Below are 71,360 nucleotides of genomic sequence, written 5' to 3'. Positions count from 1 at the left end.
TCTACCACTCTTGATTAACAACATAAAACATTTTAACACTCACATTTCTCAGGAAAATATAGTAAGAAAGAAAATAATGGTTAAATTGACAAAATGGTCTCGTGAGGCTAATACCAGATCTCTCCTGTTAGTGTTCATGGATGTAATAAAAAGACTCAAGTCACATCATGTTCTTGCGCAGTGTGTCTAATCTATCGGCCACCAGCCTCTCCCTATACCAGCTGCTGTTAGATAGTATGTGTCATGCGGCCTCATGCTTTGCCATTAGCTTAGTATTATTAATGTGTTGACACTAAAACCAAATTTGCTGGGGTTATGGCAATACAGCGGATGGCTCAACAGCTCGAGGCCATGCAATTGATGCAAGGTCGATCAAAGCAACAATTTCAGTAGCTAGTTTTAAATTAATTCGTAATACTTACGAAGAACATCCATACAGTATATTGATTTCCAATGAAACAGGGAAGGAATTAAATTGACCGGAGAGCAGATCTCTTGCATAAAAAAGAAAAAAAAAAAAAAAAAATTCAAAGCATCTCGTGAAGCTTTAAAACATCTTTTTTGTTAGCTCACTGTTTAGTCTTCTCATGTCTCAAAGATAAAAAGAAATGCAAGGTTTCCTGGAAGAATGATCCAGGAGTTCATATATGTGCTATACAGTGCAGCATATTGGTACAATTGACAGTAGTAAAATTTAACCTTATTTTATCCGTATCATTGTTATGTACAATAACATGCTGCATCCAAAGAATGGTAGAAAAAATAAGCAAAGAAAACATTTGGGTTCCTTCAAAAATTCCACAAAAGGGGGAACATGATTCCTTTTCTCCTAAAAACACAAAAGAAAAGACCGTGAAGAATGATTACTATGGACAGAATGCTGCTGGAGTCCTGCATACACAGTATCAGTAACTTACCAGCATGAATGTGAAACTAACTCATGAATTACGAGAGGAGTCCTCAATCATCATGCCTTTAAGACTTCGAGCCAACCAGATGGCAGTCTCCCTTGGGGAAACCTTATCTTTGCCAAAAGGCTTTAAGACAACCGCAAGCTCATCGAGTCTACTTTGTTCCAATAATTCAGCCGACAATTCAAGTAGTCCTTCAAGAGCCTCCGCCCTCTGTCTAAAAGACTTAACATCCATGACTTCCTTAAATGGAGAGTCTCCTTCCTTTGCACCTGATTGGGACTTCACTTGCTGTGGAGTATCTGAGTTTGCCACAGTGGGTTCAGAAAGACCTAGTCTTATTGGAGAATCTGATCTTGGAGTCACACTCCATGAGCAATTTGAGGGCTGCAAAGAAACAGGAGCAGTCACATTGCTCGTTTCTCTCTCTTCCCTAGTAACATTGACGAGTGTGCCAACATCCATCTTTCTTTCAACAGTTTCAATAAATGGCTGCTCACTTCCTCCCTGGAAACTACAACGCCGAGTGACATGTACAACATCCTCAAAAACTGGAGGTATACAGGGAGCAGGAGCTTTTTCAGGTGATGTATTTTGGTTGGATGAAGATATAGTTATATTTGGAGCTACTTTATCTTTTCCCTCTGTTGACAAGAATTCCTTTACTGTGAATTTGTCATCACCTTGTGATGGAGACACAGGATTAGAGCTAGGCATAGGATCAGATCTACCACCAGACCTGCTGGGAGAAAAGTAATCTTTATATACTGAAATTTCTTCAGGACTCCTATATGGGTTCGTCAATGATGTATTAGCTTCACTACCCACGTTATCAGAAGGCCCAGAATCAACATCCAAAACATCCTGAGAACTCCGACATGGACGTTTTAATGATGCATGAGCTTTAATACCTACGTCACCAGAACCAACATTTTGATACTCAGGGTTTGCATCTGAGCCTGAGGCATCAGTTATATATGACGAGGGCTTAATAAGTCCATAGGCATCTCTTGATAAATTCTTGTCTGTGCCAGAAGGAGAGCCAGAAGGAAAGGAAAATGTCTCAACAAAGCATAATTCAGCCTCACCATCATGTAGTTGATATTTCCCAGCAACATTGTCTGACATCTCAGGATACATATGGGACGAAGATGCATTGCTTGGACGACGTAAATCTAATTCAACACGCTTTCCTATCCCATAATCACAAATACCCTTTCCTGAGTTATTCTCAGGTATCTCAGGGAACAAATAGGAAGCAGAAGCATTGCTTGGCTGATGCGAATCATACAGTTGGGGATGGTTCGCTGCCTTGCTAAAATTATTTTCAGGCATCTTGTGGTGCATAACAGATGCAAAAGCACTGCTTGGGCGATGCAATTCAAACTGTTCAGCCTCAGTCACAGTAGGTTGATGATGAGTTGCATTGCTGTACGAAATGGCTGCAGATGCACTGCTAGGCCTATGGGAGCCACACTGTTCAGATTCTTCAGAGTGGCTTATTACCTCATAATCATGGGTAGTCTGCTCCAATAAACTCTGGAAGGGGGCTGTCGCATCATCAGAGAGTTCAAATGCTTGCATGGATACAGAGGAAGAGACAGAATTGCTGCTATCAGCTCGTGTTACTCTTCGAGGCACCTTTAAACCTCTTCCTGATTCATGCTTTGTAACCTCTGGAGCATGAGTTGAAGAGGTCTTGCTCACCAAACCAATGCTCTCAGATTCCTGAGCCATTTCACCAGTATCAACCTTAATGGAATCAGTTACTGCATTTGGAATTTCTTGACTTGCTTGCTTTATTCTCCCTGGAAAGGAAGACCGTCTAACTACATTGGTAGGAGGAGTTTTTTGCCTTGGCCTAGAAGCAATTCCTTCTTCAGCAGCTTGTTTGATGGATCCGGGAGAAGCAACTACTTCATGTCTGGGCTTAGTCTTAGGTAAGGATTCAATTACGGGCGACTGCAAAAACAATATCAACCAAATATTAGCAAATTATGCAACTAAACTATTACTCATATACACCCTTTCATTCAGAGAGAGAGAGAGAGAGAGAGAGAGAGAGAGAGAGAGAGAGAGCTACAAGTGACCTAAATTATTGGCCAAAAACAATGAAGCAAAACTATAGGTTAAACAAAAATAAATACCATTTAGTTTTCAGTAATTGAACTAAAATAACCCACATCTCATTTGAGAATGCAGATTCCAAAGAAAAGTATGCTATCTTCCCTGTCTCTTCATCTCTCATGTGAGATAAAAGTAAACTTTTTTAATGGACTTTCCATTCTCAGGTGAGATGTAGGATTTTTTCAGTTTCATTGCCAGAAGTCTAGTTTACTTTCATATGCTGTATAGTTTGGGTTATCAATCATATTTAGTCAGTAGTTCAAAATCTTTTTTGGGTAATTTTTATTATACAAGACAATTTTATCATTTTGGACCTGATGTCTCAGAGATGATGCATGAACTCTTTTCGTAGAATCTGGACTGGTCCTTGCTGGCACAACCGAATTAAAATCGGCAGGTTTGACAGTAGGAGGAACAATAGTGGGCTTGGAGACTTTAGGTGATGCTTCAATGTTAGTTCTTTGCACAGTTCTTCCTCTGTTGCTTCGCATAGGAGAGCTGTTTTCTCTAGTTTTACCTTCCCTGAGGTTCATAAGTATATTTTTTATGATCTTTGGTTGCTTTATCTCACTGCTGGATTTTGGCTCAGTATTAGCAGATTTCTTGTCTTGTTCATGCACACTGACCACACGTTCAGCAACACATTGCTCTGCATCACTTTGAGCTGGATTCTCATAATCTACATCATCATCAGATGCAATATCTGTCTCAGTAGCCTTGTTCTCACAGTAAACCATGACTGGAATGTTCTTCTCAGTTGATACAGAACTATCTTTATCACTGCAAGAACTGCTACTGTTTTGGCTCTCAATCATGGGTTTCCTTGCTTCACGAAGTTTCCCAGGAGATGGAAAATTAGAGGATCTGTATTGGTTGACATAAGGCTGTAAGTAAGGGTTCTTCAGAATCTCGGATGCCTGTGTCAAATCAAGTACATTATTAAAAAGAAAAGAGAGAAGCCCCTCGATGCCAAATACAATTTTTTTTACCACGTATATGAAATGAAAAAAGAGAAAAAAAATTCCGTACACTTGGGCGGTGCTCAGGATTTTTGCGTAGCATTCCCTTGATCAGAGTCTTCCTGCAAGTACAATACAAAGATCCGCATATAAGATATTAAGATAGTATGGTGAAGTTTTAGAGTAGAAAAAATAATGCTTTATATGAATACATGGCCAACTATGATTATTTGAAGGGAAAAAAAAAGCCCCGATCCAATAGATCATCAACTCAGACAAAATTTCTCTAAGATCTTTCAAAAGTTTTTTTCATAATTAGTTAGAAATTAGCTATACACATATATTGTTCATTATGGCATCAGATGAGTGATCAAGATGTAATGACTGGAAGTTTGGGCAGATAATCAAAGAAAGAAGAAGATGAAATTAATTGATTGATACAAGAATTTTAAAAAAACACACAATTTATTTCAAGATTCCTTTTTCTCTAATGTCTTCTATATACTACGTATAGACTAACTGATTCCCTTCTCTAATTGTTCAAGTTACCTCTAACGGCTCTAACAGTTCTAACTAAATTATAATGGCAATTCCTGAGGTGCCCTTCCTTTTAATGCATTACACAAGACTAATAGTAAGGAGAGTGAAAAGTGAAAACAAGTGATTATTGGTTGAAATGAAACAATTCATTGGGGTTGACACGTGAATAAGATACAAAGCTTGAGATAAGCACAGAAAAAAGAAAAAAGCAGGGATGTAGAACAACGGGTTTTTAGGCAAATTTGGATATAATACATAGATTCCCAATATATGCCTGAAGTAAAAACACATAATCACATATCAGATATTGACAACTGAGAATGTTTGCACATTGTTTGGGTAGCAAAATATAAGATAAGGGAAGGGAAAGGAATGGGAGGAGGAAGCTGGAGCTCCATTTTCTCTCAAATCTCACCAATTTTGAAGGGATGGTTTTTACTCAACTCCCTCCCTCTCCTAACCTCTTATCCAAACAAGGGAACTTGTACCCCTCCCACCCTTTCTCTCTACCTCTTATTCAAACAAGTGCTAAGTCCAATTTAAAGTGAGTTTTGTAAAAAAAGAAAACACAAGTCCTGAAGTTTGAAAATCATCAGGAAAATTTTCCCACAGCCATGCTACTGGTGAAATAGCAGTAGTTTTGTCTTCTCAATGGTTACAAACCCACTGGAACCTTTTTTTTTTTTTTTTTTTTGGGACACAAAACCCATAGGAACTTTGAGTATGCAATACATATTCCTAAATGATAACACACACAAACTAAAAAAAAATAATTAGCTAATTCTCATCAAACTTGGTGGTTATAAAGCTCTCATCTACCTGCAGGGATATGGGATAAAAAGGTTATGAAGAGGACAAAGCATTAACGTGCCAGCAATATTATTAACAGGTGCAACAAACTTCTGATTAAATCAACAAAATCCAATAATCATACAAACATAATAGCAATAACTTACATTGAAGGAGAGTAACAAGAAGGCAAGGGACCCATAGAAGATCGATTTATCTTGCTAATTAATCCTGCCATATCCTGTAATAAAGTGGTTTAATGTTGTGTTTCAAGTACGAAACAGAAAAGGAGAGCTAATATGAAACGTCTTAGCAGAACAACATGCGACACATTAAGGTACAAGAAATACTCACAAAAGCTTTAAATGCCGGTCGATGAGCTGCCATCTCGTACATACAGCAGCCTAATCAAGATAACATCAATTAAACCATATTTTTATGCAGCTAGAAGTCCACATACTAACAGGTAACAGCCCAATAAAAACATACCTAAGGACCAAATATCAGATTTAAAGCCATAAGGTATGTCTGCCAGAAGTTCAGGACACATGTAATTCGGAGTTCCAACCACCTAAAGCACAGATAGGGTGAATATCAGTGTCACATCCTCTTAGTGTGGTGACAGCAAAAGAGGCCAGAAATGCATGCTAAAGAGTGAGGCCAAAGGCCACACTTCTTTCTGCCCTCTTCCCTCTGCCCTCTCCCCTTTGATGTTTCAAAAAAAATGAAAGGAAAACTGTCTCTTCCCCTCCGTGACAAAATTGAAAAGGAGAACACAGCAAGAAAAGCAATAGACACTAGACAGCATAACAAGAATCATTTATCAGTGTAGAACAGACTTTTAGGATGGTGAGTTTAAGGTCCAGAGCTACTTACAGATGAAGCTAGATCATCTGCCTTGAGAGTTTTAGCAAGCCCAAAATCACCTGCATTTTTCATAAGATGATTTCGACAACAATTATATACTATAAATAACAAGTATAAACCCAAGCACATTGAAATTTTTTGATTCAGCAGCAGTAATTAAGCACCTACCAAGACGAACCTCCTGGTCCTTTGTCAGAAAAATATTTGAACACTGCAAAAATGGTTATACAAAGGATAAGCAGAAAAAATTGCAGTTAACAGCAAGAGAACTTGATGCCAAGTAAAAATCCAGTAATGGAGCAGAGTTGCATACTTTAAGGTCTCGATGAAGGACATAATTTGAATGAAGATATTCAACAGCCAATAGTAATTGTGTGAACCACTTGAGAAGTTTCTAAACAAAGATAACAAATTTCAATCAAATTAGTTCTTAAAGTCCAAAATTGAAATCTGAAATAGTGGATTAGACATTAGATGACCGATATACCTCTTCAGGAAAATAAGTACCATTAGCCTTTTTCATCAACTCAGCCCTGAAACAGATTCGATCATCAACAACAAAGAACCACCCATAAAACAAAAATTCCAAAACTTTATAAAATTAGTTGCAATCTATATATACTCACATGTCTCCACCTTCGCAATAACCCGTTACAATGCAAACATAGCATCCCTGCATTAATCAAATCCACCTTAATTAACATTGCATTCACCAAATCCCAAAATTAGAAACAAGGAAAAATCCTGCAAATCTTAACCAACCTTTTCAACCCAAGCTTCTTTGAATTCAACAATGTAAGGATGTTGAATTCGTGCAATTAGTGACATCTACAATTTACCAAATTAGAAAGATTAAAACCATTGATATTGAACATAATAATAGTAATAATAATAATAATAATAATATGGTAATAATAAAATTAACCTCTTGATGAGCGGATCGACGACATCGCTCAGTTTGGCGAGCGAGTCTAATCTTCTTCAAAACATATCTGCAGAAACCCAGAAATTAAGCAATTGAACAATCAACAAAGAAATACTCCGAACAAAGAAAGACAGAAATGCATACTTCTTCTTCTCTGATTTATGATTGACAAGAATGGCGGCTCCGAAAGCACCGCGACCAATCTGCTCCATGATCTCGTACTGATCCATTCTCGATTCCATTTCTTGTAAACCCTAAATAAGATCCCCTCACACTCATTCACCTTCTTCTTCTATCAATTCAATTCAAATCAAATCAAATCAAATCAAAACTCCATTGTTACTACAGTTACATAGTTGAAGCTCCACCTCTGGATTTCACAGTCCATTGCAGAATTCCAGAACAAGTGGGTAGTAATTAGAAGTGGAAAAACGAATTAATTTGTTGAATTTGATTCAAACTAGTAACGGATGCTATCGCAGCAGATGAGTGATGCTACTGAGATTATTGAGGATAATTAAGGAATTTCCAGAAAGAATTGGAAGTTGAACAAGTAGTAATCTTGGTTCGATGTGCTTGCATTTCATTGCTCTTTTGGTCTTCTCTCTCTTTCCTTTCCTAGCATACACCCTCTTTCTTCATCAATTCAACCTCACTTATTACAAAATCTCATACAATTTTAATAATTCAAAAAAAATTAAATCAATTATCATACTCATATTTATTTCACTGACTTTAAGACCAGCGGTATTTAATAAAGTTCAACTGTACCCATTTACACAATAACCCAGTATTTTATTACGGAGTACTTGTATTAGAAAGTAGTGTAAACACTAAACAGTGTTTGTTGATCAGGGTTAAGACTTAAGTCCAACTACTAAGCCATAATGGTTGGGTTAGGGAATAGGGAGGGTATCCTCTCCTCAAAGGATCAAACAAATTAGGTAGACTCTATACTTGGAAATTTGCATTTAATTGGGATAAAATACATAATTAAATCAAATCCATAGTTGGTGTGAAATTTAAATGAATCTCATGACTTTAACACTACATTTTCACTTCATTATCAATCTAGACAACTTTATCTATTTGTTTGTTGTACTTTGTGAATATACAAAATTAATATATACGGAGTAGCCATTGCACCATATAAGGTACAATTTTAAGGCTTTTTAGTAATTTTTTATCTTACCATTTAAAAAATAAATGTATAAGGTACAATCAATTGTACAAATTGTCATATTTTTAAGATTCTAAGTTTAATCAATGAATGGTAGTAAAATCACAAGTCTAGCACTCTAGCATCTTTGTGTGTGCAGTGTGGCTACTGTTCACTAAAAATTATCCAAATAACTAAGGTGATTTCACAAATACATCGTATATCTCCCATACAATCTAAACTTCTAATTATAAATACTTGTAGTAGTTACATGCATGAATGCGTGCTATGTTATTCATTACCATTGGAATAATTGACATTATTACACACTATGAGCATGTTTGATTAGAGTATTTTTTGGGTAGGAATGGATTCAATTAAACCATTACCATTACTAAGTGTTTGATTAGAAGGTTTAGGTAACAATTATCATTACTTAAGGGTAATGGTTTTCACTATTTGTTACCTCTCTAAAAGCTAAGGTAACAATTACTCTTACCTTACTCAAACAAAAAGAAAAGAAGCTACGGTTAAGTAATTCTTTTTTATGTTTAAACCAAACAAATAAAAAGATAAATGTTAAATAATTCTTTTCCTCCAAACTCTATTTTTAATATCTATGCCAAACGCTCCCTACACATCCACACCGGCTTGCAAAGTCACATGAGCAAAACAATTCTCAACCTAACTTTAAAAATAACCTTTAGCTAGCTGCATGAAATGCCTGCAAATACTTCGTATACAGGTTTTGTTTGATATCTTTTGCCGTGGATTATATTGTTTACAAATTTCAAGGATCAATGATATACTCCTCACACTATCTTGGATTTTGAAACCTTAAATGTTCCTATCCACTAGGACAATTACTGTAATTTCTACCGTAATCCCTTTTTCTTTACTCGTTTAAAAGAAGAAGAAAAAAAACCGTAAATATCTAGCTTTATTTTTGTCAATAAAATAATTATCTTATCGATTCTTCCAAGTTTGGCCCTATAGATTAGAGTATCTGGTATTCGCTAATGAAGCACTCTATACCTTGAATAGCTATCTTTGATACTCCATACACTATAAGTACTTAGAGAAAATATAATCATACTTGTATAACAACGTATCTAAAAAATCAAAATAATATACGAATAATATAACTTGAGATAATAGATGGAACATATCTTATATACTCCGTAGTAGTTATGCATAGAGTCGATATAATGCATTTACTAAATACAAGTAACTGATACAAGTATTTATCATTGAAAGACGATCCATGTAATACAATTCAAGACTACAAGTAGTGTATGCATGGCATGTATGGTAGCTAATATCATCATAAACCATGCAAGTGAAGACGAGGAGGAAAAAGTAGGTTTTAAATTCTAGGATAGTCCGTAGTATGTAGCGTATCAAGTAGTGTATGGTATTTTTGCGAAGCAAATCACGACATTAGGATAGTATCAAATATGTACGGCCACTGGTCAGTCGACAATCGTCAGTCCTCTCTTCTTTATAAAGAGTTAACATGTTGTGTAGCTGTTAATGTTTACATGCCCATTGTCCATGTGACCTGCACATGTCTTTTAGTCGTCTTGTATTATATTTATATGCATAACATAATCTTAGCTAACTGCTTATTTATTGCCATTTTTTCTGCCTTACCCAGTCCACTCATCACATCCATCTTCATTATCACATGCGTTTTTATTATTTCACGCCTACGTTTTTACTACATGCCCCTTTTACATTTTTCCAAACTTTGGTTCAACCTTTTCTACTACGTAGACATGTAGTATTTTATGGCTTACGATTCATTGTTTGATAAGATAGTTTATAGTTCTAGGTACTCGTTTTCTTTCATCTCTTACACGCGTTTATTCATGTATAGCAAATTTAAGATAAGATTTCGTGAATTTGAAAAAAAGTGTTATAAGGTTTGTGTTGTGGTTAATATTCAAATGCGAAAAACACATTAGTTGTAATTGGGTTACTCAAGAAATAACTATTCAATTTGATCTGATTGACTTGATACTAAAGTAAGTGCCTCTTTATAATAAGGCAAATAGAGAAAATATAAAAGAGAGAAATGACGCAATGTAATGAGATATTACAATAATACAAGAATAACATATGAGTTTTAAAAATAAGAACCCAAGACATGGGGTGAATCAAACAACACATACGTATATATAATCATATATTATGAAGGACATATATAAAATATACTTCGTGTTATTACATATCGTCTTCCCTACATGAAGTAAATGACAATATAAAGGTCTACACACATTTATCACTCCATAATATCGTCCTTATAATAATATTAATAATCTTGATGAGATATACACATACAAAAGAAAATATAATTATGGTATTTTGGTTCTTGCTTGCAACCCGTAATTAAGTTTTGGAGCTTATAAAGTTATAACTTCGTAATATAAGTATCATTTGTGTGTATGAAAGGTTAGGCACTAGCTTACTTAATTAGTTTAATAGTACATACGTACTTTATTTCATTGTGTATCATTATGAAGTAAGTAAATGCTACATTGGTGGTCCAATACTCCAATATAAGATTTGTGTGTTCTACATACGTGCAAGACAGAAGGGAAGTATAACGTAATAATTTATAGCAGTTTCTAGCAAGTAATATAACAACAACGTATGAGGAAATCAGGGATTACTTCTTCATTTCATAGTCGATTATTTGCACCTAACATGCATTTTAAACATAATTAAGTCATACTTGTACTACACATTATTGACCTGAATTGAAGATTACAAATTAAAAATCATAGGCAGAAAGATAAGATATCAATATCCAGCATTTGGACAGGTAGGAAAAATATCCCAACAATGATTGGGATTTAAGTAATTACAATAACACGTTACTATACAGATTAATTAACGTTACACAATATATATTCAGCACTAATGAACAAAAAGGCAGTTAATTTTGTGCTTTAACAAACTGTTTCTTAACAGCGCTACGTGACCCATTACGTTGGCTCATAATTAACATCAATTATTAGTCTCTCTCATTACTTTTTTTATAATATGATTCTATTATATATGCTCATTGCTTATTGCCGACACTACTTAAATGTTGATAACATACTTTTTTTTTTTTCTTTTTTTTTTTTTTTTGAATGGAGATAATATACTTGTATAATTGTATGAATGATATGCCAAGTGTAATTATTTGTACCACTAGCTAGTGGCTAAGTTATCTTTGATTGGGCAGCCTAGTTGAGTTTCTATAAACCAATATATGGTGTTAATAGCCAAATCGGCCCATGTTTTCAAATATGACAGTCGGTTGCTCATGGGCTGGCTTAACCCGTGCACACTTTTCATCTCCTAAGCTTTGAAAATTTAATCTATTTCCTCCAATTATGATATTAATGTTATAAAATACATGAAATTAAAGGAAGAATAAAAGAAAGATGTAGAGAGTAATTTTCATTGTCATATATCTTCTTCATTAGGTCATGCCTATATATATATATATATATATGTGTGTGTGTGTGTGAGTAGTAAGTAGTAACCTCTGAAAGAGAGTGCAAAGTCATTATTATGTGAAGGATTAAAGAAGTAAAGACGAAAGGGGGTTACAACGGAAGTAAAGGTCTAAGGGGGTTACAAAGGAAACTAATAAAACTAGGGAGTTACAAAGACATAATGGACGTACATAACTCCATTTCATGACACTCCCCCTTGGATTTCCATTATTGAAGATTATGTCTCGTTAAAACCTTACTAGGAAAAACCCTGTGAGATAAAACCCTAGTGAAGGAAAAAGAGTACATCATTTTCGTAATACGCCTTAACAAGCTGCCTCGTTAAAAACCTTACCAGGAAAACCCTATGTGGGACAAAACCATGGTTAAGGGAAAAAGAGTGCAGCGTGTATTTTCTCCCCCTGATGAATGTATAACTTGAGATCTTCCAATGTAATGAATCCAATGCCTTAGTAAATTCACACTTGTAGCCGAATAACATTCTTTGATATTTGATCCTCCTTGATCAAACTTGAATCTTCATATCCACTATCATGCATCTTCATTTCTCCATATTTCTGAGAACAAACCTATGTCGTTGCGTTTACCACTATCTTACTTGTATATGACATTTTTGTTTCAAGTTGCTTTACCATCAAAATTATGCCTGCTTCTGGAGGTCGTAAAAGTAGCTATTAACTCAAATATTGATAATAATTTTATGGCAACTCGTGATATCTTGATGTCATTATCTAAGCTTATATGAATTAGTAATTATATAACATAGCAATTACTATATAATTTACTCCTGGTTCTTCTGGACCATAAGAAGATTATTCTTGCTGTAATATATCTCATTACTACTCTTCTTTAAACATTTTGCATTTTATACGAAAGTTCTCCAATGACTACAAAATCAATTAACTCTCAGATGGTTAAATTTCAAGTTGATATCTCAATAACTTAGTCACTAATACTCTCAATAAATTTGATAACAATATTAACATTGTCAAAATATAGAATTTGAAGGGCTAGACATTGAGTATGTTGTATGTAAGTTCTTCGGGAACTTTTCATGCATGATTCATAACATGCTATTGGATCGTCATCATATAAACTTTCATCACAATTATAAGCCCATCGAAGTATAAATTTCTTCTTGTAAGCCTTCATCATAATTTTTTCTTGGATCGAATTATAAACTCGTCATTCACATATAACACAATTGTTGTATAGAACTAATGCATGCAATATGAAATGTAGAATTCATGATAAAATATAAAACAAGAGACTTATATGTGATGAATAATGCATCAAACTAAATCCTACACATACAATGAATAATGCATAAATCTAAAACTCGAACATGCACATAGATTAAATTAAAGACTCAAAAATTCAAACACTGTACAGTGTGAATTTCAGAAATCCATTTTCTAATTGGACTACCAGTCCATGATAAACTTTTGATCATTATCATTCATATTTCGTTGGACTTTTTGTCCATGATAAACTTTTGATTATTATCTTAGTTTCATGTCGACATCAAAATGGATATATATTTCTACCACCTTAATCACAAGTCCATTCCTTCTGCATATGCATATTATTTATTGGTTCCATCATATACCGGTATCATATAATCCTCAAGATACAACTTAATTTGCATGCTATTTTGACAATGATATCTGAATACATTTGTCATTGGTACCATTATAACTTTTCTTACGTAATAGGCCATCTATTATAATAATTCAGATATTTATACCATGTATCATGGGTATTTCTCACACTATGGTATTAATATACTATTATTATACTTTAAAAGTATCAACTGCACTATCTTGCCATATATCACATATTTATATTGAAACCGATCATACAATCTACACTTTAGGTGTAGTTTAAAGAAAAATTGACAAGATCTATCTTAATGTATGTATGCACATAATATCATTATCACTATAATAAGTTGGCATGTAACTTTAAAAAGTATTATTAGAGGGATCAACTGATTATAATTTTATAAATTTTCCAACTTGCTTCAATTCTTCCCCCCTAAGTTGGTAAAATATCTCAAATATTGGGGCAATTATTCACCAACTTAGAGTATAATTTCGTGTGCAACAAATTTCATCTCGTAGAATAATCAAATATATTCAACAAATTTCTATCTCTTTCGGAGAATAATGAAATTTTGTTCTCTTCCGGAGATCAATATTAACAGGGGGGTCATGAATTCTGCAGTTGTCTATTTTCTTATTCTATTTCTTATATGCTGACAAACAATAGCCCCTATCAAGAGAATTGTTATATAAACATAAATTTTCCTGTAATTGCACTAGGTGGTGATCTTTGGGATCACTAGCTAGAAAGATTGATAGTATGATACTAGTCACTTAAAAATTCCACATATATCTTGTACTTGGTGAGCTTCTGGTCACCTAATATTTGTAAGCATATAAATTATTCTAGTGAACTTCTAGTCACCAATTATATTATCTCTTGAACTTTTCTTTTAACACAAACTATTAAAAATCACAATCCAAATATAGCTCAATCTCAATGTTATGTCTTGCCATTTAATTATTTCATATATTTAACATGAGAGAGCATCAACACATTATTTCTTTCATATCAAATGAAACTTCAAGTTTCCATAACGAAAATTTATTAAACCCCGGATGACCTAATTTTTAATTATCACATCAAATCATTTTTCCTTTAGTATTTATATACTGGTCAATTTTATAATACCAGTGATCAACTTGTTATAGATACTTTATGCATGGCCATGAGTATGATAAAATATACGTACACCAATGTGTTTATTTCTATAATTGGCAAGACAATTAACTAATACTCATACTCCACACTGGAGCATTGATTGTAATCTTGATACATGCTAATCTTGTTGGACAACATTTTATACTCTTTTGGAGTACTTTATATAATCATAACACATTTTAATGTATTAGAATTGATCTCTTCGAGAGATCCATCATAATGTGTCATTGTCATTGTCAATTATTGTCCATTTTCTCTTCCAAATATTCTTATCATTGTAACCCTTTAGATTACCACACTTCAGGTGTGCTACTTTTAATAGCAACTGATCTTGTCCTTCTAGGACATCAGCTTAACATGCACATTTATAGCTAGTATACAGATAATGACATATATTATTCATATCCATCTTCAGGATGGTATTATTTTAAATATTAGATTATCATGTGGCCACCTCTATTAAATAAATCATTGATATTTAAGTTAGTGTATGTACCAAACTGACCATCAACATATATAATTATTCATGTGCAAGGATTACATAAAAACAATGGAATAAACACTATCTCCCCCTAATCCTTGCATATGGGGGTATAAAAATAATCCAACAATCTTTAAATCTCTTTCTCCTTTTTAAGCCATAAAGTCTTTTAGCAATGCATGTATCAAACAAAGAAAAATATTCTTATAAAACTCTTGTTTCTTTTGCCCAATAATATTAATCTCAATGTTGAAGATTCGGCAAACTATGGACCTAAAAGAACGAAGTTTAGGTCCACATGTATAAGTCAATTTACTCATCATTCTTATAATTATAATCAAACAAAGTAGGCATATAAAACATACATAATCAAATTCAATCATGCATCAATCAATATCTTAGTAATGAAATCGTGTCAGTATTAAACAAAATTTTAACTTCAAGTCCCAAAAATGGAGGGGAGTATGCAATTATAGAGTATTTTAGTTACTAGTAGTACAATACTAGTCTTGACCACCTCCTAGAATCATATTTATCTCATGTAATAGACATTATTGTCATCACAAACAATACTAATTCATTAATCAACTGCTTTCCATCTAATTAACAAAATAAAAGAATTGTCCTCAAATTCAAAATTACTTTGAATTTTCTAACAATGAACTTAATACACCAATATAGTAATATACCAAACACATGCCATCTACATCTATAAAGTAAGCATACCTTGAGAAATTATAATATTATAAATGATGAATTAGAAATTAGCTTAGATAAATATATTAATAATATATAAATTATCACGAATAATTTATAACCTTATAATAGTAACATCTCACATACACAAAAGAAAAATATCATGCGATAAAGCTAATCAAGCTTGGTAGCAATCAGTAAGCATACTCATGAAATAAAAACAATTATAATAATAGTATAATTCATTTACTATACCTTATATAAAACCAAATACAAAGTAAATAATAAGAAACAGCGAAACTTTATCCAAAGTAAAACTAAGATTATTCTTGAAGTCAACCAAAACCAACGAAATAATTAATCCAACCAAATGCAATTCTAATACTTTGTAACATAGTTTATCACATGGCTTAACAACCATTATTATTTTCTCAAAATCACACCTTCCTGATACTCACTCAACATCAAAGGGAATAAGACACTCAACAAAAATTGTTATCTTCTACTCAATATTCTGTATGAGCAAGTAGGCACTAAAGAAGTAATAAAGGAAAAACTCTCAGCTTTATGATAGTATAAAAGCATTGGAGTCTTCACTAAATCCTATAACACAAATCTAACGGCCAAGCTTTGATGCCTAATTCCAGAAGGATTTGATTAACATCTTATGTATTTCATAGGAATTTAGCTAGATCTAAAAATAAAATAAAATCTACAACTATTAAAACAGTTCATAACTAATACATTGAACACTCAAAGATGATGGTAAACCATATATAATTGAAAGCAACAGGTTATATATATATTAGATCATCATGTCCAAGAATTTAAAATTCCAAAAAGGCCAGCATTTAATGTACATTTAACATGATTAAATTCTTAATTCATCAAAATCAATATACTATGATCATCACATCATTCGACGGAGATTGATGATGAAACCACCAACTAATTTCATTCTCCAAAATTATAGATATTCTAATAAGACAAATTAGCCGAAACAAATCAATAGGTAGGCATATTCAAATACAACAACTTAGGTGAAACAAATCAATAGCCATATCCCATATCCCATATTTAAGAAACTTCATATTTCATTTCAATAAAAACGGAGCATATAAATAAATTAATCAAATAACTAGTCTAATACCCTATAATTAATTTATTTCAAGAAGGACAGTAATATGACAAATTCAATAAAATTTGGAGAAAAGAATATAGGGAATACCTGTAAAGTTGCTATTAAATTCGCCTCCTTAGACGGGTAGGGGGCTGATTTGGTTTTATCTTATTAATTTGCGTTGCTTGAAACTACACCCAATTGATGAGACAAAGATCAAGGCGGAGGTATAATATATCGCTGAACGCAAATAACTTCCTAGCACATGATGAACTGTCGATTAAATCAAAAGGCAGTTATTTATATGTATAGGAATCAAAAGAATAATCATTTAGAGTTTTGGTGCTAATAACGTGTTATAAAATACATGAAATTAAAGGAAGAATAAAAGAAAGATGTAGAGAGTAATCTTCATTGTCATATATCTTCTTCATTAGGTCATGCCTATATATATATATATATATATATATATATATATATATATATATATATATATATATACATACATGTGAGTAGTAAGTAGTAACCTCTGAAAGAGAGTGTAAAGTCATCATTATGTGAAGGATAAAGAAGTAAAGACAAAAGGGGATTACAATGGAAGTAAAGGTCTAAGGGGGTTACAAAGGAAACTAATAAAACTAGGGAGTTACAAAGACATAATGTACATACATAACTCTATTTCATAACAATTCAACAATACAAGTAATATATTTGTGTGTTTGAAATTAGTTCTCACGTTGTAGTCTAGTTGGTCAGGATACTCTCACCCGAGAGACCTGGGTTCAAGTCTCGGCTATGGAAATTTTTGAAATACTAATTTTATTTTATTTTTTGGAAATAATGTTAAAATCTTGGTTGAAAGCTAAAATGGTCAAATATTAAGTTCAGTGGATAATCTCTAACCCAATTTGATACGAGTAATACTCCTTCATTCTATCCCAAAGTAATTTTTTTTTTTTTTTTTTTTTTTTAAAAAAAAGAAGATAAAAGAGTGTTCTTAAACACAAAATTGAATATGAATTACCTTTGTACAAATCTATCATATACTTGTAGTACACTTCGTATTTAGGAGAATGTGATAAGCTTGGGTAAGGGACGTGCACGAAAATAATGCAAACAAAAAGTGCCACAAACCTTCCAACTTTTATTAAAATTTTTGGCATTCCTTGGTTATATTGGACTATAGGAGCCTAGAATAAATATTAGCATTGCATAACCACATAAATATTACAATTTTCTGTTAGTAAATTAGTATTGCCTGATTAGCAAGGCTATTAAGGTTGTTTGTTATATTTAGAAGAGATTTGAACACTCCATAGATGTTTAAATTAAGCCTTTTTTTAGTTTACATCAAAGTGTTTAATTTCTTAAGTGTAATGAGTTCTTGCATGACGCCAGCCAATGACGCCACATCAATCAGTTTCCCTTTTACTTAGTCTTTTTGTTACTCCATTGATATCAATTCCATTGCCACTATCAACACCAATGATTCAAACTCATCACATCATCCATATTTAATCGCTACCATCTTTAATTTCAATTGCATATAACATTTTCAGCTGTAAATCCTCTGCAAAAAATAGCTTCTCACCTTATGTAATTAGTCAACCTATTCATGAGTTTGATACTCGTTTTACATGTTTTATTTTAAATGCCAAATATTCTATTTCTATAGGATAAATTACAAGGATATCTCTTTTTTCGTCATAAAATTATGATGTTTACATTCAAGTTACTCCGTAGTTTTTAACTTGAATATGATGATTTTTGTACTCAGTCCGTGTTTTAATAAGTTCTACAGTTTAACCGGCACATAGTTTTAGGCAATTTAATTAACTTAAATAAAATAAGAGGTAGTGGGGTAGTTGGAGTATTAAAAAATTATAAAAGAAATATAATGAGATTAATAATTTATTGAAAAGTAATAAATGTAAGAGGAAAGATATACTGTAATAAAAAAAAAATAGTAGTGAGTTTAGGTGGGGACCATGAGAGGAGATAGATACGAAGTGGAATTTTTTGCCAAAAAAAAAAAGAACTACAACACTTATTAAAACACGGCCGAATTTAATAAGTGTAAAACTTATTAAAACGGAAAGAGTAACACTTTTATATCTCTTAGCCACCCTTACATGTTCACTTTTGCACGCAATTATCTTTCACACTAGTACATTTTTTTTACAACCATTTGAGTACATTTTTAATACACAGCCTTTAACAACACTTTATTTTTTTTCATATGTAAACTTCATTGAGAAAAATAACTAATTCAAAAAATAAATCAAAACTATTGCTACTTTATTAATCAAATTTGAAGTCATCATTAATCGGCTGCTTATCACTACATATAATCGTCATATGTCTCACCTTAAATTGTATGAAGTATATGCTAATTTGGCTACAATATTGAATTCGATGCTCAAGTATTTATTATTATACTCCCTCTATTGCATTATATCTATTGTAAACGGGTTCTATTCCGTTAAAATTGTCAAAAAATTTATATACTTAAACCTTCATTCGGTGTGTATTTTCTTACTTAACAATCCAAGTTCTTTCGAATAAGCAAACAACAGCATATATGACTAAAAGAAGGCCAGGGGTAGTAAAAGTTGGCCATAATCCAAAAACATTCAAAGAAAATTCATGTAGAAATTACAAATTAAGAAAAAAAAAAGGTAAACAAGGCGTCAAACGTCGTAAAAAAAAGAGCGACTATAATGGTGAATAATAATATTATGGGCACCAAAAGGAGAAAGATCCAGGAAAAGTCTTAATGTAGAAGCTGAGCAGAGGATCTGAGTTACCCTGAACAAACAGATAGAGAGTCAATCACCAAATTAAAGTCCAACTCCAACTGTTTTATCAAATCTTTTCAACTTCTTTCTGCCATAAAATCCCTGCACCCCCAAAACCCTCATCATTTGCTGATGTCATCTTCTCTCATAACTCTACTTTTCATCTACCTCACTAGCTGCCCACCATTATGTGGTTTATGATGCGTAGAGGAGTATGTATCAACACGCTCTTCAACTCACGTGACCACCTTATTATTTTAAGCCCATTCATCTAATGAATAAGGACATTCATTGATAAATTGTGTTTAGGAACATATTGTAAGGTGTTTATATACAAATATACATTTCCATTTCATACATACAACATACCTATATCAACTTATCAAGGCTACAATGCCAAGATTATGCCCATATATATCAAGGTTATATAATTGGTCATGATATTTGTTTGATATTGCTTAATGAATTTACAAGATTTACGTGGCTAAATAAGGCTGGAAAACAAGATACACAGATCCTAATACAACATATGATCAATGTATAAACATATGATTTAGATAATGAATAGCAAAATAAAATAATCCTACCTAATGTCGAGACTTTCATTCAATTTACTTTACCCATATACGGTTTTGTGTAGTATTTATTTAATATTGTATTAAAGAGGAGATAATATTTTACTTCGTATTCATTAACTTATCATATATTCAATTCGATTCATTAACTTATAATTCAGTATAATATTGGGGTTTAGATAGCTTTGTTTCACGTATATATTGACAACTATAACATGACAACAGCAAGATCGGACTAGCCATTAGCGAGTTGAGACACTCGAATCCATTTGCATCCCATTTTATTTTACGTACATGTAAATAAACTTCAAAAGTTGAAAGTAATAGATTAATAGGGGATGTTTAGTTTAAGGGCGTAAGAAATAGAATATTCTTAAAATTTAGAAATCACAGCCAAGTAGAGAGTCGTATGTATGAAATCTAGCTAGATTGTCGTTCTCCAGCTGGATTTTATTAAACGAGGATCGAGGAGAGAGATAGATTTTAAAACAGGTATGACGGCTACGCTCAGTGATCGTACGCTGACGTATAAATGTCAATCTAGATATAGAGTTTATTGCATGCAGATTCAGATATCACATATCCCTTCTTTTTGTAAAATTACTTCACTCCTTTTATCAATTTCATTTTTCATTTTTCATTTTTCATTTTTCATTTTTCTGTAAAGTAAAAATTCCTACAACTATATTAGAATTCAGATATGGCTGCACTATGCAATCATTGTATCATACACCTATGTATTGGAGTACCGTTTTATACTACAGATTAATCTTGTTGTATTCTATGTTTATTAATTAACTAGAGTAGTGCCCATAAGATACACGATTTATAAATCAAATTATTATTTATGTAGAAAAAATAAGATACTTGTACAAATATTTTGAAACTAAATAAACAATAATGACACATTCACAAATATAAAGACTATGAATATTTATCATATTTAAAATATATATGATCAATTATTTGGAATCAATCAAAGTTAAATTAATAAAATATATTTTAAAATCAATGTAATATATATATATATATATATATATATATATATATATATATATATATATATATATGGAAAATATGTGAATCACAAATAAATATTTTTTTTAAAAAAGTGAATCACAGATAAATATTTTCTTAGAAAAGTGAATCCTCTAACTGTTTTAGTTTTATGTTATGTTATTGAATTATTGATTATCATTTTCAGGAACTTTCTACTTAATTTTAGGAATTTTAATTCCCACATGTACTTAGATAAGTAGAATTTTCTACAATAAGGGCCTGTTCTCATTGACTGAACTCAGCTGAATTGAACTGAACTGAACTCAGCTGAACTGAACTGAACTGAATTTCAACGTAAGAGAATAGGCCCTAAGTTACTTTTCACGTCCTAAATCAAACAACTTTTTAAAAAATCCCATAAATATAAAGTAACCAATATTATTCCTGCATGTGAATTTCTACTTTCATTATTAACTGAACATTACCTTGGTATTAATAACTAGCCCTAATAGAATCCCACCCCACAGCACCCTCCCTCCCTATATATATTGAATGTCGGAGGCAAAGTTAACCTTACCATCCACCCTAACTAATTAGTTAAGCTGCTTTTTCTCTGTTTTCGTTTTCTTAAGTTTTTTGAAAACTAAGATGGCTACTACTACCACTACTACTGCTCTCAGTTTGCTTCTACTTTCTGGCCTTTTCCTCATCGACTTGCCTTCTGCTTCTGCTCTTGGTATCTCTTTCTCTCTCTTATTAAATATGTCTCTTTAATTTGTTTTGTAATTATACATAAAACATATACATACATTAATATAAATGATATGCTACTAAAATATATAAATTGTGTATTGTTTGCAATAATAATGCAGATTGTACACCCGGATATGAATGCAACTTTGCTGAAATGGCTGTTAATGCTGGCCTTGATCTTCATCTTCCTAACAGAAAGGTCACTGCCTAAGCTACTACTTGTATCACACGTACTTTTTAATTTTTTATCACATTACCATAATATTCTTCTCCCAAAACTAAATTATTAAAGGAATTAATTTGCATGCAACTTGCAAGGTTGATTATTTATGTGTTAATTGTTTATTAATGCAGTTTCTGATGAGCGTATCAAAAGCCCAACAAAGGCCCAATTATGGTGATGAATTGAGGACAGTCCCTGGTGGACCAGACCCAATACACCACCAAGGCAGTCCTCAAAGAAGGCCCAGGAACAGTCCATGATCATCTTCTTTTATAAGGAATATCATCATCATCATCATCATCAATCTTCTACATTTTGGTTTTAATTTTGCACTTGAAAATAGTATTATATACTCCTCTAGTAATTAACTAAGGATCGGATCAGGATGTTTCGTTTGTGCCATGTCTACGTTTTGTCTACTAATTTTCATCCTTTTCTTGGTTAATGCTTTAATTTGTCTTTTTCAATATATAAAAATAGAAATTTTCTGATAATTTTCTATTAGTACGTAATTACGTATCCTTATAATGTTATTGTATGAAAATATGAAATGCAATTATGTTATACGAAGTAGTATATAGCAACATATTATATTAAACTTCATTCCATATAATTTCCCTTTTTTTGATAATATAACGACGATGCTTGAGTTTAAATCTCTTCCCCAAAAAAAATAAAAAATGGAATTTTTTTTGGCTATGATGCATGGCTTAATTTTAAATTAAATGGAAAAAACGTAAAGGAAGAAAAAAAAGAAAGAGTGTTGCATGGAATAGGAAAGGTGATATGAAATGAATAATAAAAAAGGAGTTTTGAGTGAAGTAGTGAACTGGACGCACAGCAGGTATCAAATGGAGGTAGAAATTTTGAAAGGTTTAATTTGTTGGAGGAATCTCTAATAATTAAAACTCTGATCCAGGCCAGTGTGAGTGTCACAATCAAATGGAAGTAATACTGTATTAACATCTCTTAATTATTACGTCATATTTGTACAGCTAACATAACCTTTCAAGTGACATTGAAGTTTGACATATCCATATTGGATTGAACCACATGATATTTCTACGTTTAACATTTGTAACTTGTAAGCTGCACCACACCTAACAAGTTAAACGAAGTACTTGTATTACTTTAATCTATGTGAGTACATGACTATGTATGAATGTATGATCATATCATCTCCATTCTACACTGCCAAGCTCATCATTTAATTCCTATATATGGACTTCAATTCATATTACAGTTTTCCCTCACAAAATTGCTTACTTAGGAGTCTCTCGCCAAATTCATCTAATGTAATTTCTTGGAAGTTGATCAATAATATCTTGCACACGGCACACTATATAACTTTGATGAGCATATGACCTTTAAATGTTATTAGTCCGAGCCCCTTTTCTACTTAATATTGATTAAGCTTTTTTTTTTACTGCAAATTGTACCCATACTTATTAGTTTTAAGATTAAAGTAATTTTTATAATTTTTCACATAACAAAATAGAAATATTGATTTTCCTCAAAGAAAAAAATAATAAAAATATTGATGATTAGTATTTTTTATATATATATTTTTTTTATGGGAGAATTGGATGATTTAAGAGACATATATCTTACTATAAAATGTTATATAAGGTGATTTATTAATTTCTTTATTAATGAACGTGAGAGTGCAAAGAAACAAAAATTAGTCTCAGGGGTACGGAGTACCTAACATAACAGTCTTGTAATTCGGTAAATTGGCGGGAAACAAAGAGAGATAGGCAGTAGCAATTGAGAAAGGCAATAGCCGCAGCAAAGGAAGAAGAAATGGGTCTTCCTCGAGACATTCCTTCCTACTCATTGCTTTTGGAACAATGTTGCAACACCAAGAACCTCCATAAACTCGGCATACTCCATTCCCAAACAATCAAACTCGGCTTTTCTCACAATGACTTCATTCGAGCAAAGCTCGTCTCTTCTTACTCCGCTTGTTCTCAAATGTCCGATGCTCAGCTTATCTTCTCTTTTACAAACCGTAAATCCACCTTTCTCTACAACACCATTATCAGAGGTTACTCTTCCACCAATCAATTCCATCTTTCTCTCGCTTCTTTCCATCAAATGCTTCAATTACGCAAATCAATTGACCTTAACACCCTTCCTGCTGTTCTCAAATCCGTTTCCGCCCTTTCTTTTCTTAGACTTGGCCGCCGACTCCACAGTTTTGTTTTGGTACATGGGTTCAGTTTCGATCTTGCTCATTGCAATGCCTTGATCACAATGTATGGTAAATGTGGCGACTTACAGTCTGCGCGTAAGGTGTTTGATAAAATGCCTGAAAGGAACTTGATTACTTGGTGTGCCATGATGGGTGCTTACGGAATGCATGGGGACTCTGATGAGGTGTTTTGGTTGTTCGATAGGATGTTGGATTCCGGTGTTCGGCCTGATGGAGCGACGTTTACCACAATGCTTACGGCATGTAGTCATGGAGGAAGAGTAGAGAAGGGGGAGAAATATTTTGAGATGATGGTTAAGAGGTTTGAGTTGAGGCCAAGCAAGGAACATTGTACTTGTATGGTTGATATGTTGGGTAGAGCGGGGAGAATTGAACAGGCCAAAGGGGTTGTTGAGAGTATGGAGATGGAGCCTGATGCTGGTTTATGGAGGGCTTTTCTTGCAGCCTGCAAAATCCATGGAAAATACGAGATTACAGTGAGAGGTAAACATTGGACGCTACAAGATTAGTGTGATTATTGACTACACCTATGCTGTTTTGCTATTAATGTTTCTAGGAAGGTAGTAGATAGAATAAAAAATTTGAGTTGCTTATGTATGTAATTATTTTTGGGTGTGAAAAATTTGTTAGACATGCTGAATTATATGAAATGGTATCAATTCAATGTGAACTATAGGAAACGTATCTCAAACTAATACAAGTACTGAAGTACTTGACTACTTGGTAATACAGTTTTTGTATTTTAAAAAAGATTATTTCATTAGATGACACAAAATATAACACAACAATATTAACTTAGGGACTATGTTACTCGGACTCTTCATTTTACCTCGAGTACCCGTGTCGGACCCTCGACCCTCGGACATGGGTATGACACATAGACACTTTATTTTTGTTGAAAATCATAGAATTTTTTCACAAAATAGCCGAGTCGGACACTTGGACACGTACCCGTGTCGGACATGGATACCCGAGTCCGAGTAACATAGCTTAGGGATAGTTCACTATACCTGTAAAAGGAAAAGGGAATTGTTGTATGAATTTTACTACTAAGTCTTAGGTACATAAACAATATAGCATGAGAATTGGAGTCGAGATCACCTCATAATTCTGGTATTGGAGCTTCTCGAACATATCCATAATTCTCGAGTTCATATGACAGAAGCTTTAGAATTTCATAGATAGAATCTGTCTCAGAATGAGATTTGTTACTGGCCATGAATTCATGAATACTACCCTCTATTTCAATTGAGCTTACTCCAGGTCTCTTTTGTATCCCACGAGTTTTCATTTTTCTTCGAACCTTGTTTGCACCCTCCCAACTTCCAATAGCAGCATACATATTTGCAAGCATCACATAGTTTGAATCAGAGCTTGGATCCAACTCAGCTATATATTTCATGACCACCTCTGCTAAGCCAATGTCCCCACAATCTCTACATGCTGCCAATAATGATCCTAAGACCACTTCATTAGGCTTCATTGGCATATTTTTTATGACATTCAACGCATCCTCTAGCCTCCCTGCCCGGCTGTAGAGATCAACTAAGCAACCATAATGTTCAATTCGAGGAGAAAGATTGTAAACTCTTTGCATGTCATCAAAGTAGTTGAGCCCTTGATCTACAAGACCAGCGTGACTGCAAGCAGTAAGAGCACCGGTGAAGCTTACTCCATCAGGCTTGAATCCTTCCCTCTGCATCTTATCAAAAAGCTTTAACGCCTCTTCAACATGGCCATTAGCAGCAAATCCACCTAGCATTGTGTTCCATGACACCAAAGTACGAGTTGGCATATTGTCGAAAACTTCACGAGCAAAATCTACACGGCCACATCGTGAATACATCTCTATCAAAGTGTTACAAAGACGAATGTTATCCTTAAACTCCTTCCCCATGACATACCTATGAGTCCACAACCCTAAAGTAAGCGCGCCTAAATTAGCACACGCAGAAAGCACGGCAATAATGGTTACATAATCTGGGTCGACCCCAGAAAGTAGCATCTGATAGAAGCAGTCCAAAGCCTTGTCATCAAGACCCTTCTTCACAAAGCCACCAATTAACACGGTCCAAGAAACAGCGTCTTTCACAGGCATTTCATCGAACAGTTGGAGTGCATCATCAACCTTACCATTCTTCATATAGCCATCAATCATAGTATTCCAAGACAGAGAATTTTTATCAAAAATCTCATCAAAACAGAGTCTTGCAAAATGAACAAAGCCACATTTAGAGTACATATCAACAAGGGCAGTACCCACCTTGACATTAAGGCTATTAAGGCCCAATTTTCGTACATAGGCATGAATTGGAAGAGCAAAGTGTTCAGCTTGAGAAGGGTAATGGGCAATAGCAGAGAGAAGAGTGATGAAAGTAATATGATTAGGGTGAATCCCAGAAAATCGCATTCGATTGAATTCATTGAATGCTGCAGAAAGGTTGCCATTTTTGGAATGGCGAGCAATGGAAGTAGTCCATGGAATAATGGGGTCAACCTGTTTGTGGGATTGCCTAAGAGAGATGTTGATGTTGTTATCGTTGATATGCTTTGGAGTCAGACTGTGGGTTGAATTTGAAGGCGGAATTGGCGGGTGTTGGTGTTGTTGGAGTTGCAATTGGAGTTGGAATTGAGTTGGAGTGGCGCTGCTAAACCCCATTTCGTAAACTTCCGGAATTTTGTAAAAAATGACAATATCAGCTAATAAGTGAATTTTGGATAATGGAGTATCAAATAAGTGAAATAACCCATACTTAAGATTATTATGAGTTTATGCGCTTATGACAAGATCCAGTAATTGGGATTATTCACAAGAATTTTCTTACTGTATAGAAATCACTCTTGGCAATTTTAATGAAAACAGACTCTATAGAAAAATAAACCAAAGGTAAAGAAATACCACAAAATTATAGTATTATGAAGTATTAATTTGTACAGACAATGAATCACAGGACTGTGATATATTACTACCATATCCGAGGGGGGTTTCTTGCAGATGTACGCACTAAGAAAAACAAAAATTTTAATCGGCCACCAAAAAAGAAGATAAAACCACAAAAATTCTGAACACCTAAATGTGTCAGATTGTGATACTACTCCAAAGAGAGGAGAAACTTCCAAATAATTTAATGGAGAAAACTTATTTGCCTGATGTACAAGGGATTTTCTCTATATTTTAAACTTATCGGGCATCAGCTGAAGTGAAGGAGTCTGCAAATCCAGTAGGCCTAGCAGGTATACTTCCCCTGCTATCATCCAAGCTTGCACTGCTATTCCCTTTGCTTTTATCTGCTTCATTTTGCCATCCCTTTAACATCTCTCTCAGTGGCAGATTGTAATCAATCCCTGAATAATCCTCAACATCTTCATCAAACGGCTTCCATTTGTCGACTAGTGGTGCAAGCACACTCACAACATGCCCCATATCTGGCCGATGGTTCGGGTCTCTTGCAGTGCAGTGCCCTGCAAGATCAGCTATTATGCTTATGCTTTCAATAGCATCTTCTTTGATGTCCAGAGCTGAATCAATTGCGGGCATTAATGTCTCTTGGCTTGATTTTATTCTCCAAAACCACTCGGCTAAATACCGGCTCTCTTCAGAACGTTCCTCATCAAGTGCCATTAATCCAGTTAATAGTTCCATTAGTACTACCCCAAAGCTGAAGACATCAATTTTAGTTGAAACCTTCCCTGTCACTGGGTTGGAAATGACAAGAAGAAAAAAGGTTGGTAAAATATCTCAAGGCTAAATAATAGTATGATTCGAAAAGCCAACCGGCAACATTCATAATTAAATTGACAAAACACCAGAGAATATAACTAGTAACTTCAATGTCAGCTACATTTATACACCACACAGTAGCAATGTATCTTCAAAGAATGTGCGTTTTTTCCACAGAATTGCATAATCAAGTGAACATATACAACAAGTGCTAAGTCCAAACAGTACCAACAGAACCATTTATATTCGAAAAGTCTAATGAAGACTTGAGTATATGTGCAACCATTTTTACTGAAGAATGATGACATAATTTATGCAACATACTTTTGCACCTTTAAACTCTACCAATGCCATTACTGTGTTGCATATAATGTTGATGGAAACAAAATGAAAATATGGTTTTGTATTAAAATGATAAATTAAGACAGGCATAATAATTCAGACAATGAATGCAACATACCAGCATATTCAGGAGCAAGGTACCCAAAAGTTCCTGCAAGTCTGGTTGCAACAGATTTCTCTCTATCAGGAGCAAGTTTCACCAACCCAAAGTCAGAAACTTTCGCCCTAAACTCGTCATCCAAGAGAATATTGGAAGATTTGAGGTCACGGTGTATGAAGCTTTGATGTGCTAAGGTGTGAAGATATTCCATCCCTCTTGCAACATCCAAAGCAATAACAAGCCTCCTTTTCCAAGACAAAGGTTCCAAATTAAGATTTTTCCAATGGAACAGGTGCCTGCTTAGAGCCCCATGAGGCATGTACTCATAAACCAAAAGCCTTTCATTGCCTTCCGTGGAGTAACCAAAAAGAGACACTAAATGGCGATGCCTAACCTTAGACAAGACTGCAATTTCAGACTGAAATTCATCCAATTGTTTGCTGTTAATCACCCCAGCCTCCATTCTCTTAACTGCTATTATAGTCCCATCTTCAAGTTCTCCCTTGTAAACTACTCCAAACCCACCACGACCAAGTTGATTTTCCGGAGCAAAATCATTGGTCACTTTACGAAGAACCTGAACTGAAATAACCAAATTTCCAGATTCTATTACGTGAGAATTAGAATTTTCCATTGGGCTGCTGTTTCTACTCCCAGAACTACTACCAGTTTTGGTAAATAAGCTTCCGGTGTTGTTACTCGAGACTGCAACCTTAACCATATTGTCTGGATCATATGGGTCCTTTGGATGAACAACCACAGAACAAGGTGCCTCAACAGTAGCATTATTCTTCTTACAACAGAATACATATATCAGGATAAAAAGAAGAAATACCACAACAGCAGCAGCAATAGCAGCAACTACAATAATGAAGGCAACTCTTTTTGATTTTTGAGGTTTGGTTTGTTCTTTTGAGGAAGCACTTGAACTCTGCTTCGAGGCAACACCAGGGGAATGTTTTTTTTCAGGTGCAGGTGTTCTCACACTTCCTTGAGACGAGCCAGGGGATGGAGTTGGTAAAGGGGAATCAACCACTGGTGGACTACTAACGGGTGGTGGATGATCAATAGGAGAAGGTGATTTCCCACTTTGGTTAGAAACAAGAGAAGGATTTCCATCAATATCTACCTGAACACCAGCATGGAATTTCGGCAATGGAGGTTTGAAATTGTTTTGGGAGATATCTAACAATGTCAAAGATTTTAACTGAGTAATGTTGGCAGGAATTTGACCAGTGAGATGGTTTCTGGCCAACCTAATTTGACGCAACGAATCCAAGGTAGCAACAGAAGGACTAAGAGTGCCACTAAGATTTCGATTAGGCAAGTTAAGAGCAACAACATCAGAATCAGAATTGCAAGTGACACCTAACCAAGACCCTTTACAAGGATCATTACCAGACCATTGAGAAGCAAGAGAAACAGGATAATTGATACCAGCAAGAAAATCTAAAAGAGCATTCACATTTGGTGTACATAGTAGTCCAGGTGTTGATTGACAAAACGAATTCGAGTCATAAGAAACATTACCAGACTTGAACTTGGGGATAGGACCCATTAACATATTGTTATTCAAATCCAACCTCTCCAACTCCAATGAAGCCAAACTTTGAGGTATTCGACCGACTAGCTGATTCCCATTGAGATCAACATCTTTTAGTGAGATCAAACTACCAATACCCTCTGGAATAGTACCAGTGAAGTGATTCCCATGAAGCCAAAGTTGAGTAAGATAAGTCATTGAAGCAATGACATCAATTGGCCCACTCATTCCTCCACCTTCCTGATCATTCAACCATAGAATCTGCAACATGGAATTGTTAAAACTCATGGGAATAACTCCAGAGAGTTTATTATATGAAAGCCTCAAAGCACTAAGAGAAGGCAATGAACCAAGAAATTGAGGCAATGGACCAACCAAATTACAATTAGTCAATGAAAAATTAACCAAGTTGGTTAATTGAGCCACATTAGGAGGCAATGACCAGCCTTTTGTTGCATTAAGAGGGTTATTATCTAATTCTAAAACCCTAACACTAGTGAGACCCTCAAAGAAATCAGATGGAATTTCATCAAAATTGTTGAAATCCAAGTATGCAAATTCCAAGTCTGACAACCCATTAAAAGTTGGCAATTTCCCATGAAATTGGTTCCTTTGAAGACCCAAATTGGACATTTTAGAAAGCTGGTTGAATTCAGCAGGTAGAGTACCCTTAAGACCCAAATTCTGAACTTGGATTTGAGTGACCCGATTACCCGAACAAAATACATGTTTCCATTTGGAGCCACATGGATCATCATCCTTTGGCCATTGAAGAAGTTCTGGATTTTGCAGACCTTTTCTGAAATCATTCAGAATTCTCAGATCATTTGGATCAGTCACACACCAAACCACATGGTTCAAACAAAAACCCAACAATGCCAGCCACAGAAATAATAAATTCTGTTGCTTTTGCATCATCATCATCTTCCTAAATTGTTTGAACAAATGAATTACATCAATGGCCAAAAATGAAAACACATTTTAGAGGATTCAATGTATGTTTGAGGATTTAAAAGAAGAGTGTAATGGGGGATGAACTTAGTGTTACGTAAGGAATTATGAAAAGAAGATTAGATTAGACAGAAAAAGGAAGAAGAACCCTAAATTGATTTAGTTTCTTAAATGGGAAAACATAGAATTGAATTGGGTGTTAAGACTGTCAACTGGAAAATGTAGAAGAAGAGTGAATTTTGGTTGGGAAAATGCCGTACTAATGGATTTATGTACAGTTTCAGACTTTGAGAGTGTGTGTTGTGTAATAGAGTTAGAGTGTTAATTACTTTGATTAAATAAATAATAATCACGGAAAAAGCCATATTTGGTGGGGATAACTGTCGCTATTATTATAAATAAAGGACCCTGAATTCCTAAGAAAATGCCGCTTGTTGAGGGTAAATCAGGAATAAATACAAGAAACAAACAATGTTGTACCTTTGTTTTGTTGTGCTGAAGAAGCTTCCCACCGACACACGTCATCCCCCTCTTCATTCTCATCTTACATTCCATTCCAAGTGTTCTTATGTATGCTCCACTTCTAGGCTTCTAGCATACAATTTGGACTATGTTTTTTTTGTTTTTTTTGGTGAAAATTTGGACTATGTTAATATTTCCCATTTTTTCAACACCATTATCAGTGGAGTGAAAAAAAAAAAAAAAAAAAAAAAAAAAATTAACCCTTCAATTTAATGAGAAAAGTTGTAGTCTTAGGTATGGTTTCTATGATCTTCTTACCGTCTTACCACAATTCGAATTCATATACTTTAAATTTTTTTTACAAATGTCTAAATTTTACTTTTCCATATATTGCCACAAATCATTTAATAATTGAAAAAATATTAATCTGAAGAATTAAGAAAAAGGAGTATGTTTCCTAAAAAAAAAAATAAAAAAAAAAAGGAGTGTGTGTTCCTTAAACCAATTGAATATGTAGTATGGGACTTTTACGGGTGTGGTTTATTAAATGAAATTCAACAAAAACAAAAATTAGATTGTGACACACACAAATCTCATAATAAGGATAGTGTATTGGTATTGACTTGTTGGATCTAATTCTTCTGATTTGAATGCAAACCGATACAGAATTAAAGAGTAATTTAATTTGATTTATACACTTATTGCGGTGATTGCTAATTGGATACTTCAATCAATGGAGTTACGATGATACTATACATTATTGAGACCTTAGGTACAATACTAACATGTTTTTTTTTTTGTACGGATAAAATGAGTATAACAATTATAGAGTGCAAATCTTGGCTAAAGCTCTATACTACACTTTTTCATGAAAAGATACAATAAGACACGACCAAACACAACATAACATAGCAAATTAAAATAAGGGGCATTTGTCTCGAGCGTGTAGTTTTGAAACGGCGAATGCCATGGGCATGTGGGCTTAAATTGTGCTTGGGACAACATTTTAAAAGGTGGCTTTAGTATACTTGGTTATGGGTTGAACCTAGTCAACCCCAGATCACGAAGCACAACCTGATGACTTCTTTAGGATTATACTCCGTAGTCCGTATTAGGAATTGAAGCTCCTCATTCTTGATTTCCCTATCCTAACTACTATGTCATCAATATGTATGAGCATATAGAGATACTAATAAAAATTGAAGCAAATTGATGCGAAGAATCAGGTATGGGATTTGTTGTACAATGGAATATAAGATCCTATCTTTGTCATTGATTCCCACTGCCCAGCTTCTTTTTTGCTGAGGCAATTAAATAAAGGGTATTGCTTTCTTTGTAAACAGAAAGTTGGTCATGTAATCTACTACTTGCCTTAGTTGGTTTTGTGATATGATGATACTTCACTTTTGTTGTTCGTCTTGATTGCGGTCTCTTTCATCTTCGGTCACGCCTAATATATCCCCTATTTCTCATCAAAGGATTAGGATTTACTCTATTAAAGTTGAACTCAAAGAATAAAGTCTTAAGTTGGAGCTAAACAATAAAATTCATGCATTTTCATTAGTCCTACACTCCTACACGAATCTTTTGGATTTACACCATTTTGTGCTAGACAAATACTTCATATTGAGAAATGCTATAATAGGCTAATTATAGTAATCACCACTATAAGACCGATATGGATCCCGGTCAAATCAATCAAGTTTGAAATTTCCCAAAACACGTGAAGTACAGACTAATAAAACATGTCGAGTGCTGAAAATAAACTCAGAAGCAATACCAATTGAGACTATTGATCATGCAAACATCTAAAACTGAAGAAGCGCAGCAGACAGTACATGTTCACAACCACAAGATTTGCAATGCAAAGTATAGTCATATTCAAATTTAGAGGGACAAGAATTTGGGATGTGTGGGTTAAACTTTGTTGGCAGCGCTACGTACAAACAAGGACCAATCCCAACTCCCATTCCTTGATTCCCACTATCAAATTTGAACGCATAACAAGTTAGACAAAATCTGCTATTCAACAAATTCAAATAATTCAAAATTATTTTAAAATTCAACATTATTATTTTTTCATTGAGCAAAAAACCATTGATAAAGACCCCATTTTGCCTCCCTACCTTTCAAAATTTCAATTATGCTTTTTTCCCCCCCTTGAAAAGTTTCAGGCCCATCTCTGTCTGCTAATCAATTTGTTGAATCATCATTTTTAGATTTCAAAGAATAATGCTAATTGATTGATAACCAGATATTTAAAATGTAAAGAGAGAAAAAGATACGCCTACTTGCTGCAAAAAAATCACTCTTTTATTTCACAACAAATTCGGATGGCCTTTACAAATCTGACCATCATCTGCATTACAAGTGATGACTTGATCAAGTTTAACCCCAATTCTTAAGACTTGGATGTAACATCATTTTTTGTGGTCCCTATTGAAAATAATGTCATCAAATTATTGTTAAGACTTACTAAAACTTGTCTAAATTTATCATTTTAGCCCTAAGACTCAAATATATATATATATATATATATATATATTATTTTATTTTTTTTATCTCTTTATATTTTCTATATAATAACATTAATGAACAAAGCTTGGGGTGGGTGTCAATCTCAAGTTTTAAGTTGATTCTTGCAATTTCAAGACTCAACTTGAGACTTGCTTGATATTTAAGAAGAAAAATGGGGAAAGTGTTAAACATAAGTCTTAAGACTCAAGATGATGATGTCACCCCAAAACTTGGGGCTAAACTTGCTTTTTATAACACCAATGTAATAGTATAATTACAAACAATTACAACATTCACAAGGCTATACACATCATAATATCACCATTAACCCCACAATTTATTTGCTCCATAACACACGAGTTGTCTCAAATTAGAAAAAACACAAATTTTTGGGAGTATACCACAACTACTGCACCAGTAATCCTCAAAATTAAAGTTAACACTTACATGTAGTATTCACATGGTCTGTAGAAGTAGAGGTAAAACATTGAAGAAGGAAGCAGCTTCAATTTTGCTCCTTGGTGATTTCCCTTAGAAATGGAACATTTATTGTGTAATATTTCTTCATCCTATCGATGACCTTCTTAGTGAAATCAGCATCCTCTGGATAGTACGCAATAGGATCAGATAATAGAGGGATTTGAAGATTCAGCACGCCTTCAAGTGTTGCATGAAGACAATAGGCTGCATAAGTAATATGATAACCGCCTTCCTGAACTATGAGAAGTTGGCCGTTGCAGTGCGTATTGGCTAGGCCTCGAACTATTCTTCCTATTGCTCTGTATCCATCCATTGTCAAGCACTGCCTTCCATTTGGGTCAAACTGTGTATACAGAAGAAATGCCCTTAAGAGATGGTGGTTTACTTCACATTTATTAACAGTTTTAATATCTTCCCTAAAGCAAAAGCTGAAATAATGGATTACAGCAGAGGTAAGGAATATGAAGTTGATGGATCCCGCACAAGTACACAACAAATAAAATCAAAGAAATCCTTTGATCCTAAAAAATATATCTTCTGAATGTGATGACAGTGAGAAACATCTAAGAACTGTAAACTATAATATCAAGACTAAAGTATTGCTAAGCCAAAACAAATATTAAGCTGTCTGCTGATAAGCACAATTGTAGGAGAACAGGGAAAAGAAACAAACTGTTAAACCTAGCTAGCGTTATAAGCATAACATGCACTTTCCCCCCTCCCCCAATATCAGACAGTATCTCACATGACTTACATGGTCCTTTCACTGCTAGGCTAAGCAGTTTTTTTTTTTTTACATCTCAATTTGACCCTACCGTCTTACTTGAAGATAATATAAGTTGGAGGAGTCAAAACAAAAGGTAAGCATAGAAATACAATACCCATGGCACTCAGCAATGAACTTCAAGAAACAGCGAGCAACAAGAAAATATTGCAGTCTTGATAAATCACAAGGTAAACAATGAAGATTGAAGACACAAGAGATAGAAATACAGGCTCTTCCCATCCAGTCAGGAAAACCGTATATTCTTGACAAATACCAGAGTTTCTCTGCCTTAAAGGCTACAACATCACAGTTCAGCAACTTTTGAGACCTGAGCAACAACTATCACAGAAACATTGCTGCTCATATATATTTTTTAGAATATTAATTGAAGGGCTTAAGTGAAACCCTGAAAAGTGCTAATTCTAATTAGCTTTCCAGTCTTTGAAAGACCTTTTACAGATTCTAGTTCATATAACCAGGCATCTCTACTGGTTCGGCCAAAATGTGTTCCACTATCAATATTTCACAGATAACCTACCCGCTATCCCTCAAGTTTTAAACCTTGAATCATAATTGCTAAGACATAAAAGACTATCTACACCTTAACATCCTTGACCTCCATAAGGCAATGAAGCTGGTTCTATATCATTAGTTAACTATACTATAGATTGTTTCACAGATTCTTATGTAAATAAAAAACTGAAGTATGAAGCTGTAAATTATACTCCCAACGCTTTTGTACATTGCTTAGGTTACTGTAGTGATTTGCACATAACTAGGCAAAAAGCAGTATTAGTGCAGGACTATGATCGATCAGGGAGGTTCATATACACAGTCCCATCACCATGAACATGAAATTCTACACTAGAGATGGAGCTACATGAGGATCAAAGAACAACTCTACCTATTGAACATACTTCAGTTCCCCTAAAATATCATGATCAACATCATAAAGATGCTAAATCCTTCTCGGAATCTAGTCACTCTAGTGGACAGTGTCATAGCAAACAAGGACACAGATAATTTCAACAAATATCATCATATATTTCTACAAATCCAAAATAAAAATACTTACTGCACTGGAGTCCTGTCCAACAACCAAGACAATCATATCCGGTTCAAACTTGCGAATAGCTGGAACAACAAGCTCCTTCACAGCATACGCATATCCGCGATCTCCACTCCCATTAGGCAATGGAATATTAATATTATATCCAAACCCCTCTCCTTCACCAAGCTCATCAATGGTACCATTTTGTGGATGTGAAGGACCCCATGAACCATGATTCATATGAAGCGAAGTAGTAAGAACTCGATTGGAACGATAGAAGCCTTCAGCAGTCCCATTTCCATAATGAACATCAATGTCAATAACAGCCACTTTAGAACGACCAGAATCTAATGCCAATTGAACGGCGAGACCGGCATTGTTAAGGAAGCAATATCCGTCAGCTCGAGTGGGTTGAGCATGATGCCCAGGTGGCCTGACTAAGGCATAGGCAATGTTACCATGTCCATCTAATATAAATCTCATAGCAGAAAGAGTAGTGCCAGCAGCAAAAAGAGCAGCTTCCCAAGAACCAGGGTTTAGAAATGTTCCACCACACAACATCTTTCCTCCAGCTTTATCTGCTTCTTCCAATTCCTTGATATATTCTACAATGCACTAACTTTAAACCCCATATCAGTAATCTATCGAACTACTTCATTAAACAACTATCAGTAAGTATTTTCAAATTACAATTTCACAAGATTCCATCTTTAATAATAAAAATGGCAAATTTGTAATGAATTTATAGACATACAGAGTTAGATTAAGAATAAATTAAACCTAAACAGCCAACAACAAAACTACTAAATACAATAAAATTAAGAAGAAAATAAAAAATTAACCTGGAGAATGGAAAGAAAGGAGTTGAAGAAGAGAAGCAGGAGTTCCAAGATGCCAAGAAATGGAAGGAGAAATGGGGCCCCGTTTAAGGATGGAAACCATGTTTCGGATCCTATCACCATTTTCAGGGTGATTTTCGAGGACATCAAGAAAACCCGGGTCTTCCCCGGAATCGAACACACCCCGACCCGTATTGTGCTTTAACATTCCCTCTTCCCAGAACACGTGAATTTTCTCTGCTTCTGCCATGGGAGAGCAAGAACAGAAAGGTTGACAACAATTTTTGGGGATTCTATGATTCTATCTCTGTTTATGTCAATTGTCAAAATTTGTAATGTTGTTGACTTTTTGGAGTTTTTATGGGTTGGGCTGGTTTGTATGGTCGTATGGACTGAGGTTTCGAGGGTGTTTAAAATTGGGCCAAAGGTTATGGGCCATTTCTCAACACTGAAAAGCAACGTAGCAATGACGTCAAATACTATCAACAATCGATCAATCAATATTTTATAACAAGTATGTTTAGAGGTTGGAAGTGGAAAAATGAAAGGACATTAAATATCAAGTAAATGGAATATGAATCAGTCCATCAAATACACAACAAAATGTAAATATTGAGTTAGGAAAGAGGTGAATAATGAGTAACGCATTAATTTTAATTTTTCTCTTATTATCAATTGATTTTGAGATAAAACTTCATACGAGTATTAGATTATTAGACTCGAAGTAAATAACTTTTCTCTTTCATTAATCTGCACGACCTAGGCCCTATTGACAAAGTCAACATGATATCATAACTTATGTGTGAAAGTCAAACACTACAAAATTATGAGATGAAACCTCTTACTAAAAATCAAAGTGATAATTCGATCTTAGTTGGCAATTGGATGAAATGTGAAAAATGATAACCAATGTCTAGTTGCCATAATAAAGTCAAATCAAACACTATTTCTCTATTTATATTGATTTTTGACATTATTTGTATTCTTCTCTTTTAATTATTTTAAAAATATATATTCCTTCCATTTCTTAATGTTAGGTGGGTGAAGATAAAAATGAGAAAGAAGAGAAGAGGGGGGGGGGGGGTGTCATGGACACGATGGTGTCAATGGTTCATTGGTTCTAAAGGATAATTAGTTTGGTGACAGGCAGGAGTGGATCGATGGCTAGGCTAATGTAGGTAGTGGTGATAAGAGTGAGGAGATAGGGCCTATTCGGCAAAATATAGTTGTGAAGGTAGCTGTACCTGTGGAGGTGGCTGTGAGCTATATATGTAGCTGTTAGCTGTGAAGATAAATAATTTAGATATGAGTGTTCGCTAAAGTAGCAGTTGACTAACTGTTACATATAAAAATCAACATTTTATTTTTAAAACTATAAATTAAATTTTCAACATCTACCTCCAATTTCAAAAGTTAATCTCTCTAACTTTTCATAAAAGTTATCTCCACCACTAAAAGCTACCCTAATCACTACTTTGCCAAACACTCACATTTTTTGTCAAATAGTGATTTGACTTGGTCAAAACACTAAAAACTACTCAAAAGCTAGCGCCGAACATGTTCATAGTCAAATGGCTATCATTTGTAGGATATATTTTATAGGTTTGTTTCCAAAACTAAGGCTTTGAGATTTATAGGAACTTTTGTCAAAATGGCCATTTTAATCAAAGTATTTACCGAAATGGCTATTTATGAAAATTAATTCCAAAACTAGCTAGCTTAATTAATTCCAAAAAGAAAAACAGCTTGGTTTAGGTTTTTTTTTTTTTTTTTTTTTTTTTTTTTTTTGGAATTTTGTATTTGGGCTTTAATTTAGTTGGAAATTTTTAAAGCCATATACCAGTATGGCAATATAGGTATACTAAACAGCCGCTAATAAGCAATAATCCTAATTTCAAGATCATAAAACATTATAAACCTTTTTTTCTTAGAAACTTAGATTGTATCACACAAATTTCAATACAGGTAGTATAGTTCAATCAAAAAATTGTAAATTGAAATAGTATTCTTTTCATCTTCAGGCTCTTGGGAGAGGTCGGTGTTGGTCGCTGAATTGGATTTTAAAAAATGTTTCTCTTGGTAACAGTTATGGTATAACTCTAGTTATTATCAATAATCAAGAAATTATGGTTCTTGTTGGGTGTTTTTTGTTTTGTTTTTTTTTTTTTTTTTTTTTTTGTTAATTGAAGTTAAGAAAACTTTTTGAATGATTTTTTTGGTTGACTTTAAATAATTGAAAATTGTTGCAAATATATTATGTTGAATGTTTTTTTCCTAAATTAATGGGATATTATAAACTATGGCTTTAGAATTTTCCAAATAATTTAAACCTAAAAAAAGTTAAAAAAAAAAAACTCAAAAGTAAAAAAAAAAAATAAAAAAGCTGAAGGGCTGAAGCAAACCGATTCAGAGGAAAACGAAAAATAAAATAAGGGGTAATTTTCCATTCAAGATAATAATGTAGCTAGTTTTGGAATAAAAATTCATAAATAGCCATTTTGGTAAATACTTTTGTTATATTAGCTATTTTGGTACAAGATCTAGATTCACATAAGTACTAGTTCAATATAAATTACTGGTAAAAGTTGTAACTCTTAGAATCTTTTTTTTTTCCTACCAAATAACTTCAATTGTTTAATGGTGGAAGGAGTACATAGATCATGCGGTTAGAGCTCCCTTCTCGACTCTAGGAGATCTTGGGATCAATTCTCATCATCTATCCTTATGGCTCTCTAAACACTCTAATAAGACAGAAATCATGATTTGACTCCTATTCTCTTATGCAAATTCATAGGTTTTTTTTTATTTTTTGTTAAGAAATACTACGGAGTAGTTATCATCTACGAAATAATTAGTTACAACATAAAATATCCATGACCTCATTTGATTGTCGGCCATCGGTGATTTGTCGATTGTCTTTATATATGGTAGCAATATAATGTTCCTCTCTTGACTTAAGTTGAAAGTTGGAATTGGGTAGTTTAACAAATTATCTTCGATTATTCTCAAATTAAAACAATTCGGTGAATACCATTATCGATTGAGAATGACATGAAATCTCAAATTTAATGGTGTCATAATCAGCCAGAAGAATGGTTAAAAAATTGATAAACAATAGGCCCACATGTATATTAATTAAGTCACAGATGTTTGAAAATTTAGGTTTATTTCCCTTTTAATCAGAAAAAGACGAGTACATTGGCCTGATTAGTCCTATGTCATTCGTTGTACTTACAAGTACACAAGGCCGTTCATTATCGACTTTATAATCACATTTCCACCACTATATGAGTCTATGATTACAACAAATTAGTTTTAAATGAACATTAATATTATATATTGTAAAAACATCTTTCTAGAAGAAAATAGAACTATTGTATAATTACCAATCAGCTTTTTTAGTTTGATTCTCTGTAATAAATGAAATAAAGAATAAATGGAATAAGAGAACAAGATAGATAAAAATTACAAAGAAAAATATAACTTACATTATTAAAATTGGTTGCTACACATTATGTATAACAAATATTTTCTTTTCTTTTTAAGTTGTCATCCATCTTTCCTCATCCAGCTTTTTTTTGTTGTGGTTAGCTACATCGTACGACAAGCTGACCCACATCAAAACACTGACCGACTAACCGCTGACCGATCGAGTAACTCTTGACCGAATAAGCCCTGATCAACCGAATAACCCTAGATCGACTCACAACCCCTGAGCAAGTAACCAGTCACATGTGTGGCCGACCACATGAAAATGTTGGTTCCTCATCATATACATCTCTATCTTTCTTTCTCTACATTAAACGCGCACACAAACAAATTTTACCTATAAACAAAGATAATATTACTACCATTTACAGAACTTATAACAGAACAAAATTATTTTCAATTTCATTCGCTACACAATTCATATCCATGCATCCAAAGGCAAAATTAAATTATGAAAGTGTTGTACTCCGTAAGTGCCAAGTGCGCGTACGTAGCACAAAGAATTTTTTTTGTGTTTTATGACAGGAAATCGATACAAAATCAAATACGGAGTATTAGCAAATAAAGGAGGCGGACTATATAATTATGTATGGGCTTGCAGTCCCAAAAAATCACTTGAATAGTTCTCTTCATTATTATAATGAATTCTTGGTATATTTAATTTGGTGCCTTTAAAAACTCAAAATAAAACAAAGATAATAGGTAGGTATAAGTCACTTTATGATGATAATTGATAAGAGGTAGTGGTATGGAACCTGGTTGAAATGTGGTCTGGTGCTAATAACCTTTTTTTTACATTAGTGGACTCTTGGTGATTATATTAATCAGACATCAATTTTTGTCGATTTTCACTTTCTTTGGATATTCCACCCCGCATACAAAGTGTACGACAACAAAAATTTATTTCTCATTTAATATTGACATATAATTATCCTAATCATACATTAATTGTTTTACTTCAAGTAGGTAATAAGTGTTTTCGCTTTCACCTGAATTTCAGTTATACTACGTACATCTTATTTTATCTCGTTGGATCTTAATAGATCTATTACACCTTATATAAGTGCTATTGTTAATTTTCAGCTTATAAAACACTATTTTTTAAGAACCCTAGAGAGAAAAGCGATCGAGAAAAAGGAGTAGGGCTTATAGAATTTGAAGAACCTTGGAGAATAGTTAGATTATATATATTTTTTTAATTAAATCCAAAAATCTAACTTGTTATTGACCTTATTGAAAGGTAATTACCAATGTTTAATCTAATTTATCTTATGAGTACTTATTAATCTTATTTTATCTTGTCTAACTTTATTAACCCTTATATTATTATTAAATCTAAATTTATTATTTTTATCTTATTTTATAAGAACGTATTAAATCTAAAATTAATGATGAAAATAAATCTTTAATATTAAGAGAAAGTCACCGTACCTAAAATTAAACTTCTATGCTTTAGAGTAATTAATTTCGGCAAAAACCTCACTATGTCTTTCTTGTACATGGGAAACTTCCAGACAACCTTCGCTGTAGAGATATTATAAGTTTCGCTTATCATGCATTCATGCATGCTCCTTGAAGCCCAAAGGACTAAAACCCACAAAATTTCATGCATCATAAATTAAGCTCATCTTATCTTAAATTACCCTACATCTGGTCCATTAATATGTTTATGTTTATGTTAAATGAATGTTCCCTAAATTGAAAAACATAGCCATATAAAAGTAAGATCAAAGGTTTTGATTATGAATAATCGGTGTTCCAATCCTACAATGATTATGATTATAATAGAAACATAATAATGCACTGTGAATTCAAAGTGTTCAAATACGTAATCATACATGCATTACTATATGAGTTTTTATTGTTTGTATGTGTAATTTTACAAACTATGGTCTATTCTGAATTATTTGTAGCTCCGTAATATGTAAGTATATAACTGGATAGTGGATACACTTTGCCAAAAAAGGAAAAATAAACGAACCGGATATCTGACCAATCACACAGCTACTATACGTACGTACATCTAGATAGTACGGAGGAAGAATATGCATACAAGATTTTTTTTGTTTAGTGAGAAGTCTTAGTTTCAGATTCAGCTGATGGAGTTGTAACTTTCTGATCAGGAATAACATTATTGTCAATATCAGTGACATCCCCAACAACAACTATCTGGGATAGCTCGCGCTCTTTTTCAGGGCAGACTACTTCACTGTCCATGGTCTTAAAATCCGCCATGGAAGCTAAATCATGTACCGCCTCTATTATACTCTCTACACAATCAACGATATCGATTAGTATCGATGCTACCGTTACTGCTGGTAAAACATCCAAGAGATTGCATTTTTCCCATAAACTTGTGTCTTGTAACAACCTTTTTAGCTCTTTAGCTGCTTCTTTTGCTTCGGCTAATTGTGTCTTTGGTGTTGATGTCTTCCTCATCTTCTTCAGCCCTTTAGCTGCCTCCTTTAGTACTTCGCCTAATTCGTTGCTTAATTTTTTGCATGTTTCTTTCATCATCTCTTCGATTTCCTCTGGTGTCTGCATCTAACAAAAATCAACAGATATTGTGTTAGCACGTCGATCTATTTGTTTAATAAGGATATATAGAGATGGCGTGTTTAAAATTGTTACATACTTGTAGGATGTCGGGGTTAAGGTAGTTATTGAGAGCATCTATACTATAGGCGCACTTTCGAATTAAGGCTCCAACTTTAAGGTATTGCTTCCATGGATGACGGAATTTGAACTTGCCATGGCTAGGCTCCCAAAATGCAAAGTTTGCCTAGAATATTATATTTGAATTAGTACATAGAATAGTTTGTTAAATATTTTGGCTCAAAAACACAAAAGACAAAGAATATGAGCTTACCATTGTCTCTTCGGTGCTTTTGGTACCTAGTACACTTTTGTATTGTTGACGAAAAGACTTCTCTTCTTTTGACTTTTCGTCCTTTGTTGTCATATATTCACTTCCAAATCCTGTGGATTTTTACCATTTGAGGGTGATGAGCTAATTAAGAACCACTACATAATTTAATCTCCAAAAGGTGAAAGAAAGTGTAACAGGTTTTCTTTATGAAATTTTTAATGAAATGGTAAGTTCTTGTAGATCGTGATATTACTAATTAATCCAGCTACATGATAGTTAGGCTCCGTTCACTTCACCTTATTTTTGCTGAACTGAAATTATTTTCATTGAAACAAAATTATATTTGCTGAACTTAAATTACTTTTACTGTATTTAAATTAATTTTACTGAACTGAAATTATTTTTACTGATTTTCTATTATAATTCTTCTTTAAGAAAACTGAATTTTACTGAACTGAAATTATTTTTACTTAATATTATTTCTTTTAAGGTGAAGTGAACAGGGCCTTACATGCACTAAAGTTGGTTAATTCAAGTAATTATAAGAATCAGATTGAAAAAAGTTGTACCTTCTAAGAAATTGCCAAGTTTTTCCATGTTGGAAGCAATGAGATTGTGGAGTTCAGCTCCGGTCCAAACAGGGGAAATAAGTATGCAAATAAGCATGGCAATGCAACTTCCTATGATGATCGTGACCAGCCTTTGTTGGGCTATCTTAATCACCTCATCATCTCGATATCCCGATACCGCCACCAAAGCGAAGGTTAGGATGAAGATCATCAGTCCATAATCATATTTTGCCTTCAACTTTGGAAAGAATCTCATGAATGTCAGTATAGAAGCTGCATCCAAATCATTTTTATTCTTTAGTGACAAACTTCAATTCTATTAATTTGTATTTTGTATATTATAGTTTAACAATGCATATATTATACTTGTACATGTATTAGTATCATATACGTACCTACTATGAAGCCAAAGAGAGAAAGTAAAATAGGTTCCCCTGTCTCCCCTGAAAGATCAGCCAAGTAATGGGCTACCACCCCTAAAAACCCTGCCACACAAGTGGAGATCATCCTATTTAAACCTTTTCCCAAGGTTGCTCCTGCATGCCCACACAAAAATGCAAAATTAACAATGCAACGTAATTACAATTAAGTTTGTTAAAAGATACTAATTAGTTGTTACGTACAAATAATTGTAAGTATAAATTATTACCTACTGTAAATTCAAAAACGACTACAACCGTTATAACAGCCCACATAGCTGAGACACCAAAACCATTATAAAGAGCTTGGAAGTAATAGAACAAGGAAACAACTGTTATAGCAAAGCCGACTTTTAAGGCATGAAAAATCTTTCTAGGATCATCTTGCCCTAATTTTTTGGCCTCGAGGGCAAAGTTGACAACATTGTCCTTTAAACTCTTAGGCACGGACGTTAGATATTGGCATGCCCGGGTACAACCACCTTTTGTTTCATAATTTGGAGATGAAACAACATTCATGGTGGCCATTTGGTTAGAATTGAAATTCTTAAAAAAAAAAATTTGGTTAAATTATATTTTGGAAAGGAGGTTGTAATTGAGAAGTAGAAGTTGGACAACATCAGCACAAGTCATCAGCTGTATTTATAGGGCCATACGATGGATGGAATGCAAAATGAAATTTACATGAGCAATAACATAAAATAAAATAAAGTAATGAAAGGAGGGTACAAATGTACAATAATTATATTATAATGCATAATAATAAAGCACTAAGTGGTGTCGTTTTGAAAGTACTCCGTAAATAGAAAGCGTGTGTAAATTGCGTAAGACAGGAGCAGAGGGAGGTGATCGGTAAGTGCTTTAGTGGTGTGTACTGTTACTGTAGTGACCTGAGATAATTAGTGACCGCTCGATGTTTTTATTTACACGGGGCGTGCTGTACAGGAATTCCTAGCTGAGGATAATAGCTTTTTATAAAGCGTTTATATATATATATATATATATATATATATATATATATAATATTACCTGCGATTTTTACAACTTTAGGTTATTATTTGTGAGATATATAATGTCACAATTTTATATTGTCACGTGACACCTTTCTCACGTGCTAGAAATATGTCACATCATTCACAATGAAACTTTTATAGTGTTTGAGCTCATGACCAATAACAAGCTAATTGTCTTTTATCTATGCTCTAATATTTAAGTAACTCAATTTAAATATATCTAGCTCATAACTTTGACAGGAATGTTTTGTTTTGTATTTTTTTATTCCATTATTTCTTTTATTGTTTAATACTCATTATATATTTTATGTAACTAGAATCGTTTGTATTTTTTTTTTTTGGCCCATTATTTCTTTTATTGTTTAATACTCATTATATATTTTATGTAACTAGAATCGTAAGTAATACAAAGTACTTCATATACAATATGATGTTTAAAGTAAAATAACGTAAGGTATTGCTTGGGTCACACACTTATTTATCATTATTATTGTAATTATTATAAATAATCAAGATTGAGTACAAGTAGGGTGGGTCAAAAAGGAAGGTGCAGCCTTATGGTGCATCACAGATTGTCAGCCGTTAATTAGTAGCCAAAGTGCAACTAACAAAAAATAGGGTTAGTGTGTTGATCGTAAAAGGCTGCAGACATTATAATGACATTAAAATTCTTTGATATTGCTAGAATATGCGATATACTTCCTATTATTATAAGAACTATTCCTGATCATATAGAGAGAAAAACTCATCTTTTTTATCAACTCATATTGTGATTTTTGTCCGGCTATGTTTGGCAACACATCTAATATAATCAAATACCTATAATGATAAGGTGTTGACAAATTTAATACTACTCTAAATTATTATTTGACAAGCTTTATAAACAAATATTAAAGAATTGAACATAAATTGAGATGTTACTTGAATTGTTACTTGTAACACTTTTTTGTTCATCTGTCTTATCAAATCATCTCTGTTTATACAATTATATATAGTATCAACTCTGATCCTGGTAAAGGCAGCTCATCTTGAAGTTGCAATGTCATGTTTTTGAAATACTTGTAGAATGTATATATAGTGAATTGAACATGATACCCATTCTAAGCCCTAATGAAATCATAGATATTAGGCAATTTTTTAGGATTGGTCAAGAAAATGCCCCTTCTATGGTATATCAAAATTGTAATTTGAAGTCAAAAAAAGATGCTTATACAATTGTACCAAGGTGCATGTATGATATTAAAAGTGAAATTGTAATGATTAAAGGTAAATCCATGATATTATGGGCGTCATTAGGAGTAATGGGCTCAAGTAGTGTAAGCTAAGATTAGCTCATTATATAATGGAGATGATATAGTAACAACAGTGTTATACCTGGATTGAAACCTGCTAACATTAGCTCACTATATCATATTGTGTGTGTGCATGTTTAGTTGATTCTATCCACAAGTATTTCAGGGTGATAAGTTGAAGACTATGTTTATATTAATATTATATATTCATGGAAATAAATTAAACCCAAGTGAATTTAATTTGTAAGTAACTTGATGAATAAAGAGATGTCGTCATTCATTTTTCAATTCACAACTAATTAGTAATTATATACTAAACTCGCAACAGATTTTTGAAGGATGATATATTTTTTAGTCTCCTGCTTCAATTGTTATTGCCGTATGGGAGCAATTCACAACTTTGGCATCACTTGGATTCTGTTCCTGTCCCTCACTTGTTACGAAAACCGGTTTTCCCAATTCTTGATCAACACTTTTTGACTCAGGTTGTGTTTTTTCTAGCTTAGTCGTCTTGAAGTGTGCCAAGGAAGCAAGTTCACTCGTGCACTTTGCTATTTTTTCGGTACAAATAACAATATCTGTCAGTATGGATATGATTGTTGTAGCTGAAATGACATGGAGCAGTTGCAGCTCATAGTCTTCCCATAATGTAGTTGATTTCAACAATTCGTGCAAGCTTTTCATTTCTTCTTTGGATTTTGCGACATAAACTTTGCAACAAGAAGGCCGTGTCAAAGTCTTCAATGCAATTGCTTGCTCTTTTAGTGTTTTGCTTGCTTCTAAAGCCATTCGATTGCAAGTTTCACGGAATTCATGTTGAGAATTTTGTGATGTCTGCCAGAAATTACAAAATCAAACATTGCATAATGCTATCAACTTGTTAGAATTGTAGTTGGCGGGAGCATATGAGGTACACAAATAATGTAATATTGTAATGTATCGTATTGTTATTAATGTTTCATGAGATGTAAATGAGAAAGTATGTGTAATAGAAGATAGATACCTTAACATTTGCATTAAGGCGCGCATCAAGGGCATCAATCTTGTAGGCACATTCTCGAGAAAGGGCTCCTAGCTGTAGGTATAGTTTCCATGGATGCTTGAACCTAAAACAACCATGAGTTGGCTCCCACTTTGCAAAATTAGCCTGTTGACATTTACGTAATAATAACTTTTATTAGGATATTAATTAACATATGAAGAAGTAGCTAGCAGTTGTATGCATGTAGTTGTGTTTGATTAAGTACCAAGGTTTCCTCATTGCCCTTTGTGTTGAAAACACTCTTGTAACTTCCAAGTCTTGATACATTAATTTCATTTGCAGTAAAATTCTCTTTCATTTTGAAGTGAGCATTTCCATACCCTGAAATTATATGTATCACTAATATTAATTAAGTAGCGACACGTACATACATTATTAGCTACTAGATCAGACGATAAATACACTAGAAAGAGACGTTATGACATTAATTAATTACCATCTAAAGAATTGGCAAGTTTGTCGAAGTTGTTTGCAATTAAGTTATGAAGATCTTCACCGGCCCAAACAGGGAAAACAAGTATAGAAACAAGAAGAGAACCAAAAACTCCAATTAAAATTGTAGCCCATCTATCGCGAGCCAAGTCTAAAATTTCTTCAACACGGAATCCAGAGATGGAGATGAATGAAAAGGTCAATATGAAGATGAGGAACCCATAATCATATCTTGCTTTGATCTTTGGGTAAAATCGTGCGTACGTCGACAAAGAAGCTGCATTATTAACATCAACTTACATTGTTACCTTCATATATATTGTGTTGGACTATGTATATTATTGAAATTAATCTCTATGTAAGTTAACTACTGTTAATAATAAGTAGATTTTACCTTGAAGGAAAACAAAGATGCTGATGAGAAAAGGTTCAGCAATATGACCAGATTGAGTAGCCAAGCTATGTAGGCCAACTGCTAGTGCCCCTCCTATTAATGTTGCTATTGTCCTGTTCAAACCTTTGTACAATGTGGCTCCTGCATGCAATTCAGTCAAACACAATAAATCTTTATTGGCACCTTACTAAATAAAAACCGAGTAAAGAAGGCATAATGTTGAGAGTTTAGTACCAACAGAGAACTCGAAGACGACAACAACAGTAAGGACAGCCCATAAGGCAGTGGTGCCTAAGTCTTGGTAAATTGACTGAAAATAGTAAAAGAGAGATACTAAGGTCACTGCTAATCCTACTTTCATAGAATGAATCACTCTCCTTGGATCATCTTGCCCTATCTTTAAAACACACTTTGTAACCTCTTTTACTATGTTACCCATTATATTACAAACAGCTTAGATTATTTGTAACAAACAAGAACAAGTGTAACTGATACAACTGTGTAATTATTGAAGAACAAGTGCAGTACTGTTGGGGCTATATAGTGGTTCATTTTATCTTGATTAGCTAATCTGATCCAGTGCAACCGCGTGGGGGCCGGGCTGCTTGTATCTTGTTTGACTAAATATCTTTTAGCTAAATTAGTGTTTGATATTTAGTTAGTGTGGTCTTAAAGTTTCAAAATTAGTATTAGTGCGATTTAAAGTTTTAAGGATTACTGGTTTACAGAGTACTATATTAAGCTTTAATGCTCTCTTTCATATGCTACGCAGTAAACCACTTGTGATTAGATTCATTTACTAGTATTTAGGATCATTTTAAATATTTGCCGTTATTATATTCCATTTTAATATGACATTTCACATGCTATAATCGAGTTACTTTAATGATTTTGGATGGGAAATGATTAGCTTAAATTCTTACTTGGTATATTCATAATATTAGTGTTCAGATAATATATTATGATACTGGTGCATTTTCTTTCTCTGATTTAATAGAGAAAAGCAAATTATACCAGCCTGGCTTACAAATTACAAGTAGTGGCAACTCCACACATGCACTGAGGCATCTCCTCCGTCTGATTATATAGTGGCAATAGTGCATTTTACTTGTAAGCATTTTTTAAGGTTACACTTTTTAATTTTTTAATTACTTCCTATTGTCTTTTTTAGTTCCATCTAGAAGGTTGACCATTGACCAGTGGAAGATCAACTGCACTTGGCAAGTGGACTTCAGAGATACTAACAATCTTGTTGTGCTAAAATAGGCCCATGACTACTAATGTTTTCGGCCCAAAATCTTTTTCACAAAACTCACAATTCAGCTAGAATAAATTAGAATGACCGATATTCTCATAAATTAAAGCCCAACAGGCAACATGGCTAACATGAATAACATGATATGATCTAATATAGTAACATCATTTTTTTGAAGGAATATAGTAACATCATTTATTACCATAAAAATGATGAAATAATAATCAACTGATCATATTAGTCCACATTATGGATTAGTCTGCAGCATTAGACTAGTATATTCATATTATACATTCTATAGAAAGTTAATTAGTCTGCAAAGTAACATGATCAGACCAACAATTAGTTCAAAATTTTTGTAGAAGACTATGCCTTCCCAATTTAAACAAATGTGCAGAGTGTAAATGTCACTCTGCATTTTGTTGAGCCATAGCTAAGGAAGGTGGATCCCTTGGTACCGAGACTCTCGGAGAAGAAGTTGGTGACGGGGTCTCAATTAGTATCACATGATTAGCAACACAACGCCTTTTAGTGGATCCTTGATTCGTCAACTTGGATTTTTCAATTTGAGGAGAAACCTTAACATCCTTGAATTTAGCAAGGGATGCAAGCTCTTGGACCGCCTCAGCAATATCCTCGGTGCATGAGACAACATCTGCTAGCAGATTAGCAACTGTGGCTGCAGGTGTCACATCTGAAAGGTTAAGGTTTTTCCATATGTTTGATTTTAACATGAGGTTGAGATTTTCAGCTGCTTGTTTGGCTTTTTGGAGGTGAGGTTTTGCCTTGGAGGGCTTATTCATTTTCTTCATTGCTATTGAAAGTTCGTTCAATGCATTGCCTGATTCAGCACTAATCTTCATGCAAGTTTCTCGGAATTTTTCCTTCACTTCATTTGATGCCTGGACTTGAGAATATAGTAACCCGTGGAGGGCTTCGGCTCTGCAGGCACAATGTCTAGCTAACTCTCCAATTTTTTGGTATTGAGTCCATGGATGCCCACGCTTGAACCGTCCATGGCGGAACTCCCATCTTGCATAGTTTAGCTGTATGCATCAATATATATTCAGTCTTAGTAAACGGGAAATTAAGAGAACTCCATAATTTAAGACAAAGGAAGTAGTAGTGCAGAGAGAAACATACCAAAGTATCTATGTTGTTTTTGGAGTTGAGTACATTTTTAATTGCATCAATTGATGTTTTATACTCATCATCTGAGTTTATATCCGATGAAGTATTGAAGTATTCAAGTCCAAATCCTGTGATGAACCAAATGAATTTAATCATTTATACTCTAGGTAAAATTAACAATGAAGCAAAGTGCCTCAAAAGAAAAGCTCAATCATGCATGGAATTAATTATTGTAGCTAGCACTAAAAGTCATAAACTTAATTACTCCATATTTCAAAAGGTTAACACCAATAAGTCCTCTGATCTGAAGATAGATAGGCATGCATACATGTAGTAAAAGTAGAACATATTTACTTTTGTGAAAGGAAAATCCTTAATTAATTTTTTTTTAATAGACTAGGGCTTGTTCTCTTTAGCTTAATTTCAGTTCACTTCAGTTCCTAATTTCCTTCTCTCATAAACAATTCAGTTTAATTCAGCTCTAATCAATTAAGTTAAGTTCAGCTCAGTTGATCAGTAAATCAGAATAGACCCTTAAACTATTATTTGTATTCTATCTTAATTAATAGAAGATCATTTGTTTATAGAATTAATTAAACTATAATGACGTGAGGTAAATGGGAGCATGAGTCAATTGTTGAGTATAATAAAAGTATTGTGATTTTTTTAATATTAAAAGGCCAGGTATTTGTATGATGTATTTAATTTAAGATTCAAGTTCGTCAAAAAAATAAATAAATAAATAAAATAAGATTCAAGAGTTGGTGGATGATTCACTAAATTAACGACAAAGCATCCAACACCTCAGATCATGAAGATGCAAGATAAGACACTACTCTTATTTGAGTTTATAATGGCTTATCATTTCATTTGTGAAAGTGATATCCAATTACCGCTCACTGCTTTTTATTATGCATGTCCTTTTCAACTCTTGGACACTTGTTACTTGTTACTATTAATTCATTTTCCAATAAAGTAACGTAACTCATACAATCAAGCAAAATCTATCAATAGAAAAACATCTTTTTTTTTTAATTTAATTACAACATTACCAAGTTACCAGCACAACAAAGTAATTAATCACAAACACAATATCAAAACAAACAAAAAAAAAAAAAAAAAAAATTACAAACACAATAGAGTGCACAAATTAATATCATCATGGGAAATTAACCATAGATAAAAAGAAATGCAATGTAATTACCTTGAAAGAAAAGGGAAAGCGTGAGAAGATTGGTGGAAACAAGGTTGTGAAGATCAGTGCCAGCCCAAACAGGACATATAACAACACATACAATGACAGCAGTTGAGCTTCCTATTAGAATGGTACTAATCCTTCTATGTGCCATGTCTATTACCTCCTCGTTTCGGTACCCGGATACGCATATCAAACAGAATGTTAATATGAATACCAATAGTCCGTAATCAAATCTCGCCTTCATCTTTGGAAAAAATCTCATAAACGTCATTAATCCAGCTGCATAAATACAACCAACAAAATTACATGTATAACCGAATTAGGAGAGTTAACACTAAAAAAAAAAAAAAACATCCTAATATGTGTTATAATTACCTGTGATGAAGACGAATAGCCCAAGAAGAAAAGGCTCTACAAATTTATTTCCTGAAAGAGTTGATAATTTATGAGCACCAAATCCGGACATCCCTCCAATAATAGTGGCCAAGGCTCTATTAACCCCTTTGCCAAGCGTAGCACCAACAGAGAACTCAAAGACGACGACAGCAGTTAGAACAGCCCACATTGCACTGACGCCGAACCCTTGATAGAGAGGATCAAAGTAATAGAATAGGGAGACTAAAGTGATGGAAAAACCAACTTTGATGGAGTGAATAATCCTTCTAGGATCATCTTTTGCTAGCTTCTTTGTTAATTGACTGATATGACTAATATCAGTCTTAATCTTGTCATACTTAGACATCAACATCTTATATTATTGATCCTTCCTTCCTTAATTGATGGTAATCTCTCTTGAAATAATAATAATAGTAGTACAGAGAACTGATTTCTAATCTAGATTGTAGACAATTAGTTTATTAGTAGGAGTTAATCTACTAAGTGAATGACAGATGCTCATGTGCTAAGCTAGTTAACTTGGAATGATTGGCCACTACTTACTTTTAAAAAAAGATGTTAGTGGACCAACTCAACCAAAAGTTTACCTGGTGCGAATTAATTCCACTTTGAAGGAGGGGCGGATAAGATTCGAACCCGTGACCTTTGTGTCACGCTGGCTCCGATACCATGTTAGTGGACCAACTCAACCAAAAGCTTAAGCTGATCGTTGAGGCCCAGAAATATGTTTTATAAAAGAGATATTTTATTTGGACTCTTCCAGAATGAATTTCAACTCTTTTCCTGACAAACATATATGGAGTAACTTTTAAAGTTGTGGTTGCTAATTAGTTTGATTCATTAGCTACAGTTTTCAACGACTGAATTCCGGCTAAATAATTGTCGTTTAGGTGGGTCTGTTTGCACGAAGTAATTAAGAAAGTTGATAGTAGGTGGTGTGTAGGTCAAATATGTTGTATAGTTAGGAAAAGTTAAAAATTAATTTGTGCCAAAACACGGAGAAGTATCCTGATTGATTATTTCTTCTGGTAGATAGCTTGGAATGTTAGCCTCAGTGCACAGCGTGTCACTTCGTTTTCATGCGTTCTCTGGTTCAGTAGCTGGCTAATTTCGTTTTTTCAAAAAATTATTGGATTTTTTAAACGAACAATTTGGTGACCTTCTTTGAATTTTAATTAGGAAGGGCCAATAGGCCAGGGCATAATGCCTCATTTTTACAGTAGAAATATCTTAGGACCTATTCACTTCAGATTAATTTCAGTTTAGTTCCTAATTCCTTCTCTCATAAAATATTCAGTTCACTTCAGCTCCAATCAGTTCGGTAAATATAAACAGGCCCTAATTCTGGCAATTGAGGCTATCGTTTTCACTTCCCTTATTGCCAAAGACCTAAGTAAATCCATGCAACACAAGACCAAGCCAAGGCATCACATTCACAAGTCTCATATTACGAAAGGGGGTGTATGTTGTAACCAACTAAATTGATGGTTTAAAGGCAAAATAGATGAAACTTTCAACCACCCAAATGGCTAAATGTACTTCCAAGGTGTATGTTGTAATCAACTAAATTACTTGGCCTCTTTATCTTTCGGATTCGAAAAGGTTGGAAATTATCTAAAAATGTAGGCTATGCACAAAATTGATCACTTCAGGAGGCTTCAAAGCTGGTGTCGAAACTCTCGGGTTGGTAGTAGATGTAACTCGAGATCGTATAATATTGTTTGGAACTATATATGAACACTAATGTAGTCGATCATATTATGAAGGGGTTAAGTTATTACCAACTAAAGTAATGGTTTGAAAGCAAAATGGACAGTTTTAACCACCTAAATGTACTTCCAAGGTGTAGTAGCATCCATGGAAATCATCTCGGTTCCTTTTTCAAGAACCCAAAAAAATCTAAAATTGTCCAAAAATAAAGGCTATGCACAAAATCAATACAAGAGAGGGTGTCGCAAACTCCGAGATTGTAGGGGAGCATCCCAGGGTGTCCAAGAGTCAAGTTTGTTACGGAGCAGAATTTTCACGAAAATTCCAGGTGAGATCTGAGATGGTTGCTTTAGTTACATCATAAAGTCATAATCATGAATTGGAGCAATTCATTGCGAGTTCAATGTTTGGTACGAAGAAAGATATTACTTGTAATTGAACTCATAGTCAACTGCTGACGAAATTCATAGAATGTGGTGTACGAACTACGAAGAATTAATTTCCAGGGGTTGCATAAAATAATTACATACCATCTATCTATATAACTATATTACCTGAGATAGAAATTCATCGGCCTCAAAAAAAAGATAGAAATTCATAACAAAATTAGATGTCAATTAATGTTATAATATGATTATGCTCAACATTTCTAAATTTAACTTTATATGCGGCTCTTAGATCCACAAGCATCAATTTTCTTAATTGATCATACATACAATAAAAAGACGAAAACATATGAAAATTCCTCGCCTAGAAAAAACCAAAAACACATATTCTTCCAAATTGCATTTGGACAATAGTAACTCTACAAGATCATACATAAAATTTACTGAAATTTTAGATCTTAAGACTATCCAAGTACACATGGTTGAAGCCAACTTAATACACACACTAATCTTCAAACCTTAGTTTATAAAACCCCCTTTCCAACCCAACCTTTTGTGTAATTCTATACAATTATCGCACTTTACCCCTTATAATATACCTCCAAATAGTTAATCTCTCCCTTCACATCTATATCTATATCTACTTAAACCCAAATTAGAAACACCAAGAATACCAAGGAAGCCAATGTCCATAGGAAATACCCTATATAGAGATGTCATACATATTCAGAGGTCAAAGACTACTACCTACACAACCCAAATTAAAATCCTCCATATGTACTTTCTACCCCTCCCACGCAAGGACATTGGATTTGTCGGTCATAGCAAGTTAGACGTCTTGCTCTCAACATATCCATTCTCAAAAGACTACTTTATATAGATGGCTCACCGCAACATACTCCCTCTCAAATGACTACTTCATACATGGCTCCGCAACATATTCACTTTCAAAAGACTACATAGATGGCTCACCGCAAACTATCGGAGCGGGAATGGACACAGGAAGAACTGCCATATTGTCATCATTAGTGCCGTGAACTGAACTTGCGCTGCCTTTCAGTGTTTGGTCCAGTAAATGGACTAGTGAGATAAATACTTCCATCCTCGTGACATCCCTGTTTGCCTACAAGCAAACATGTAGCCACATAAATGAAGATGATTGTCATTTTCTCTGGAATATGATGCTTGCATTACAATGTGAAATCAAGTGCCCTAGAGAAGGTCTATGTGCTTAAGAATTACCTCAACAGCAAAGCGTGCCCATATCTTATCATTACGAGCCTCCATTATACCCTTTAAAATGGTCAGCCCCAGTCCTCTAATAATATCGGCTATCTCCAAGAAAAAACCCCGTTCTTCACAAAGCATCTGAGAAAATATGTAATCATTGCATGATTGCTAAATCCAGCTGCAAAGGAATAGGAATCACCGCATGTCTCTTCTAAAAAACAAGATATTACCTCTATAAGCAATTGTCGAGGCAGATTTAAATCTTCAACCACTATTGGGCAAACCAGAGATTGGGAACCAAGCTCAAAGGCCCAGGTTGCACTGCTTTGAAATTCATCCTTTAAAGGCATCCCACCTTCCTTTTTAGCAATCTGCAAGAACAAAATAGAGGACTAAAACACTTTGCATCTCTAACATTCTGTGCTTCAGAATTAAATCTAAAACTAGCACTAACTGCCTATTCAAAATTTCAAATGGCTATACTGAATTCAAATGTGAACTGTGACTGACTGTAAAATCAGAAGTTATGCAAGAATGATCATCTCTACCTTGGACTCCACTGTTTGTTTTAGTTTGTCAGCATGCTTAGTGACACTCTGCAGGAAAAGCATGTGCTTAATAGTACGTTCCAGCAATGCATCTATACTACACTGCACAACATAGACATAAAATGGTGTCAATATCTTTCTTAATAACTGTAAAACCATTAAGAGGACAGCTAACAAAAAAAATTACCTTAGCCCCATTTGGCACTATCTCACGGAGTTCCTTCACACGATCTTGGATCATCTGCCGATCCTTAGGCCTTGGTCTAGGATTCTCTCCAGGTTTAAGTCTTTTTCGATTTGATTTTCCTCCATCAGACTTCTTTGAATTTGCAGTAGAAACACTAGTACTAGGCCCTTGTTCAATCCAGGAGCTAATTTGCGATCCATATGTACAGCTTCCATCATCATTCTTACCACTTGCAGACCTTACAGAATTGCCTACTGGTTCAACTAATCTACTTACAGGCTTCATAAGCCCAAATAGCTGGCCCTGCATCCTATCAGACATATTAAACAGTCCAGATAGGTTAGAATTGTTGTGAGGAGTACTAGGGACAGAGGAACTACTGATCTTCGATACAGTAGTCTTGCAGGAAGCATCATCATCTGAGATCTGCTTGGTGACAGAGCCAGCACCAGATATCACAGCATCCAAAAGATGATCGGAACCAGATGAAGAGAAAACGACACTTTCAGAGATTCCTTCATAATCTGAATACACCTCAGAACCCAAACTTTGCCGGTTTACAGATTTTGGCAAATCCTTAGTTTGATTTTCTGAAATTGCACAGAAGCCGTTAGGAAGATTAATAGTGTTACCATTCAACAATTTGTTCTTTAAATCCACTCCTAGAACATCAAATAAGTCATCTCCTGCTGATGACTGAAGAAAAATATCCTCAAGGACAGAGTTATCTGATGGTTGTACAAAATTTCCAATACAAATATTATCAGGAGTGAAACCACCAGATTGATGCACTTTTCTAGAATGAGTTTCCAGAACTTCACAACGATCACTCAGTTTCCCATGGATATACGTAGCTCTAAGCGCACTATCTTTGGTGTAATTTCCATGATTAAGAACACCTGTTAACTTACTAGGGGTACTCGTATTTTTGGACTTTAACAAATTAGCCACATCCTCGATAGAAGAATCAGTGTCCTGAACAACCATATTGGCACAAGGTGATGTTTGAAACGAATGGCCACCATCAATATCAATATCCAATTTGTTTGTTGCTGACAAAGGGGCATCACTCTGATTTAAAGCTGCATGATGGTGTTCATTAGGGATAAACACAGATGTTGAAGTTTTATATTTCCCTTTTACTGAACCTCCATGTGAGACAATCAGCTGCTTTGACGATGAGGGATGCCAACAATTGACAGTTGATTGTGGACAACTGATCCCTAACCCTGGGTTATTGGAAGAAGACTGATTCATCGCTAAATCAGATTTCAAAGGCATTACCACTCCTTGAGTGCTTCTGTTTGATACTGGAAGGACGTTGGAATGAACAATAGGAGTGACCATTGAGGCATCATGAACTCCTTTGGCCTTGCATGAATCTTGATTCGGGTTAGGCATCGTAAATATTGAACCACTAACTTGCAGGTTATCTTGAAACTGAGTAAGAAGACAATTGGATGATTGATTGACAAGCCCATGAATCTCAGATGAGTTTCTCTGCAAATTGAAACCTCCTGAAGCTATATCATGAGAGTTTATCTGTGTTGGTTGTCTGTGTAGATTGATGGGGTTAGCTGTTGCATCAGCAACTGGCAGCCCCAACATGGATGCAGCATCTTTTGCAAAATAGTTATCAGAGATAAACGCACTAGGAATACATCCCAATTGAAGAAGAAAGCTCCTCACATCATGCACAAATCCAACATTCTCCATTATCTGAAGCAAAAGGTATCAAGAAAAAATCAATTTTAACCAGGAATTGTGGAACAATACATTATTCATCAAGAAAGGGACAACTAGTAGTCTAGTATACAAACAAAATGATGATGACACAGTAAATTCAAGTTTTTAACAACCACTGAATTTAAAGATGATCCAGCATATATCCTATTGAACATGGTTTTTTTGAGATTACATGGCATTTAAAGTAATATTGAAATTAAAACATCCAATTAAGGAAGATGTAGCATAATTTCAAGGAGAGGTGTAGCATGAATTTATGTTAAAAGGTAGGTGAAAGTGTAGATTAGTGCATTGAGAGATAAGTGGGTTATATCCAGTTCAGAGTGCATTATGCTAACGTAATTAGTAGTGAAACATCTGAGGAATAAAATCATTTGACACGTCATTGTATCAGGATGACAAGATTAGACTTCATCCTGAATAGCCAGCAACAACCTGCATGCTCAGATTCTGCAAGTTGTATCAAGATCCGAATCTATTATTCGATTGAGACCTCTATGAAACCAAAAAATAAGCTCTTGTGGATATATTCCTGAAAGGCAAGCGATGGAAAGAACAAACTATACATGATAGATCCAACTTCCTAGACTGAAAGGTGAGCTGTGGCCTACGTTACTTGCCTGGGCCCACAACTTGCCAAGTAAGTAAGTAACCCAGCTTTCTCCTTCATAGCTTTTAATGCCTTTTAATGTTTGTACTAAATTATTAACAAACCTGCAGTAAAACATAGCAGGGGCTTTGGTTTCAGAATCAAACACGTGAAACAAAATTTCAACAAAAGAAGGCATGAGCATCAATATGTAGCAAAGCTCTTGAATTACTTCGGCAAATTGGGGAAGATGACACTAAATCTTACAGAAGTAACTTATTGCTAACACTAAGTTTATACCAAGGAAGAGTGAATAATATAAGTAGTCTTTGATAAAGACTCTAGACTTAATGAACTTCTGGCATTCAGAACGCATTAGATGACTCATCTCCGATCTTTCTGCGAAGATCAAGCCAATAATAAAATTATGCTGCTAAGTGCCTTTGAGTGATGTGTTTTCCATGAGAAATACACAAGACAGTGAATAAAATGTTGGAAAGATCGACTATGATCTACAAAGAGAGCACTTGCAAAAGAAAATGAACAATTACATTTTCTTCATCCAAACAGATGATGTAAACTTACAGTTGATGATGAACCAAGCTGAACTACTCCATGTGGAATCACCGGAATGACCGCGATTGTCTGCAATACAGATATACATCTGAGTAACAACAGCATGATAAAAAGCAGTAACAGCAGGGGTAATAGAAGCCAAACACTGTTGAAGATTGAGCCTTACTTTCATGCCAGCAGAAAATTGGAGATGAACCTCATTAAGAACCTGAAGATAACAAGAAAAATCGAGATAGATATTGCTCAATAAAAACTCAACCATCTCTCTTATCCACACTGTTACTAAAATGGGAATGTTATTTAATAAAGAACATAAACACGTCATTTTTCAGCTTTTTTAAAAACAACAGACTCATTCATAAGCGCATACCCAGTAAGCAATCAACTTTCACTAGATGAGTAAAATAGAAATTCAACTTCTTAAGTAAAAGCTGGGAATGTCTCCATATAAAATTACTCATGTTTCATCAAGAGCATTAACACGAAGGTTAGTGAGCTTCTTACACAAACGTACACAAAGACCTATGTAGGACATCATTAAGAGGATTAGAAACAAGAAGCCACCGTTTTATTTTGTGGAGGAAAAATCAATCACCCAACTTTTACTAGATGAGTAAGATGTAAATTCAATCATGGGAAGAAAGGGGGGAAATGTAATATCTCCTATGTACCTCAGCTGGGTGAGCAATTTCATTGTACATCCCAGAGACAATCCATTGATGATTCCCTGTAAACGCAGCCCGCCCAACCAATCTAGAGAATCCATGGATAAAAATTACTTTAGTTAGGAAAAAATTAAAGAAGCCAAACAAAGATACAGTAAACAAAGGTTTTCTTCTTTAACTTGACAAAACGTCATACTCGCATAGTCACATCTGTCATACTGCAGTGTAGATAATTAAGCCAAGAAAAAGCAAAAATAACAAGCAGGGCATACCCTTCTCCAACCACATTAACATGGTTAGACATCATCATCCTATCCATAAGCAAATGAACTTTGTCGCCCAGTTGCGGCTCATTATTAAAGCCTTCCAGTTTCTGCAAATTGATTTCCTGGTTACCCATACTTGGATTGGAGGGCACACTGGGAGATGATCCATAATAGCTCTCTTCCCAAATCAGTAGCCTGTCCATTCATAATTTTCATTATCTTAGCAAAACAGTTACCAATTAAATTAACCACCAACACCAATAGTATTCTTAACGTATTAGCAACATTGATAAGGCAGGAGGAAAATAAATACAGATGAAGAAACTGAAAGCTGGTAGAGTAGTAGTAGTCACAATAAACCTAATTTAAATTCATAGGGTTTGTTCGTGATCGTTGTATTTTAGGATGCTAGAAAAAATAGTTCCGGTCAGTTTTCAAAATTAACATGACTAATATATAGACGGTTAATATCAAGTTCATTGTGCAATCCATACAATAGAATAACACTTTTGAAAAGGCAAAATTAAAAACTGAAAACAGACATAGAACTATAACAGTTATAAGATTCTGAAAGACAATAAAGAAGAAGCCAAGAATATAAGAAAGTCCTAAACAAAGAATCAAAATCCATCTGAAAACTCAAAACCAAGGAAAAAGTACAAAGACTGGCATTCAATTACTAATTTCAGCACATTTGACCCTAATAAACCAAACATAACCATTCATACTTCATTTTCATCCTAACTTTTTATTCTTCTTTCTTTTTTATTCTTTTTCAGCAAACTAATCACACCAAAAACAACACTACAATTCAATAAATAAACAATACTGAGAAATCAAGTTCAATGAAAATAGTGATATTATTTTGGCGCCATAAATTTATAATAAATAAAGTGAAAGCAAACTTACTTAGGATTTTGACAACCGATTTTCCAGAAAACAGCATAGGACCACTCATTAACGCCACATAAAGCCTTAAGTGCTTCTTTCAACAAGTAACCCATCGTTTTCGCTCACCAATTTTCTCAATTAAACGATGCGTTTTAACACCAATAATAACTTCCTCTTTTTTCCAGAAACAAAAAACAAAACGTAGTACTGTAGATTTCTTACTGCGAGAAATCGAACAAGAGAAAAAGAAATGAATAGAGATCGTAATACATTTTTGTTTCGCTTTGATATAATTAATTTTTGGACGAATTTTTGCGATGAAACGAACCCTAACTTCCGCGGCACGAACCTCTCCCCGCTTGTTTAGTCCTCAATCCCCCACACCTTTTCCTCAATGGATCCAAGTTTTCAACGATCGTGCTTCTCATATCCATCCTACGATGGAGATTTTGACACGTAGGAGAGAGAAATTGACACCGGAACCACCCCCTCAAACAACCACCACCACAACCACAACAACAGCACACTCTCTTTCTTAAGAGAGTGAGCAGTTAAGTGTCTAAGAAGAAAGAGTGAAAGTATGAGAGTAATTAAAGAAACAAGAGAGTGAGAAAAAAATCTACACTATACCACTAGCTTTAAGCTCGTAATCAAACACAATGACCTCCATTACCGGGAAATTAAGGTTAAAAGGCGGTTTAACGGCCAGAAAAGTGGTTTTCCGGTGAGGTTGAAAGTTAGATTGAGATGTTGAGAGTGAAAGAGAGAGTGAAGTAAGCACAAGAGGAGTACTCCGTATAATGAAAAGGAATGGCAGAAGAATAAAGAGAAAAGAAAAAGGGCAGAAAAGGAGGGAGAAATTACAGAAATGCCACTCCGTGAATTTTGTCGTAAGGTGATAGGACGGGGTATTGCTGTCGAAAGAGATGACGTGAGAAGAGGACAGAAATGCCCTCGTGAAATGGGGTCAATTACATTACTCCGAGAGAGATGGTGGGAAGTGGGAAGTGGGAAGTGGGAAGTGAAGTAGCAGCTTTTTGGAAGAGAGAGAGAATGAAATAAGCATGTGAGAGTGTCGGGACAAAGCCAAATCTTAAGTGTGTCTATTAGGAGACGCGTGTTCCACTATCATCTCATCATTTTTGCATTTTGTGTATCGTAATTCCTAATTTCTTCTAATACTGCCTTAATTTGTATGGAGTATTTTGTTAATCACAAAATTATACGAGTAGTTATTCATCAATACTCGTATAGGAGAGATTATTTTATACACTCGGGTGCACGGACAACTAAGGGTATTTATTTGCTCATTTGATGATAAAATGAGTAATAGTCATCGAAATAAGCAAATAATACCCTTTGATGTACTGTACACTGAGTATATATAACAAATTTTAATCGTATAGTCTTCGGATTTCTTTTTATGGTACTATTCTTTAGACTGTGAACATGCAGTTATCAAACATTTCTTAAAACAGGCAATAAAATGTTGAGATTAATATACCAAAATTATTTTAAGTGTTACTATTTGATTTACTCTCCTTAGTTAACTTTATATGGATTTATTAGTCTTTTAATTGCTTACCTATAATGTACTTATATAGTTATATGTAACTTAAAGATTGACAATAATGTATGATTTTTGATAAGTTCTATAACTTTAATTGGTTTATCAAAAAATATGAACTTAAACATTTATATTAAAGATCGCGATATATGCATGGGTGTATTAAGCTATTCAGTAACTGATCCTTTTGTATGGAGATTACATTTAAATGATCTAATAACGATTTGATACAAGTGGTTTGTGTACAATTAGATGGTAACATTTAATAAAGCTAAATTGAATGACTTAATACTTGCTGACAAATCGACAAACTTTGTGCCTCCGCCATTGTTATTATTGAGCTTATACTGTCATCGATAGTTTTCATATCAATTGCTGACAGAGAAATTAGTGTACATCTTAAATTAAATAAGCTTTCATTGCCTTCCAATTCACACTAAATTTCTATAATTAACACACCTTAAAACACAAATTCTCAATGGCTTCAACAATTAAATGTTAAGTCTTTTGTTACTTTTTTCTTTTTTTTTTTTTTTTTTTTGTATCAACTTTTATTTGTTTTTAACACAAGTAATTCATGGTTGTAAGAGTTTATACCATCATCTAATAATTGGTACTCAATTTGCAAAGTATGATGAAATGGGCCTTACTTAATCTTTTGGATGTTTATCATTGTAGGCTAGAGAAAAACATGATTATCCCTAACCATAAACATAATAGATAAAAGATTAAGTTTGCATGCGCTACACCAAAGTTCAAGGGCGGAATAAGATATGTTAAATAAACAAAAAATTTCCAAATAAAATAATTAAGGTGTATTCGAAGAACTCACATCCTGGGCAGTTGTTCCATTATTCTTTTTCACTGCTCAATAAATAAAAATTTGTTGGTACGACCAAAACTTGCTGACATGACAGTCATTGTTGGTTCACTACTTTTGTCTTCAATTATTATTACTCGTATAGTCGTATTGTTTTACAAACAGCAACATTCCCTTAGATAATCATCAAATCTTAGGTGGCTGTGTTTTAAGGAGTATTGAATATTCACGTCCTTCTATTTTAATACCCTATATTCCCTAAATTATCAATTACAGTATCAAAGACCATTACACATTTAGGGCATGTTTGAATTGAGGGAAATATATTAGTAGGGTAATAAAAGTCAAAGTAACCAAAATGAAAGTGAATATAGGGAAGGAGGAGATAGTGATAATGTGATTGTAAGGAAAATTATGTAGTGATGGTGTGGTATGAGATGAAGAAAGAGAAACTAATATCCTCATTTTAGGGGTAATAGTTACACTAGAGAAGGGTGGGTAAGTATTACTCTCGTCATGAGGTAATAATTCCTCAATCTCTCTCTTTTTCTCATGGCACAACTATCTTATTTCAATTGTAAACACTTTATCTCCTACAACAACACTTCTAATTACTCATGTTTTTTTAAGTTTGGCTTTTATTACCCCTTTAATATATCACCCCCAATCCAAGCGTGCCCTTACAGTTAATTATTTATTACGAATATTTTTTTTGGAATAAGGGCTAAAGGGGTGGGTTGGTAGGTATCTCTGATCAGTACGTATATACATGCATTTATACGTGTAATTATTGTAAATACTCCGTTCCAAATTACTCGTAGATGACATGTTTTTTTTTTTTTTTTAAATTACGCTTGTCAATACAAAAGTTCAATCGAAAATATCTTTAATTATATTATTGTACAAAATACTAAATATTGAATTTTAATTTTAATTAAGTACGTATCGAGATGAATTCAACAAAATCTCACATGAATTTTTTCTTATACTTATAAATCACAAATGTTAGTCAAAGCAAAGTTAATGAATATACCTATTACCCTATTGGTAAATGTTGTGGGATTATTTTATACTATAGACAATTTGAGGACAGGGATTTCAGATTTTTTTTTTCGTCCTCATCTATTAATTCGACAATAGTTGATAATCTGGATTTATGTACAAGATTCTAATCTTACATTAATACATAAGTAGAACATTGAGCTTTTCCTTTGCCGGAAAAAGATGACATCGGCCATCCCATCTCTTCTCCACCGTCGGTTTATATGTTGTTTTCTTGATCCCACTGGTTGATAACTTATATGCGGAGTACATTATTTAGTGATTTCAAGCTTATTATATATGAGCTATTATTTTAATAGGAAATGTTTTTTCTCGGATTGAAAAATAAAAAAATCAAAGGGGGACTACGGCATAAAAAGATGGAGCCATAGTTGGAGACACATGAGTTTGTGCTGCTTTTTTGTGGGTTGGTACAATAGTCAATATAGTATTTCCTTTATTTATTTAATTTACCTCTTTCTTGTTTCTTATCTGCTGTAATAATAGTGTGTTTTGTGGGGAACCGGGTAAAAATGATTCCTATTTCTCCAATTGCAATAGTATATAGAGTACATTTTCATGTTTCATCCTTAAAGAAAATGAAAAATGGAGTAATTTATAAATCTGAATTTGTTTTTGCATTGTTTGCGTCAATTTTGAACTCGCCTCAGTCAAGTACTGCCCGAGGTGACAATTCAGCTAAAGAATACTCGTCCCTCAAAGAAAATGTGTTACTAGTAGGAATGTACGACTAATAGTGTGTGTGTTTTTTTTTTTTTTCCCGAAGGCAACGACTAATAGTTTTTTCATAATAAGGTGGTTGTCCAACCCCTAAAGTTAAAGCAACAAGATATTTGTATAACTAAACTGATACTCCGTAAAATTATTCAAAACTCATACTTTATATGTTCATTTATACAATTATTATACTCTGTGTATATACATGCATTGACGCATAATTTGTCTAAAATGTAATTAAGAAAAAATAGAATATATATATACTACTACGTATATACATGTTGTCAGGCCCGTATTTGGGGCGGGGCAGGTGGGGCGGCTGCCCAGGGCCCCAAAATTTGAGGCCCAAATAATGCAATATGTTAAAAAGAAAATTAATACAGAATGCGTATTATAGGAAATTAGGCAAACAAATTGCATGCTTTAATAGTTATTCCCCTTGAAATTTCCACTAATCAGCTATCAATACTCCTTGAAAATAGCTCCTTCATTTTGGGAAATTGAATTTTCCAAATTTATTCCCCTAATCTAACCAAATTCCTCCGTATTTTTCACTCTTTCCATTATTACCTTTGTTTTTTCTGATTTTTCATCTTCCTTCCTTCCCAAATTAATTTTCAAAAAAACGATTTTCCCCATAAACATTTTCTCTACATACATTCAATTTATAATGGGTTAAAAAATTTTAAACCTAAATATTTTCCTATAAATTATACTCTTTCAATTGCTTTCACATACAAGTATCAATTTTTCTTATCAATATTTACGTAATCGACGGAACACTACTTGAAAACGGCTATACGAGTATTTGTTTATGTTTTTTTTCACTGTTAAGTGTTAAAACTTATTTTGGATTTTCATCCTTGAATTTTGAAGATTAATTATTGCTGTCAGTCATATGAGCCATTATCCTAAATTCATTTCTAAGTTGTAAGTTCATCAATGTACTATTTTTTCCCTGAAATTATAAGTAATTCTTTTATTATAAATTTATATTATTGAACTATTCAACTGTACATGAAAATTTTCTGAAATATTCAATTTTAGATTAAATTCACGAATTATGATTAATAAAAACATGGATAAACTTTTACTTTATAAATTAATTCAATAATTGGTTTTTTAATTTCATAAATTAACTAAATAATTCGTGTTTTAATGATTTTGCATCTAGGAAAGCTAGAAGAAAATGTTTGTAACTTTGTATAAGCGTTATAGTACAAATAAAATTTTATGCTTTAAATAAAGTGTTGTGTATTTTATTTAATTGCATACCCGATTTTTTTATAAAAAATATACATTCTAATCTAATATTAGCCATTAGGGCCCATTTTTATGATTCGCCCCTAGGCCACCAAAATCTCATAAACGGGCCTGCATGTTGTGAAAGGTTCCTTTTTGTAAACCTTTATCGTTATTACGTGTAACTAGTAACATACTTCAAAACCATGCACACATTATCTAGTTTTGTTGACTAATCACATGCCTGATGTCTTTGCTCTTGACCTAATGTTTATTGTATACTTGACTAGGAGTACTGGAATCATGTGTCTATTTACCAAAAACTACATATCAAATGGTCTTTTGTTAGTTATTTTTATCCCGGCCTTCTCCTAATGTTTTATATTCGAAGAAAATTGATCCAATAGTATTCACATAACTTCAAGTAGAAGCATTAAAAGACACGGTCAAGTATGAATGCAATTACTATACTAGTTAGACACTAGAGTGAGAAGTGTCAAGAGTAATTATAATAAATCTGCAGCTTTTAAACCTAATTGTATTTCTTTAAAAAAAATATACTCATGGAGTAGCTAGGAAAAGGAATGAATGAAACAAGGGTCCGCCATCATTATCCAAAGCAAGCATTAGATTACTCCTTACAAGGCAAACCACACTATATATTACTAGTACTATACATAAATGGTGAGACTATGATGAGCTTCCTTCCCTTGAGGTGTGAATATCATGCCTTTTTTGGACAAACCAAACTATATAAGCCCATAGATATTTTCCCATTGCATGCCAATATTAAATGGTAGGTCACCATTATTTGGTCCTAAGCGCACCCGGGTTCAATCCTTGCATGCCAGTTTAATTAATCATCATCGATTTTTAAGGGTTCGTTTGACATATGCTGTGAGGGATATGAATTGTGACAAAATAGAGAGTTGGTGAAAAAGATAATTAATAAATTATCGATCAAATTAGCAATAATAGTTATGGTTACACCAAAGATAAGCTCAGCAAACATACATTATCTTAATGATTAAACAGCCACGCAATACTTTAAAAATAAAAAATGTTAGAAAAACAAAAGCCAGGCCACTAAAATCTCATGAATATGATGATATGATATGACGGAAAGCCAATAAAAAAGGTGGCAAGGGAAATATTGCAAAGGGACAAAAGGCGCATGATGATCTCGACCGGCCATTAAATTCTGGTAATGCAAGTAGATGAAAAAACAAAATTTACATGAGAATATTAAATTTGTATAAATATTTTTGCAAATTGGAGAAAATTTTGGTAAAAAATTAATATTAATGATACTTGAAAAAAGCAAATGTGACTAATATTTTGGGGCACCAAAAATAGAATAAGTGACCATCAAATAGGACGGAGGGAGTATTATAAATGACCATAAAAGATTATAACTCTATTCTCACACAGACAACATACTATTGATAAATAAAATACTTTACTATATCAATCAATCTATCTATACTATATACTAAAGTAATCATCGGAGGGACACTTGGCATGATTTTGTGAAAAATTTTCCCTTCAAAATGCTCTACTTTAAATTAAAAAAATAAAAAAATTAAAATTCTATTAAAAAAATTAAAATTCTTTTAAAGGATAGATATTAATAAATTAAAATTTTTTAAAAAAAAGTGTTACAAAAGTCAATTAATTTCAAATAACTTTATTCAATTAACTATTATTATTAGTAAATCATACTTTATAAATTCGTGCATTGCACGGGGCCAAAACTAGTACTATATACTAAAAGACACACCAACAATGATACGTGTCATCTCCTGGTGTGTCCTTGGTTTTTTTTTTTCTTTTAGAAAAATAAAATTTTACAGAGTATTAAACAAACAAATCTTATAAAAATAATTCCCTAATTTTATAAAATATAATTACTTAAAATAAAAAAAAATTGACATATAATTACTTAAAATAAAAAAGATTTGACATATCTTTGACACGAATATTTATATAGCTATAAATAAAAAGTCTTAACATAATTTTAAAAATATTTTAAATTATTTTATATCTAACATATTTTTCGTAATCCTTTATTTTGATCACAATTTGTCAATTATGTTTTTAGATTTTTTTTCGTTTATAAAAAACTAATTATAATGGTAGTTTAATAATAGATATAGAAAATTACCGTGCATGGCACGGGAACTAACTTAGTTGATCAATAAAGGCATAAAACCACATCCCGCTAACATACATAAGCTATTACTCCGTATCTTCATGCTACCTAAATCCATCTTGGGATCTTGTATTTCTTCATTATGTCTTTTACATATATATAGACATTATTATTATCACAATTACCATTTATTTTCCATAGAAATTCTCCCATAAAATCGGATTTCAAAGATCATGGAAAAAGATTGTAAGAGAGTGGCATTGGTTAATTATGAGTAATGAATGATGATCAAGGGAGACAGTTGGATTGTCATTATATGATTGTTATTGAGTTAGACAAAAGCATCGCATCACCTTTTGGATTTGTACTTATCCAATCCTTTGCTTTTTTGTTTGGTTACGATTTTCACTATTGCTTTCGGACCGAAAGCCTACTTAATCAAAATTCAATTCAGACTTAAACGTACGGCATTTTTTTGCTTAGTCTATCATCTACACATAGTACTTGTGTACGTACTTCTACATCTAATTTTTATTGCTACAGATATATTAATACAACCTCTATTACGGAGTATTTTTTAATCACAATATTAAGGTTTTTACGTTTGACAATGTATTCATTGATTTTATAATTAAATAGACAATATTCATTAATTTCATAATTGAACTATAAATTATTGAATAACAAAGGAATTTTGATTCTAATTGCAATAAAAGTTAGAACTTAGAAGTTCATGAAATAACAAAAGAATTTTGTAACTTCAAGGATTGCTACCCTATTGCTACCCCTCTTCTATCTCTTGATTCATGAAGAAGTTTATGAAATATGAAACAGTTATCAACCACATGAAATTCACCTATTATACTAGACGTTATAAGCTTTAATATGCTCACTAGGCACTTAGAGGAAATTTTATATGTGGGGAGTTGCAAAGATTAATTGCTCTGAAATTTCCAAAGGAGATAACCTAGCTTGAGTTGTGTTTTGTTAGAGATATGAGCTAGATGTAATCAATATCGGAAATATATGTGTGATATATTTTATCTATTGATGATAATAATCAAGTCATACTATTAAACTTTACCCCAACTTTGTCATTTTTTTTAAGAAAATTTCAACTCTAGTGTGTGACATATTATTACAAAGTTTTTGAGGTTTTATCCCCATAAACAAAAACTGCCTGATTTAATTTTATCAAATAAAATATTTTATATTTCTTGACTTCTTCACGTAGTTTGTTGCTCGCAATTTCGGGTTACGATTTTTACCAAATTGCATATATAATTTATTTTATATTTTGCATTTAAGATAATGATATTTAATATGCAGTGTTAGTTATTGTGATATTTATTGTAATTGTGTATAGATTATTAATTGAATATATATATATATATATTACTCAATTCGTTTATTTGATTTTCATCTAACTTTACAGATGATATGGTTGAAACTGTTGGTATAACCATATATAACTGTTTAATAACAGATTTAGGTTTGTGACGAAATCAAAAAACTTTGATAAACAATTTTTTTTTAAAGGAAATTAACTTTAATTGTAATTCATAAATACGGTGAAATTTGACTTGCTTATATTATCTCGAAAAAAGGTAAAAAATTATATACATATGCTTAACATATTTTGTCTTTGTTTTTCAAAAGCATTTGAAACTATTTTTGTAGCAATTATTTGAAAAAATGATGACTTATAAAACAAAAATAATTCAAACAAAAAGTTATTTCATTACGAAAATAATTATAGCTTTATTTCGTTAGTCATTACAAAAGTGTAAATTTTTATCCTCATATGATTAATTAATACGGAGTCATTATAATATTTTTATATAATATATATAAATATATTAAATTTAAGCTAGTCAATTATTTATATTGTATTTAAAAAAAAAATAGTTAATAACATAGGAAGAAATAAATGAAATAAATAATATCAAAATTATTTAAACATTAACAAATTACGTGAAGTTATTTAAATTGTTTTGAAATCAAATATGGTATAGTAGAAGCTATAGTGTAGTCTAGGATTGATTTCTTTAGTTAAAACACTAAATAATATCATTTCCTCTTTTGTTTCTAAGAAAAGAGGGTATATTGTAAATCATGACATCAAGCAATTAAAAGGAAAATTGTGATTTTTATTACAAATTAGCTTTAGAGTCAAAAGACAATTACTTGTTTAACCTTCTAATAGATCTCGATATTATTTTTAATTTTTGCATGTCAATAAATTTTACCTACGGTAATATTTTATTGTTTATTTTTTTAGTTTAATTCAATTGTTTCTTTATTGTTGTTATAGTGCTCA

General features: G+C 33.3%; 8 protein-coding genes and 1 pseudogene across 9 annotated transcripts; 1 reads left to right on the top strand and 8 right to left on the bottom strand.

The window, feature by feature from the left end:
- Positions 1-622: 622 nt before the first annotated feature.
- On the bottom strand, positions 623-7,843 carry LOC145570128 (serine/threonine-protein kinase Nek5-like). Its single transcript, XM_081629126.1, has 14 exons — positions 7,263-7,843; positions 7,119-7,185; positions 6,956-7,021; positions 6,820-6,866; positions 6,681-6,726; positions 6,507-6,587; positions 6,362-6,404; positions 6,203-6,252; positions 5,816-5,897; positions 5,681-5,730; positions 5,494-5,567; positions 4,068-4,119; positions 3,353-3,955; positions 623-2,873 (listed from the first exon to the last, which is right to left on the bottom strand). The coding sequence occupies exons 1-14, from the start codon at positions 7,358-7,360 to the stop codon at positions 939-941; spliced, it is 3,294 nt and encodes a 1,097-aa protein (XP_081485252.1). The 5' UTR covers positions 7,361-7,843; the 3' UTR covers positions 623-938.
- A 16,454-nt stretch (positions 7,844-24,297) lies between these two features.
- Positions 24,298-24,924, top strand: LOC145570709 (putative pentatricopeptide repeat-containing protein At3g11460, mitochondrial pseudogene; annotated as a pseudogene).
- Positions 24,728-27,043, bottom strand: LOC145571738 (pentatricopeptide repeat-containing protein At1g05750, chloroplastic-like). The gene is made up of 2 exons (XM_081630767.1): positions 25,517-27,043; positions 24,728-24,860 (listed from the first exon to the last, which is right to left on the bottom strand). The coding sequence occupies exon 1, from the start codon at positions 26,823-26,825 to the stop codon at positions 25,518-25,520; it is 1,308 nt and encodes a 435-aa protein (XP_081486893.1). The 5' UTR covers positions 26,826-27,043; the 3' UTR covers positions 24,728-24,860; position 25,517.
- Positions 27,044-27,303: 260 nt separating this feature from the next.
- Positions 27,304-31,366, bottom strand: LOC145571737 (receptor protein kinase TMK1-like). The gene is made up of 2 exons (XM_081630766.1): positions 28,597-31,366; positions 27,304-28,111 (listed from the first exon to the last, which is right to left on the bottom strand). The coding sequence occupies exons 1-2, from the start codon at positions 31,043-31,045 to the stop codon at positions 27,597-27,599; spliced, it is 2,964 nt and encodes a 987-aa protein (XP_081486892.1). The 5' UTR covers positions 31,046-31,366; the 3' UTR covers positions 27,304-27,596.
- A 2,904-nt stretch (positions 31,367-34,270) lies between these two features.
- LOC145571735 (histone deacetylase 8-like) lies at positions 34,271-37,494 on the bottom strand. Its single transcript, XM_081630765.1, has 3 exons — positions 37,191-37,494; positions 36,373-36,953; positions 34,271-34,874 (listed from the first exon to the last, which is right to left on the bottom strand). Exons 1-3 carry the CDS (start codon positions 37,435-37,437, stop codon positions 34,557-34,559), a joined length of 1,146 nt encoding a protein of 381 aa, XP_081486891.1. The 5' UTR covers positions 37,438-37,494; the 3' UTR covers positions 34,271-34,556.
- A 5,249-nt stretch (positions 37,495-42,743) lies between these two features.
- On the bottom strand, positions 42,744-45,066 carry LOC145570708 (aluminum-activated malate transporter 2-like). The gene is made up of 6 exons (XM_081629863.1): positions 44,764-45,066; positions 44,510-44,650; positions 44,115-44,387; positions 43,546-43,655; positions 43,312-43,458; positions 42,744-43,220 (listed from the first exon to the last, which is right to left on the bottom strand). Exons 1-6 carry the CDS (start codon positions 45,059-45,061, stop codon positions 42,744-42,746), a joined length of 1,446 nt encoding a protein of 481 aa, XP_081485989.1. The 5' UTR covers positions 45,062-45,066.
- Positions 45,067-47,189: 2,123 nt separating this feature from the next.
- On the bottom strand, positions 47,190-49,145 carry LOC145570707 (aluminum-activated malate transporter 2-like). The gene is made up of 6 exons (XM_081629862.1): positions 48,941-49,145; positions 48,707-48,847; positions 48,317-48,589; positions 48,086-48,201; positions 47,842-47,985; positions 47,190-47,672 (listed from the first exon to the last, which is right to left on the bottom strand). The coding sequence occupies exons 1-6, from the start codon at positions 49,143-49,145 to the stop codon at positions 47,190-47,192; spliced, it is 1,362 nt and encodes a 453-aa protein (XP_081485988.1).
- Positions 49,146-50,134: 989 nt separating this feature from the next.
- Positions 50,135-53,236, bottom strand: LOC145570127 (aluminum-activated malate transporter 2-like). The gene is made up of 4 exons (XM_081629125.1): positions 52,666-53,236; positions 52,297-52,569; positions 51,105-51,220; positions 50,135-51,007 (listed from the first exon to the last, which is right to left on the bottom strand). Exons 1-4 carry the CDS (start codon positions 53,036-53,038, stop codon positions 50,369-50,371), a joined length of 1,401 nt encoding a protein of 466 aa, XP_081485251.1. The 5' UTR covers positions 53,039-53,236; the 3' UTR covers positions 50,135-50,368.
- Positions 53,237-55,130: 1,894 nt separating this feature from the next.
- On the bottom strand, positions 55,131-62,467 carry LOC145570126 (transcription factor LHW-like). Of its 2 annotated transcripts, XM_081629124.1 has the most exons (10): positions 61,499-62,455; positions 60,596-60,784; positions 60,330-60,411; positions 59,825-59,866; positions 59,668-59,727; positions 56,748-58,466; positions 56,561-56,662; positions 56,243-56,383; positions 56,025-56,150; positions 55,131-55,905 (listed from the first exon to the last, which is right to left on the bottom strand). In XM_081629124.1, exons 1-10 carry the CDS (start codon positions 61,591-61,593, stop codon positions 55,738-55,740), a joined length of 2,724 nt encoding a protein of 907 aa, XP_081485250.1. In that variant the 5' UTR covers positions 61,594-62,455; the 3' UTR covers positions 55,131-55,737. The 2 variants fall into 2 exon arrangements, 1 of the variants encoding a protein (XP_081485250.1); XR_014096394.1 differs by lacking the exons at positions 55,131-55,905; positions 56,025-56,150 and having other exon boundaries at positions 56,246-56,383; positions 56,561-56,657; positions 61,499-62,467.
- Positions 62,468-71,360: the final 8,893 nt, after the last annotated feature.

The sequence above is a fragment of the Chenopodium album genome, chromosome 12, assembly GCF_948465745.1.
Source record: "Chenopodium album chromosome 12, dcCheAlbu1.1, whole genome shotgun sequence".
Lineage (NCBI taxonomy): Eukaryota > Viridiplantae > Streptophyta > Magnoliopsida > Caryophyllales > Amaranthaceae > Chenopodium > Chenopodium album.
Note: the sequence above shows the minus strand (reverse complement) of the source record. Positions and strands in the feature narration are given on the sequence as shown.

Coding starts and splice junctions, on each gene's coding strand:
- LOC145570128 (XM_081629126.1), bottom strand. CDS start 7,360: ATGGAATCGAGAATGGATCAGTACGAGATCATGGAGCAGATTGGTCGC. Junction 6,588..6,680: donor GTACTTATTTTCCTGAAGAG/GTATATCGGTCA, acceptor ATCTTTGTTTAG/AAACTTCTCAAGTGGTTCAC. Junction 2,874..3,352: donor CATCATCTCTGAGACATCAG/GTCCAAAATGAT, acceptor TTGTTTTTGCAG/TCGCCCGTAATTGAATCCTT.
- LOC145571738 (XM_081630767.1), bottom strand. CDS start 26,825: ATGCGATTTTCTGGGATTCACCCTAATCATATTACTTTCATCACTCTT.
- LOC145571737 (XM_081630766.1), bottom strand. CDS start 31,045: ATGATGATGATGCAAAAGCAACAGAATTTATTATTTCTGTGGCTGGCA. Junction 28,112..28,596: donor CCTTGCTCCTGAATATGCTG/GTATGTTGCATT, acceptor TTTCCAACCCAG/TGACAGGGAAGGTTTCAACT.
- LOC145571735 (XM_081630765.1), bottom strand. CDS start 37,437: ATGGCAGAAGCAGAGAAAATTCACGTGTTCTGGGAAGAGGGAATGTTA. Junction 36,954..37,190: donor CCTTTCTTTCCATTCTCCAG/GTTAATTTTTTA, acceptor AGTGCATTGTAG/AATATATCAAGGAATTGGAA. Junction 34,875..36,372: donor TTGGACAGGACTCCAGTGCA/GTAAGTATTTTT, acceptor CTGTATACACAG/TTTGACCCAAATGGAAGGCA.
- LOC145570708 (XM_081629863.1), bottom strand. CDS start 45,061: ATGGCCACCATGAATGTTGTTTCATCTCCAAATTATGAAACAAAAGGT. Junction 44,388..44,509: donor TCTCTTTGGCTTCATAGTAG/GTACGTATATGA, acceptor ATTTGGATGCAG/CTTCTATACTGACATTCATG. Junction 43,459..43,545: donor AAAGCACCGAAGAGACAATG/GTAAGCTCATAT, acceptor ATAATATTCTAG/GCAAACTTTGCATTTTGGGA.
- LOC145570707 (XM_081629862.1), bottom strand. CDS start 49,145: ATGGGTAACATAGTAAAAGAGGTTACAAAGTGTGTTTTAAAGATAGGG. Junction 48,590..48,706: donor CATCTTTGTTTTCCTTCAAG/GTAAAATCTACT, acceptor TTAATAATGCAG/CTTCTTTGTCGACGTACGCA. Junction 48,202..48,316: donor ACTTGCCAATTCTTTAGATG/GTAATTAATTAA, acceptor ATATAATTTCAG/GGTATGGAAATGCTCACTTC.
- LOC145570127 (XM_081629125.1), bottom strand. CDS start 53,038: ATGTTGATGTCTAAGTATGACAAGATTAAGACTGATATTAGTCATATC. Junction 52,570..52,665: donor GCTATTCGTCTTCATCACAG/GTAATTATAACA, acceptor GTATTTATGCAG/CTGGATTAATGACGTTTATG. Junction 51,008..51,104: donor AAAACAACATAGATACTTTG/GTATGTTTCTCT, acceptor TGATGCATACAG/CTAAACTATGCAAGATGGGA.
- LOC145570126 (XM_081629124.1), bottom strand. CDS start 61,593: ATGGGTTACTTGTTGAAAGAAGCACTTAAGGCTTTATGTGGCGTTAAT. Junction 60,785..61,498: donor ATCGGTTGTCAAAATCCTAA/GTAAGTTTGCTT, acceptor ATGAATGGACAG/GCTACTGATTTGGGAAGAGA. Junction 56,151..56,242: donor CTCGACAATTGCTTATAGAG/GTAATATCTTGT, acceptor ATATTTTCTCAG/ATGCTTTGTGAAGAACGGGG.